Source organism: Adiantum capillus-veneris, chromosome 8, assembly GCF_014529385.1.
Source record: "Adiantum capillus-veneris isolate H3 chromosome 8, ASM1452938v2, whole genome shotgun sequence".
NCBI lineage: Eukaryota > Viridiplantae > Streptophyta > Polypodiopsida > Polypodiales > Pteridaceae > Adiantum > Adiantum capillus-veneris.
In genome coordinates, this window is record NC_140938.1 from 84,495,919 (window position 1) to 84,568,007 (window position 72,089).

Sequence of the window (72,089 nt, forward strand, 5' to 3'; positions counted from 1 at the left end):
GGGATCAAGGCTCTAAGTCTAAAATGGTATTTTTTAGGAGATTTATATCATGCATGGCATGTCTCTGGCATGTGAGTTAAACTCACCTCTGTCGAGTTTCAGCCAATCCAACCATAGTAGTGAGTGAAGAAAGTCTCAAGGAGCAGTAAGGCTAGAACAGAGCAAATGACAACATGAGGTCAAGGAGTCGCTCCATTTAAGTATCGCAAATGGATGTACTAGGGATCATGGTTTTGATTTCAAAACAAGGTCCTCCATGCACTAAGTTCTCTCCTCTTCTTGAGAATGTTTTTGACATTCTAGATGATGGTCGTGAAGGCGATACTCCACTCACAAATTATTAAGGGATGGGCTAGTCTACAAAACTATCATGCTCTCCTTTAGGGGTCAGGAAAGGCCTTACTGAAGAAATTTTCAAAGAAGAAAGGTAGTCCGTCTACACATGCACAAGAAGATTTAGAAATTTTCTCATGTAGGAAAACTGAGTCTTTTTCAGTGTTTTTCATACAATGCATAACATCATGAGCTTCGGGCCACCGGTCCCCTGTCCCCAATCGTACCTAGCTAGGTATGCAGTGCCTCCCTCACAGAAGCTCATGACATTGAGGTAAGTCACAATGTGGGAATTATTTAAGAACTATGGCAAGACACTAGAATCAGAGATTATGGTCAATGGCCTTTCCTAATAGGAGTTAGCTTTTCATTATGCTCAATTTTCTTAAGATGAGCTTTAAGGGCAAGGAAAGAAGTGCATGTACACTGACCTCACCATCATAGGAATGAATTCTATTCATCTAGTAAGCATTTTATGCAAGTGACAGGGTCGTGCATAAGTACAAGGCACAAGACCTAAAGGCATAATGTTTCCTTTAGTCAAATTATTGAGACGGTCACAAGCTTATAAGGGTAAAGATCATTCTCTTTAATGCCAGTTGCTCATCCTTGTCGGTCTGGGAAGTCAAGGGATTCGGTTTAGCCAAGGTGCGGAGCAAGAGCTCCATCTATAGGAGAAACCTTGGCATCTAAGGTTGACAGATTAAGTGACTTACAACTAAAAATGGAAAAAATTGACGGAACTCTAGCACATACTATGTGATATGCTTTGTGACTCATCACGGGTACCTATGGATGCCTACTTCTCACAGAAATCGGTCATGGTACAAGCCCATTTCCAACACATGCACAAGCCTCTTCCAAAAACGTGGATTCTCGATCACATATGTAGAAAGATTTCAAAATCTAGCCATTGAACAAATTTGAAGACAAGCTAACTAGACAATTCTAGGATATATATATATATATATATATTGTATGTTTTAATCTTGTTGTTTTTAGCGACTTAATGACTAACAAACCCATTACTCTCCCCCATATAGTACAGGTAGTAATTTTGTATAGACATGTTTGCAACTTTAGACTCAAAGGCGAATAAAGATGACTCCCCCACCCCCCCACTTCCCTCCCATTTTCACCCCCCTGCCATCATCTCAATAATGTTCAATACACTCCTCCCCTCTTCCAAGGGTTCCAAGCTGTTCGAATCAAAATGGAAAGCCTACAACATGTACAAGCCTCTTGTGCAATTGAGTTTGCTTCAAAGAGACACCGCTATGACTATATTTGGTGGCCACTTCTACACATCCCTAATCTCTCTCTCGAGCAAGATAAGATTGCTAGTAGCAAGATAGCAAAAAGGGATTATTGCAAAGGGGACCCCAACAGTACGTATGAAAAGTGCTGATGAAACTTCCTACTACACTCCACCACTCCTCTTCTCAAACATAAATCCTAGCTCTAGCTGTTTACACACAATTAAGCATCAAAAGGAGGGTCAATTTGGATAGAAAGTAATGAAACTTCAAATATAAGAATTATGCAGCCTAGCCACGTTGAACCCTAAAACCTCGGTGACAAAGATTTTATCCTTCACAAGCGGTGGGACTTGAAAGATTTTTGTAAGAAGAGCCCTAAGAGAATGTTATTAAACTCTTTTTTATATGTTTTCTGTGAATACTAAATTCTTAAAACCTTTGAAGGTCAGGATAAAATGTTCATTAGGCTTGAATAAGTTTCTGCTTGATGACCTTGGTTTCTATGACAAGTTCTGGAATTTGATTCAAGGGAAAATTTAATGAATGGAGAAATGCAACCTTTTTCAATGCAATTGATCTAAGAGATATTGTTTTTATAACTTTTTTGGGGGGCAAGAGATTCCTTGATATGCAATCAAGTACTCTAGCAACAAGTCTTGAACTAAAGACCGTGTGTGTGTGTGTGTGTGTGTGTGTGTGTGTGTGAGAGAGAGAGAGAGAGAGAGAGAGAGAGAGAACTTCAAGTAGGTAGCAGGATCATTGTGCAACAACATGTGAAAGCCTAGTGAACCAAAGGGAGAGCCAACATGCAGAGTCCTCATCCCCATCTGAAATGCAGCATTCAATCTTCCTCTTCACGACAGGCCCCAGCTTGGTAAATGAACTCTCTACTTCATTCCAAAATTGTCCAGAAATACCTTCTTGAAGCTGCTGTCTAACTAAAGCTTCACACGTCTCGACGCTCTCCACGACAACCGAGATGAGAGGTTGTTCAGGTGTCCCATTATTTACACTCGCATTAACCAGCTTAGTGGAATTTCCTCTGCTAATACCCTTCAAAGAACCAGTCAGATTGGCAGGCACTTGCTTGGAAGGAATGCTGCTCTCCATACTCTTCGAAGAAGAGACTTGACCCACGATTGCATTCTGGACAATCGGCCTTGAATTCCTCCTCCCAAGTCCTTTCCATGAAGCATCCTGTGTTGGGTTTGAATTCTGGAGGACTTGCTTTGTTGGACTGCCCCCAAAACTCCTAGCATTGGAGGGACCCTTTACAGAATCATCCTCCAATGAAAAGGTGGTTATCGACTCAGAATCGCTCCCCTGTTCGACCTCGTTTTGACTCTCCCTCTCTTCCATGATCTCCTCTATTTGACTTGCAATCTTCATCAAGGTCTTGTACATTGCAGTGTTCAAAATAGCGGTCGGATGAGCGGGTATTGCTGCCACTAAATGCAAAGAAGATGCTTTTCGCTGCATAATTCCTTTCCAATTCTCATCAGTTTCCACCATATCCAGACGTGTCATGAGGTTTGAGACAGACGAGTCCCATGTACACAATGCCTTAACCTCACTTTCATCTGCATTGAATGAATCTACTGGTGAACTCCCTAGCTCCCTGTCATGTAGCTCAGCTGTGAGATCTTGAAATTCCAAATACACTGGAGGGCAGTAATACAAAGGGGTCTGGTCGAAACACTTTATGTTGCACCTCATAAAGTCAAAAAATTGCTCTGATGATACGAAGTCCGGTGCCTTCTTGAACTCGACTTGAACCTGCTTGGTTGCATTCTCTATTATCTCACAAAAGATCTCTTCAAGCCCACGTGTCCGCTGTCGGATCCCCAGAATTTCCTGGAGAAGCTCCCTCTGGCGTTTCCTGCAGAAAGAACCAACAACAAAATATCTCAATAAGGTGGAATTTATAGGCATTTGATAAAATCGAATGTCATCAAATAATTAGGCAACCTAATACAATCTAAACTCGTGGCTGATGCAATAAAAAAATGATAATTGATTTCTGCCTTACAACGTCTCCTTGCCTGCTGAAGGAGCTTTTATAGAAACATTTCATGGCATACTTCCCAAGTGTGTGCAATGAAGAACATCATAAAATGCATTGATTTTGCAGCACTTCAAAAAATCCGTGAAAGGTTGCATTCACCTGTTTTTGTCTTCCGGTGCAGTAGCTGCTCCAAGAAGATGCAATCTTTGCAAAGGGCACGACAAACGTGGCGAAAAAACTAAATTCCATGAATCGATAAATGTCCCTGGAAATTCTGGACGAAACTCCACATAAAAGTCCTTGCTTTCACCAGGTACTAAAATTCCAGCTGCAGGAACTATGTAGAAATATGGGACCTCCACTGCATGATCAACTTCTGATAAAGAACTATACCCGTAAGAACATAAAATTGTTTCAAATATCTCTCGTCCAAATGTGAAAGCTACTGCGGTGAAAGTTCAACTCTTTTTAAAGCAAGACTATTCAAATACATGCACAAAGACATTCTGGCTCAGATGACTTGCAAAGAATAAACGCTGGTTCAACCTAGATTTCTCATCGGACTTACCATGCTGACCATTACAGAGGGAAAGTTGTGGTTGCCACCGCCATTCGAAGTGAAGACTGGTCGAGCCCGTATTGCGTAAGACAACAGATGAGCTAACATGGTCTCCTATGTCATGAGATGGTAAGAGGTTAACCAAACTTCAGTTAATAATTAAAAACCCTGACTGTTCATGACTGCCTCTCAAAAAGCTTTGGACCTGGGTTTCCATGCAAAAATAGCTCCATGGTATTCAACTCTGCTCTAGGCCCTGTTATTGGATGGTCCTGACCACAGTCTGAAGTTTTCAAGTCCTCAGCCTGAGACAGACAAGCAATAACATTTTATTTTTTAACTTGCAACACATGACTATACATATAACCATGCTCATTATATAGCAAGCAGTATATGGATTGTGCGATTCAGACGCAAAACACTCAAGATAATCCAGACATTAAAAAATCAAGGAACATTGTGGAGAAGGAAGACTCAAGAGACTTGACAGAGATCATTAAAAGGTCAGGAAAATGCGGGAAGGATGCACATACCGACAAAGAAGAGGTTGCAAATGATGATAATGCAGATGATAACAACGAAGAGAGGAGGAGAAGAGAAGCGGAAGCCAAAGGAAGCAGACTTCCAGCTTCTTGCTGGAAGTCTGAAGAAGACGTTGCAAATGATGATAATGCAGATGATAACAACGAAGAGAGGAGGAGAAGAGAAGCGGCAGCCAAAGGAAACAGGCTTCCAGTTTCTTGCTGACTGTGAGCTTCTAGAATGCTATGGTGAGTCGTTAGATAAAGACTGGCTCGTTGCTTAGTCTTGAAAGAAGCCAGTATGTATTCATTAAAAATTAGAAAATGGAGAAGTGGACCACTGGAAGGAGAGTTGCAGCTGGAGGACAAGGCCATGATGAATCTTGGACAGACCCTCAAAGTGGCTGGTTGATTGAAAGAAGCCAGTTTGCATTCTTTACGAATTGGAAAATGGAGGAGGAGAAACAGAAGCCCAGGAAGGAGTTCCAGCTCCTTCATGAATGTGAGGGAGACTGCTTAGAAAGAAGCCAGCATGCATTCATTACAAATTGGAATGGAACACACATTTTAACACCACTGAAACAATCGTAATTCTTACAATTGAAATGAAAAACTTATACATTTTATAAATGAAAAACTTGAGTTTTCCTCGGGTAGAGTAGTTTGCAAACTTTTTGCTTACATGGCCTGGTCCGCACTCCAAATCCTGTACGGCAGCTTTTTCTTCAAACAACGTTCCAGAATCCCACAATAGCCTTTTGCCTACTACCTGTGTCATCAATCTAATGAAAGTTCTCATTAAAGAGAACTTGTTAGACAATTGGCTTAACACCAAGAGAAGGTATGGTTTGACAGTTAAATTGCAAAACCAGGCTCATTTTCCCACCTCAAGCGCGGGAAAATCTGGTGTATATAGATTCACTTTAGCAAGCTTTTTTTCACACTTTTTTAAGAAACGTTTGTATGACATCCATGTACTCATTTGCTTTGTGTTTCCGGAATCTGGAGCATCTGCTAGAAGGTGGTGAAGGTTTTCTCTGTAGGGACACCCAACTTGCTCAATATCTTTCTGTGACCCCTCTTTAACATAACGGATTGGTGTGCAGTATAAATCTCCGATACGAGGCTCCACCGTCCAATGTTCACGAAGACTCATAGCCCACTGTTTCAGACAGCAGAAGACAAGATTGTTATGGATTGGTATCTCCATCTTGAATGTCCCTTTACAAAGATGCATGAAAAACAATCGGTCATCCATTGTGACCTGTCCTTAGCATTACAATATAATCAGGTAGCACAACGTTAGAAGACTACAATATAAAAATGAGGAGAGGTCTCTTCACTACATGATAAATAGGCAGACAGGTGAGAACTTACATTGACCTGCACAAGGTTAGAGAGAGAACTGAAATGGAATCAACTATTTATTTACATATACAGAAGGCCTTAAAGACCGATGAAACAAGAAAATCACATCATCATCAGTGATCCAAATGTCCAATACAAAAAGCAAGGTAACAAATGCTAAAAATGTAAAGGAGACTAAGGTAACAAATGCCATAAAGCTTCCCGCTTCTCAAAACTCGTCACCTGCGGCGTTCTCGATTTCTTTCTGCTTGTTTCTTATGAGGTTGTTCTTTCATTGCCTTGTTTGCTGCTTGTATGTATGTTTTTCTCTGTGTGGGTTTTTTTGTGTGTGTAATGCTTGCTATTGCATGGTAGATTGTTCAACTGTTTGGTGTCGTTTTGCATGACGTGTCATGATGTGGGTACGTGTATGTTGTGCCTGCGTGCTTGTTGTCTGTCTAATTTTCTGACTCTTCCCTTGTGTTTTGAGTTTCCGTGATTGATAGGTGTGCTGTGTCCTGCAAGGTGGAACATGTCACAACTGGGGATGTGGCATGTCTTGTACTGGACGTAAAGAGAGAGAGCACCAGCCAAGCCCAAACCCACCAAAAAATCCAACCGAAATGTGTGTCCAGGCATGCAGAAAAAGCAACGCAATTTGAGACAGAAACTGCAGGCTGCCGACGTGGCATTGTACGGACTCGGAGACATGGCAGAATTGGTCACTGTTGCTTTTTGGCTTAAGTATCAAAAGCCTTGCCTTTTTGGAGTGCCAAGGTCAACTTCTGTGCTTTTGAGCACTTGTAAAAGCCACATAGAAAATAGGAAGGACCTTGTTCCGATACCACGAAGAGGGAGGGAGCACAACCTTGCATGCCCTCTGACCTCAAATATTAGGCTAGAAAAAGCACACCAAAGCTCCACCCGACCAACTTTCTGTATAGGCTAAACGAACTCCCTATATATAGGACCCCTTTCCATGTGTGCATCTCCTAGAATAGTTGCAGCGCTTGCCCCCTGTTTCCATAAACGCTTAGCCATAGGAGCTATGTCCTGATAATGTCCTGATAGTTGCAGCGCTTGGCCCCCTGTTTCCATAAACGCTTATCCATAGGAGCTATGTCCTGATAATACACAAATATGGACATTGGATACACTGTGGATAGATTATCGCCTACCCAGTATGATTTCATTACCTCCCTCTCTCGTAGTGAAAGGAACGGGGTAGTGAGACAGGAACTCAGACAACAACACATAGAGAGGACCTGGGTGGCGTCAGCCCCGCGGTTTCCCATCAAGATGGCCTACTACTACAGATATCGGTTTCTTCTGCTCACGCTCAAAGTCACTTCTCAGCCCCTAGAGATTGAGGCAGGCAGGGTAGCTATTATTTCCATAGAGGCCAGTTGTGTGGAGAGGAGGTGGAGACAATGGGACACATGACTTCTCACCCAGAAGTGTGTCACAAACACGAGCACATAACAATATCAAATATACTTTGATAAATAAACTGTATCGCTTATATTGAAGCTACCTGAAATAGAGAAAAAGAGAGAGAACGAAGATTGACACAATATTGGGACTAGAAAATGGGCTGGTTCTGACGGCAAAACCCTATTCTTAGGAACCCTTGTTCCTTTCTCAAAAATCAGGTAAACCATGCCCATGATCATCCCTACAAGACAGTACATCCACATAGCATGCAATTCACAAAATCAGACACTTAGTTCACACCAACACTATGTTTCAATCATTCACTCTAGCCATCTCATTCCATCTAGAACTCTTGATGCACCTAGATTAGTGTGCATCCATCTCATCCTTTCAGAACTCTTGATGCACTCACAACAGTATCCAGTGACAATCGGTGACAAAGGAGTGGAGTGGTTCCCCTCTTGTGCAATCCGCACCACACCAAATTCAACGTGCTAATCCATCGGTAACTTTTGGCATACGCACTGCTAATAACCCAAAAGCTTCAAGGTACAACTCTCTCTAAAGAGAATTTGCGATGTTCTCTTCCTCCATCCACTCTGCATCGAGGGCCAAAAAGTACCCTTGACCAAATTATCCGATGGACCTAGCTTACCTTTCTGTGACCTATTGGTAGCCCTGTTGGTCTCCCCCGTCCTTGGCAGCTCAATCTGGCTCTTTGGAATTCTCTGATCTACTAGCTAATTCCCTTAATGTTCTTTTCTTGTGCCTGGGACCTATTGGTAGCTTTGCTAAATAATGTTTATCTTACTCATCAGGCATTTCACGATATAATTTCTAGAATTATTCCCCCCTTGTTTGCCCACATTCATCTTGATCTTGATGCTGCTTGGTTTCTCTTTGTTATGCGGGTGCAATGTTTTATTCACGATTATGGTAAACAGTACATGCATCGGACTAAGGGGACGTTAATGTTGCCAAATAAGTTTGTCAACGCATGCAAGTATTGGCTGACTAGCAGCCTTTGTCTGACTCTGAAATGTCACAATTGTGTGAAGCTCGTGTATGTATCCAACATAATGACTAGCGGAAACTTGATAAATGGTAGACATGTACTCGTCAGAGAGCTTTAATGGACAAAGGTTGTGCTTCAACACAATGTTTTAAGCGTCTGCATCACACAAGAGTTTCCCAGGACATTAAGCGTGTAATGCTTCCTTCAGGCGCTTGGACTTCATCCAAGTAGGAACTTGCTGATGCCATGGTCTCACATTATAGGCAGGTCCTCCCGAGCCCTCTATAGAAGTTTGTCAAGCACGACAATTGTTGCTCTCTCATGTACATCCAATTCTTCTTCACAGGTTCCACAATGCCTTGAGGAGCCATTCACTGATTCTGAATTGCATTGTGCGATGCTTGCATTGGGCCGTTGGAACTTGGCGATCCCCTGGCAGGGATGGATTTACTAGGGAATTCTTCATCTCCTATTGGGACGCTCTCAAAGAGCCTTTGCTTTTCATGTTGAATGCGGCATGGGAGAAACAAGATTTGCCAGTCTCTTGGAAAGAGGGTTTTCTTAGATTGTTGCCTAAGCAAGCACTTTGCGAGTGCGAGCGATTTTCTCATTGGCGGCCAATTACTTTGATGCCTATCTTTCACAAGATATTTTCTAAGTTGTTAGTGAACCGGATTAAAGATCGCCTTCTTACTGGACTTCATCAGGCTCTATATGGTTTCATTCCACGTCGCCAAATCACTAACAACCTTGCTAATGTTGTCACGAGGACGTGACGATTGCTAACTTGAGTTGTTGGTTTCTTTCCGATGATTTTTGTTTAATTTTTGGGACCCTCTTTTTGAAGTTGCAAATGGCCAGACATTGTATGGCCAGTGTGAAACGGCCGACGGCCGAGAGTTTCACCCGCAATCGGGAAGGGCAGGTCAACACGAGTTGGTCGGGGCAATTGGCACTCGAATCCGAGCAATAAAAGGGTGTCTAGGCTCAATTCAAAGTCATTAAGGCCCCTCGCTACACTTATAAGTCAGTGGGTACTAGGGAATAAACTCAAAAGAGGCAAACTGGACACTTGGCACTTGTAGAGCAACTTGCAGCAGCTGGAGGGGGCGCCCAAGAGAAAGAGAGGGCTGATTTTTGTACATACAGTGTGTGCTACAGTGTGTGTGAGTAGTGGGTGTAGGTGCTCACAACTTTAATGGAAAGCTTGCCTTCTCCCTTGCTCTATGTAGCGCAACGATTTGCTCTCGCGCATCTCTCTCTCCCCCTTTGCACATATGGTAATGCCCCTCTAGTTGGGCTTCTCAGATGACCATGTACAGTTTTGGGGGTTTTATGCGCGTTTGCCAAGGCAAGAGCCTTTTGTACAAGAACCGGATTAGCTAATTGCTAATCCCCTTCAGGTACGCACAGTTCCATCGCAAAGGAATGCAAAAACGAGGATTTTTCTCGCGTGAAAACTCGTCCGATTTGAAAGGGAACTGTCCCATTGCGTGCGGGAGCACCTGAGACACGCGTAGGCATGCTCGCTCCGCTCAAAATGGTCCAAAACAGAGAATTACAACCTGCTGTGTTTTTTGCAGGTTTAGGGTTTTGCACCTAAAATGCAGGGAATCGCCAGGGGAGCCTCGGAAAGGCCTTGGGATGCGTGTACAGGGCAGTAGGCACCTAACAGTGGAAAAACAGAAAATTACAGCATGTTGAAATTGACCTGCAGCTCACTGGAAAGCTTCCATACCGCAAGGGAAAGTGTCCTTGACATGTACTTTTGACCTACAGGGATATTTGCGCCGTTATGCTGGCGAAATTGGGTCAAAAACCTGTAATTACAGCCATGGACAGGTTTGGACAGCTTAGTGAGGGTTAGGTGCAAGCGTTCAAATTGTTTATTTGTCAGGGGTGCAGATTACTTAATGGAGAGAGACAGGTTTACATACACGAGATTATAGAGTAGAGAGAGAGAGAGAGAGAGTACACACGATATACGTGGTTCACCCAATGTGGGCTACGTCCACGGGAAAGCAGCCACTCAATGGCTTTAGTACTTCAAAACAAGAAGTAATTTACAAAGGGATTATACCCTTAATAGAGCTCCCGCTTTGCTTCACTCTCACCACCTCACACCCACCTTGTTGCATCAACTTCACACTGTGAAATGTGTGTAGAAATGGCCTTCTTTTATAGGCCAAAAGGGTTTGCCCTCTCTTATGAGAGGCAGCCATATGTAGCCGCCTTTGTGTGAATAAGTCCAAATCGGACCCTCCAATCCGCCCATGTGTGGCCGCCCTTGAGAAGACAAGTCTGCTTTTGAATTCGGCCACCGGCCACCGGCCATTGACTTCCAACCACCGGTCACCGGCCATTGACTACCGGCCACCGACCAACCGACGGTTGTTTTTCGACCACTTTTCGACCGCTGTCCGGCCATAATATTCCGACAAAAAGGAATATTCTGGCGAGGGAAAAAAAAGACTCCCTAAAGTTGCCCCTGATTTTTGGCCGTGAAAATTTTGGTTCCCAGCGAGTGATTTTCCTTCACGCACAATGGCTTCTCCTCATAATGGGGGCCTTACAAATGTGCGCTTTTACCACAGAAAATTACAAGGATAAATCAGGCTCCATACTTAACAAGGGGAGCCTCGGGAAAGCATTGGGTGCTTGTATAGGACAATTTTAGAGAGATTTCCCGCGAGGAATCTCGTCTAATGCAAGGGGCAAGTGACCTACAGGTGCGAGAGCTCGAGGGCTATCCACACAAGTGATCTGCACGCGGATCAAAGCGCAAAACAGAGAATTCAGTGAGCTACAATTTCTCGCCAGGTTTTGCAAAGTGCTCTAAAGTGCGTGGAAAGTCAATGTTTACTTGGGATTTTGTCCGTGGAGACTTCTACTGTGGTTATGTTGCCGAAATCAAGTTAGAGTAGAGGAATTTCAACCCAATAAAAGTGGGACAGCTTGTAGAAGTTTATAGGTTTTTCTCAAGTATAATAAGAATAAAGAAATACCAAAAGGGGCACCAGTCTTTGGGGCCTACAGGGTGTCGTTGTCTGCTTGGTAGCGCTCTAGCTGCCACGCCGTGGTTTGTCTTGAAGTGTTGAATTCCAGTCACAAGCTTATTCCTGAAGTTCCTTTGGGTTGTAAAGTCTGAAGTAAAGGTGAAAGCCAAAGTCTACCGCCCTACGGGCCGGTTTCAAATGTTTTGTTTGGCATGGAATATGCAAAATACACATAGTAGGGTATACTTGTTATGCAAGTTGATATTGAAAAGGCTTTTGACACTGTACAGTGGGCACTGGGACCACATTGCTGCTATGATGCGATGTCTTGGCTTCGGCCCTAAGTTAGCAAATATAGTTTATTTTTTATATGCTCGCAGCACGTCTTCTGGGATTCTTTAAGGTGAACTGCAGAACCTTGGCAAATATAGTTTATTTTTTATATGCTCGCAGTACTTCTTTCGGGATTCTTTAAGGTGAACTGCAGAACCTTGGCCTCTTGGTTGTTCAATTAGGCAAAGTTGCCCTCTTAGTGCATTGTTGTATGCTATTGCTACTCACCCTTTGTTGATGCATCTCAATCATTTGACTTCCATTGCTCGTCTTCATGGCTTGCAGTTACCCTTGGGTCAGAACTTCATTAGGCAGGCATATAGATGACTCTTTGTTTATGCCTCATAATCGCCATGCTGATGTCCAAGTGATTATGGACGCTTTGGAGTTGTATGGACTTACGGTTGGTCTTAGAGTCAATTTTCGCAAATCAAAGCTTCTGCTGCTCAATCCTTGTGATTGGCATAAACTGTTGTGGCAAAGAGAGATTGTTCCTCCGAATGTGATTGCCACGCATTTGGGCTATCCAATTGGATGAAATGTCACTCACATTCAAAAAGTGAATTGGGTTATGCGACGCTTGAATGTCGAATTGCATTACTAGAAATTATCCCACATGGCCTTTGCATGTTCGATTGCAAATCCTTCAAAGTGTCTTGATGGATTACGTTCAGTTCTATTTGCATTTGTTGCATTGGCCTCGTCATTGTCTCTATTTTGTCTCGTTTGTGGCAAGCCCATGCTCACAAAAAATGCCTGCATTTGGTGTTGATTAGAAAACTTAGCACTCCTTAGAGCTTTGGTGGCCTCAATATCTTGGACTTGCGCAGGCATGCTCTTGCTAAAAAGCCATGTTGTTGCCTACCCTAGTGCACCAGATTCAACCTTGGACTCTTATGCTTGCCTACTTATTTCAGCATGTTGTTACTTTATCCTTTGGTCATTGGAAATCTTCTCTTTGGGAGGTAGTGATTGGTAAGATGGAAGGGCGCATTCTTGGATATCCATTTACTTCCAGTTTGATTTCTGCTTGGAAAGATATTACAATGCATTTATCATGGCATGGTCGACAGCAGCGGGAAGAGAATTCGCTTCGTTTGGAGAGTCTTCATTGGAGTCAGGCATTCTCTCTTGCTTTGGTTGACCGTTCGCCTCTCAAGCATACTTTCTCTCTTGTTGTGGCCTTCGTGTAGTTGGTGATGCCGTTGATGCAGCGGGATACATTTTCCCTTGCTGCTCGCCGCTTTGGATTAGAAATGCATTACCGTCAGCTCTAGAGAGATCTTCAGCACATGCTGGCTGATTTTTTACCCATTCCGCCCTCGGCTGATGGTAGCCACGTCTGATTGGAATTTCCGGGACATGCCTTTTGAGGCCATTTCTACTTGTCAGGTTTATGCTCTTCTTTTACCGCAGCCTTGGCCTGCTGACCATTGTAATGCCTTATGGTCTATGCACAAGTCTGATACTTGGTCGAGGAAGACACTCTGCCATCTGGAAGAGCCACTTGCCTTTGAAGGAGCGGTTGTTTCTTTGGCGATGCTTGCTTGGAGTTCTCCCGGTGGCCATTTTTATTAGTGCGCGTCATATCCGCTCTTCTCGTTGTGTCCGTTGTTCGAATTCGGAAGAGATTGTTAGTCACCTGCTATGGGATTGCTGCATTACTAGAGTTCTTCTTCGTCGTATATCAGCTAGTATGCGGCTCTGTTTCCCTTCTATGGTTTTTCACAGGCGGTTCTAGGCTTTTGGCATTCTCCTACCTTCCTTGCAGCAATTTACGGTCTTCTTTATGTGGGTCAGATTTTGGGCATATAGGACCCTATGGTGCCAAAGTAATGGCTGCATGCTCCACCGCTCTGATACAGATCCTTTTCCGTTTTTCCCTTGGGCAATCTTTACATTTTGACATGGAAGTTGGGGATATCACCCTTGAGATACATCACCTTTCCTATGAATGCTTTTAGCCTCTTTCACAGCAGAACACTTCTGTGTTCTTTCTTTTGTATATGATCCTTTCCGTGGGTTTTGCGTGCGCTCATGCCTGTGTGCGAAGGATGGTTGGAGTGGGTAAATGAGTGAATGTGTGTGCGTGCGAGAGTGAAGTGTGTGAGTGTGTATGAGCGTGCGTGAAAGTGTGTGCACTGTGTGTGTGTGTGTGTGTGTGTGTGTGTGTGTGTGTGTGTGTGTGTGTGTGTGTGTGTGTGTGTGTGTGTGTTTGGGAATGGTATGGCCACCAACCTGCCACAAGCCCATATGGCTGCAATCAACTGCACTCACCTGATGCGCTGCGCCCACTTACAAGCAACACGTGCAAGACAACAGTCCTGTAAGAAATTGTGGCTCCACTGTGCAATAGAGACTGAAGCCCACGTGCAATCCACAAATGCACCAGTCGCCATGCAATTCTGCAGCAAGATGCGATTACAGGAATATGCCTTGGAGGGATGCTTTGTGTGCAAGGGAAGGACTGCCGTTGCGTGTGATGTGTATGGTGTCCAAACCTTACAACCAAGGTTTCCTGGCTCCTCTCCCCCTCCCCTCGTTGGTCTTGGTACTGTCTTGCTCATGCACGTTGTCTTTCTTCTGCCCACTCTCACAAGGTTCACATAATCACTGCTGATGAAAAATTGCAATCCAATCCTCATGCAACAGCAAAACGCAATCCACACAACCACAGAAAAAATAGATTATTAGTGAGTGCCATGACTAAAGTGTGGGACCAGCATACCAGTTGCTCTCCACTGTGACAATCTTCAATATTCCTAACACACTCTAAAAGCTCTGCATTTTCTACGCGTGTTCGATACAGATGACAATTTTCCATCAATAACTCCTGATCTGATTTGTTACATTGGCGCTTTACTTTCTCCTTTGACCCTGAATAATTTTGGTGTGCCTCCGCATAGTGGCTGTCGTATTCAGAAAGACATAAAACGTGTCTAGAATTTCATGTAATGTAAACAAAATATTTTGATGCTTTAGAATGCTTAGGTTGTGTGTATAGATCATAATTGCAAAAAAGTAGTGGCCAGCGTTTCAAACACCCAGCAAGCAATATTTTCAAAGGGGGAGAGATTTTTCAATGTGAGATATTTTGATCCTTCTTGTCAGGTCATATAATGCTCCATAGATGTATGCAACACTACAGTCCTAGGCCAAATCCTTACATAGAAGCGCTCGTTTGTGCTCCACGCTCTATCTAAACCAACCCCCACTCACCCAAGGAAGAAGGATGACCTTCAGGAGAGTGTGAGTGTCCCTAACCAGAACGCGAACTGAGGGAATGCCGACTGCCTTGGCAGCTACTGAGGCTGTCGTGCGAGGTGTCTCCAGGACAGTCCCAATCGCTGAGCCTATCCTGGACAAAAGTGGTAGGTACTCCCTCCGCAAACCAGGAAAGCAGACGGAGATGGGAATGTCTGCCTCCTCTACCAAAACATCTGAAGCAGGGTCAAAACCATGTCTCTACTGTCGAAAGTGGGCTCGAGCTGCTCAGATGGTCAGGGGGATCATGGCGATGACCTTGGACGCCATCTCGGAGGTCTCAAACTCGATCTGATAGTAGCCTCGTCCGAGGATCTGAATGTCCAAGATTTGCCCACCTCAACGAGAAGGCGGGCCTGGAGAAGGTCACGCAACTCTCCTCTGCTAGGTCTGGTGCCGAGAATCTTGCAGATGACAGAAGTCGCCTGCAAGCGCTCTACCTCTGCGGCTAGGCTCGCTTGCTCTATCGGTGAAAGAGCAAGTTGAATGGTGGGATCAACGGGGTCAGGCGAGGGGACTTCGGAGGAGTCCCTCTGTGACGGAGCTTGAGCCTCCATCTGTGTCTGCTGCTGTGAAGAAAAAGCGAAGAGTCGTTGACAAGAGGAGGCCGGGGATGCAAGGATGCAAGGCGTGGCAGGCGGGATTGGGATGCGGGGCTGGCAGGCTGAGGCAAATGGTGGGGAGGCAGGCAGGTAGGGCAGCGGCGAAGGGCGGGCGGGCAGCGGGCAGGGTGACGGGCGGGGTTGGGTAGCGGGGCAGCGGGCAAACAACGGGCGGGTTGGGTAGCGGGTGGGGCGGGGGGCGCGCTGGAGGACTGCACACAGCAGGTGCGGGTGGCAAGGCGTGGGACGGCAGGGGGAGGCAGCGATGGCGAGAGGGTGGGCGCGGTGCAGCAGCCGCAGCGAGCACTTCCTTCGTGCGAAATCAAGTTCCCGCTGCAATGAACATGTTGAGGTGTATAGTCCCCATTTCAAACAAATTTCAAGCAGGATCACCAAACAAGTTCTCAAACACATTTCAAACTTAAGAGCAATCTCGACATCAGTCGAGCTCGAAAAGCCGACTGACTTTCCATCCTGGAACCTGCACCAAAAATTAGGGTTAGGTTCCTTCCATGAGGTCGTAGCCAAGTACACTATGGTCCATCAGCTCTTGGACAAACAGTGTTTTCGTTGGCAGCAATGGTAGTCCCAAGATAGCAATCGCACTGGATCTCCAAGGTTATCTGCTTGTGAAGAGACATTTATTGAGAGATGTCGAGAAATTTCAAGTTATAATCTGCTAGGGTTCCATGGCAAGCACTTCAGGATACCCCACTCTGCCAGAAGTTGCACTCAGAAGGAAGATGTCAGAAACCATATAACTTAAGCAAAAATTTTCTTGAAAGCTTACCAAGTCCTTGGAAGTGTGCGGCTTGGTAGCTATAGACATCTGCATGGTACTGTCTCTGAGAAAAACAACAGCTCGAAACAAATCTTGGATCCTTCTCTTGCAAGTGATCTTAATGGCTTATGCCCTGTAAGACATGAGCGGTGAAGATGGGAGCGCGTCCGATGCACGATGAAGTAAGGGTGGGAGTGGCAAATAAGTCCGGGTTGGAGGGCGAAGATACCTCGAATAAAGTCTCTGGTTTGCTCTATCTGCTCTTTTGTAGACCGGTATGCTTTCAGAAAAGCACACGCCTGATGCTCTGATACCACTGTCACAAGACGGGCACCACGTGCCAATAGAAAAGAACAGACTGAACAAACTTTTAGCACTTCAATAACAACTGAACTGAGAGAGAGAGAGAGAGAGAGAGAGACGACACGCGACACGGAGCGGCGAAATTCCACCCCAGAGAGTATTGGCCCCAAACCTTGGCGCCCCTTTCGGTATTTCTTTATATTGCATCAACACAGTACAAGCCGGTACTCCAAACTCTGCACCTTCTCTAGGAAGCATGCCAGAGAATGAGCCCTAACCTCATATTTCAAGGCCCTATGCCCCAAAAGCAGTTTACAGTGAAAAGCCTTCAAACTCAAAAGCATCTGGTCCAAAAGCAAAGCCAAAAAGCTGCCAGCGTAAATCACGAAATCCATACAACTGCCATGTCATCAGCCAGCGCAAAACGCGGAAATCCGTACAACTTGCCACGTCATCATGCTAGCGCAATTTTCGAAAATCTGCCACGTCATCATTTTTTGTGTGTGTGCGGGTCCTGCTTTATTTTAATCCTTTATGTCACTTGGGGCCCCATCGGACGGGGTCCCCATAAGTTGGTAGGACTTCTTCTTCTGTTACTTGTTCTCTTAGGGTTTAGGCCCCTCGGCCGGCATCTGTAAGTCGGCTCCATTCTTTAGGGCTTTGACACGTCAGCAGTTTGTGATAGGCTCTCAAGGCAGTGAGGCATATCTATTAGCTCCCTCAAGCCTCAAGGGGCAAGGCAAGAGCCGATTGTTTCAACTTTCCTCAAGCCTTCAAGCCTTCTCCACCTCTTCATCAAGCCAAGGCACTCTCTCTCCCCCTCCCTTGGGCCTCAAGGCTTTAAGCCTCAAGCTTGAGGCTTGCCGCTCCACTTCTCTCTCAAGGCTCAAGCTCCACCTCTCCACATCTCTCCAGTCTTGAGTCATGATTCACTCATTCATCACCTCTCTCCCTCTCCCTTGGGCCTTAAGGCTTTAATCCTCAAGGCTCAAGCTTGAGGGTCAAGACTCCACCTCTCCCTCACTCTCCACCACTCTCTCTCTCTCTCTCTCTCTCTCTCTCTCTAGGGTCAAGACTCCACCTCTCCCTCACTCTCCACCGCTCCATCTCTCTCTCTCTCTCTCTCTCTCTCTCTCTCTCTCAAGATTCCTTCCTCTCTCGAGTCTCATCAATTATGGCGCAAGCTTCCGCATCAAGTGAACGTGACCCCTTGGGTGCCAAGAAGAAGAAGGACGAAGCATCATGGTGGGATGAAGTGCATTCCCAACTGTTGGGAAAGTCCGGTGGTGCACGTGCATGGAAGTGCAAACTATGCGGCTTCGAACGGCAATCCAGCACAACCAAAGTCCGCGCTCACCTCCTTAAGCTAGAGGATCAACAAGTAGCAATATGCAAGGCCGTCAACGAGCAATTGTTGAAGGTATTTGAAGCCAAGGATGCCGCCATCAAAGCCAACAAAGAAGAGAAAGAAGCGGCAAGGCCTAAGCGTCCCGCAATCGACCCCAACAATTTGGTTTTTCCCTCTTCTACACCTTCATCGGTTGGTGGTGATAGCAATGCGGCAATGACGGAGACGGTGCGACATCATTTCGATCAGCATTTTCAATGCCTAATACTACTCCGGTCTCCACTCCCAAATCTCACCAACGCACTCTACATACCACTTGGGATCCAAAAAGGAAGGAGGATGTGGATGCAAGTGTTGCCCCATTTTTCTATCATGATCAGATCCCCTTCATAAAGGCTCGATAAGACTTACTATCATTTTCATACAATCAATCGTCTCGATTCTCATTCTTATCTAAATAGTAAATACTAATACCTCTTGTGTGCAATGTCTAGGTTGAAGTACTTCAAGACCATGTGCACGAGGATTGGAAAGTATGGGCACGCTACGTGCCACCCTCTTCCGAGGCCCTCCGTACTACTCTACTCAATAGAGAGAAGGCCGTTGTGGAGATGGCAACCCTCAACATGAAGAAGCAATGGCCGAAGTATGGCATGACCCTCATTGCAGATGGATGGAGCGACACTAGGAGGAGGTCCATCCATGGCATTGTTGCCTATTCCAAAGGGGAGATGTATTTTTCCCACTCCCATGACGCCACGGAGACAAGAAAATCAGCAGATGTCCTTGCGGGTGAGTGGGCCTCCTCCGTAGAGACCATTGGGTCGGACCTTGTGATAGGTCTGGTCACCAATGGGGAGGCATCAAACAGGGCAGCCGGAGCTATTTTGGAAGGCGCTTATCCTCACATCACGGTGTCCTTTTGCATGGCACATTGCCTTAACAACCCCTTGAAGGATTTCGGCAAACTACCTTGGATAGAGCCTCTCATTGCATCCACGTCCAAGGTGGTTGCTTTCATCAACAACCACAACATACTTCGAGCCGAGTTCTTGAAGCGGTCGGGGGCAAAGTGCTTCTAAAGTATTGTGAGACCCGCTCCGCCTACAACTATCTAATGATGAGCCGCTTTGTAGAGTGTCAAAGTGCAGTGCGACAGCTCTTCATCAGTACAGAGTTTGTTGAGACTACCATGCACGTACAGCCACAGCGATCATTAGTATAGGGAAGGTGGAGAATCCTGAGTTCTGGGAGTCCCTAAAGAGTATTGACAAAATGGTGAAAACAGTGATCCACTTGCTTAGAGTGATGGTTGGTATGCAACCTTGCATTGGCAAGGTCTATGAAGCAATGGATCGCATGGTCGAGGCCCTTGAAGAGCATGAGAAGAACCCAGATAGGCTCGAAGAAAGCAAAGAGCTTTGCGGTGCAGGTGGAATGACTATAGTTCACCTCTTGATGGTGTAGCTTTTGTGTTGGAGCCAAAGTTCCAGGGTACAGAGCAGGAGCATAATTCGGAGGTGAACACACACTGGAACACAATCTTGAAGAAGCTTCACCTTGATCGTGACATGCAACACAAATAAAGGATCAGCTTGCATTTTACAGGGATATGCGAGGATCATTTGGGACAGCCAATGCCCAAATTGATCGCACCAAGATTTCCTCCGTCTTGTGGTGGCAAGAAAATGGTTCTGATGGTCCCGATCTTCAACGACTTGCCGTCCGCATTCTTAGCCAAGCGGTTAGCTCCTCTTGCTTGGAGTAATTGTGGAGTGTATATAGCCACATTGCATCTAGAAAGAGGAACCGACTTGGAGTGGAGAAAGCAAATGACCTTGTTTTTTTCAGTGCAAACTTAAGAATGCTTTGCAAGTCAGCATACAAAGTGACAGATCCCTTTCTACAGTGGGAGATGGAGGCAGAGGCAGAGGTGCTTGGAGAGGCAAGAGGATCTACGCATGAGGATAAGCCTATGCAAGAGGATTGGAATGATATTCATGACGTCCAGGACTCCACTATAGATTGGGAGGTGGGATGGTCTTCTGCCCCTACCCAAAGGTAAACATCAGGCATGAGTCATGACTCATTGCTCATTGGTTTTCGATATTTGTTTCCTTTGTAGCCGGCCCCCTTTTTGTTTTGCACTACCATATGAGTGATTGAGTCTTGACATGTCATCTATTGACTCTTACAATTGTTATTTAGCACTTGAAGCCTCTACATGTCTTTTTGTAGCGCCTTGGCTGGCCTTGTAAGCCATCTTTATAATGTATGATCTATCATCTTTTTGCTCCAAGCTTTAGTGTGGAGTCTGGACTCTATTCTTCAACTTTTGAGTTAATGTTCTTTCTGTGAAGAATCAAGATGCTTTTGTAAAGGATGATCCCAATTCATGTATTGTGTATTGCGCAATCGCGTGTAAGTCTTAAGACTTGAGAATCATGGCAGAGCATACCTAAATAGGATTCTACTTGGACTACTGGGTGTGTATGGCTCTCTACTAACATATAGGTTAAATCTAACCTATTTTAAGCATATTTTAAACTTACCGTTCCGGCCCCCGTTCTTGTTCCGCCTTTTTGTTTCTTTTTGTGGGGGAGGGGGAGGGGGGGCGTTCCGGAGGCCCCCGTTCCCGTTCCAGGTAACTCTGCGGTAGGCTTTGGCTTTCACCCGAAATTCTTTACTTTAGAGACACACACACAGACACAGCACTTTAAAAAGGTAACCTGCGACGGGAATTAACACTTAAGCACACACACGGCTCGGAAGCTAGAATGCTCCAAGCAGACGCCGACAACCTATAGGCCTCAAAATTGGCACCCCTTTCGGTATTTCTTTTATACTTAAGAGAGGGTAAATTACAAAGTAGAGTCCTCGGAATTCTTTACCTGTATCCAGCTAGATACCACCTATTTTGGCCAAATTTCGGTAGCATAACAGCCCCAAAACTTGCGCAAAACCTATTCCCCTGCTGGAACTCACTTCCATTGGCATAAACCCTCTGATTTCTGCCCAAAAACAGTAAATTCAGCTCACTGTATTTACTGGTTTTTTTCCCTGTTTTCAGCCCTAAGTTGTCCCCGAACTGTCCGCCATCAGTGGGGCACTGTTCCCAATGGTTCTAGCGTCAGTATGGCTGAAAAACAGTCAAAATACAATGCATAACCAGCGCTGAAATTGCACCTGTACGGTGAGGTTATCACCCTCACCTGTGCCTGCTTTTGGAGTAGCGGTTAGCTACTCCTGTTCTTGCTGAAGTTGGCTCTTGCCTCAGCACAAAAGCATGAAACCACACAGCTGTACATCAGTCAAATGAAGAGCCCTCTTGTGGGACATCACATAACTGCACGTAGGGGAGAGAGAGAGCAGTGTGTAGTGTGCAGGTCATCACTCCTTGCACCACACTGTACATAGAGTGGAAAGGAAGCACTCCATAGCTCTTAACCTGTGACAGTTTGTAAAATGAGGCCTCCCAACTACAAAAATCAGCACCCATTTCTCTGCAAGAGGGAAGTGCTCCATTTTGTGCCACTTGGCGTGATTACAAGCATTTTCCCGTTATCTCCCGAGTGGTTGCCCAGTTGACTTCGCGGAAAAGTTCTAAAACGTTCCGCTTGTCATTTCGAAGGTAATGACGCGAACACATTTTATGGCCCAAACTAGCAGTTCCCTAATTTTTAGGAGATGCTTCCGTTGAGCTCCTATCACAAACTAACGTGGCATAACCCTAACACACACACACACACTTAGGGGCAGCTCCCGAAAATTGCAGCCAAATGGTGACGTGGCAGGATCCGTACGGACAGCCGTCGTACTGCTGACATGGGAGCCCGTAAAAAGCAGCGCAATTTGCGGCAGCCTTGCACAGCTTTTGGGCATGCTTTTTGCTACGCAATTGGAGAGAGAGAGAGAGAGAGAGAGAGAGAGAGAGAGAGAGAGAGAGAGCTCTTTTGTTTGCTTTATTTTTCCTCTCAAGAGAAAGAGAAAGAGAGCTTGTGAGAGGCAGGAAGCTTTTGCTTTATTTTTACAAGGCTTTTGATTTCAGCTTTTGAAGCTTTTTGGGCTCTGCTTTTAGCATCCCTTGTAAACTCTTTAAATGAGTAGATTGGGCTCTCCCTTCTCAAAGCATCTGGACGCAGAGTTTGAGAGTGAGTCCCAGCTACACTCTTGTACTTTGAACACAAATTAATACCAAAAGAAATACCGAAAGGGGTGCTAGTCTTTGGGGCCAATATCTCTAGGCACGGAACTCCGCCCGGCCAGTGTCGAATCAATTGTGAACTGTGAACTGTTTTGAAGTGATTATTTGTGGTGTCGCGGTAGATTTTCGACTTGGAGTGTCCAAGTCTGTTACAATGGTATCAAAGCGCGGCCGATTTCTCTTCTACCAGGAAATCCGATCCTTTTTATGCGGCACCTATGGCTTCAGGCAAAGATCAGTCGACTTCCTCTGCATCCGGAGATGCGGGAAGAGATCACAACAAAGATCCACGCGAGTACGGCCCGCCTCGGCCTACTCAAGCGGAGCTTCAAGAGATGGAGTGTCGACAATTGATCAGCGATGCAACAAAGATGATGCTAAATTTTGCGACGGACCCGAAATTTGCAAAATTTATGGGCGAGACCTCCTTGGACGAGGTGTATGCACAGTGGCAGCAGACCACTGAACCACCCCCCAAACCAGTACTCAAGAAACCTCCTACCCCAAGGATGTTTACTGAGCAGGAATTAGAAGAGGTGGTTGATGCACGGATTTCTAAGCTTTTTGACGCGCAGAACAAAGCAAAAACACACGACAAAAAGCAGAAGAAAGAGACTGACTTCCCGGGTTATTTGGGTCGTCAGTCTACTTTTGCCTCGGCTAAAAAGCAGAAGAAGCATGTGCGGTTTGAAGGATTACCTAGTTCTTCATCTTCTTCTGAGAGTTCTTCTAGCTCTTCCGATTCGAGCGAAGAAGACAAAAAGAGAAGTAAAAAGCACAAGGGCAAGAAAAAGGCAAAGAAGTCTAAATCTCGCCCAGTTCTTCAGAGGACTCGTCTTCAGACAATTCTTCAGAGGACTCGTCTTCAGGCAGTTCTTCAGACGAATCGTCTTCAGACAGTTCGGGCTCCGACAACCGCAGATTCTATTCAAAGAAAAAAAAAAATTTACAAAGCCAACCAGTATGACTTTCTAGAAGATAAAAGCAAGAAAGTCAGAGAATTCAAAGAAGGTGGACAGTCTGTTAAATTTAACACTTTTTCTGGTTTCGAGATGCTTCGAAGGCTTTGGCCTTCATACAGCAGTTTGACATAGCCGTCTCTAGAGGACGTTACTCAGAGCACTCCAAGATTCGGAGGGCTACTTCCTATTTCAGAGGGAATGCTCAAACTTGGTGATCCACGCTTCTATTGAACAAGAAAGCGCCAGTTAAATGGTTGAAATCAAAAGGCTTTTTATTTCTTCTTGGCTGACTCTAGAGTACGAACGCGACATACAAACTGCTTGGAACCATCTTCGGATCACCAAGAAGGATACTTTGGACACTTATTGCGAGAGATTCTGGAGCTCTTTTCTACCCTCCTCTTCATTTAAGAAGATCTCGTTCAGAGAGCAGATTGAGCGGTTTACCTTGGGTCTTCCTACAGAGATCTGAGATCACTGCTTAGAACAAAAGTCAGATTCCATTCAAGAATTGATGAGTCATGCGAAACACGGTTTTGCCCTGCACTCTAGCAGTTTGACCTACCCCACAAATGAAATCATGACACAAATGAATGAACAGACTTCGAACAATGAAAGTAGAAAGAAGAAGAGTAACCCAGAAAAGAAAGAAAAGGATGCACGACCCAAGCTTACTCTTGCACAGAGAGCTCTTTACATCAAAGAGGGGAAGTGCTTCGAATGCAAAAAAACTGGGCATATCTCCGCGAAGTGCCCTAAAAAGGCACCGAAAGGACAGAACGATAAGGATGAACACAGGCCATAGAGTTCGAGAGCAACCGAGGACCGTGGAAGAAAAGGCAAGATGAAAACAGGACGGTTCCAGATTGCGTGGGTACTGATCCCAGCACGATGGACGAGAGTACAGAACTTTGCCGAGCTTGGGGCAAAGTAAAAGATCAAGAAGCCTTGATCTTCTTCGATGGAGGAGCCAAGGCCAACTTCATTTCACCGGAATTGGCGGCGCGGCTCGAGATCACGCCAGATCGGATGGGACCACTAGCAGAGGCAGTTCTAGCGGCACCCGGCAAGGACGTAGCCATTACACATGTCATTGGCAAACTTCGGTTGCATTGTCAGGGGTATTTGGGGCATAAGGACTTTTACATAATGCCTTTGGAAGGTTGTGATGTTCTCTTGGGAATTCCCTGGTACCACAAGAACAACGTCGTGGTCGACTATCGGGCGAGGAAAGCGACTTTGACCACAGAGAAGGGCAGAACCATTGTACTCGATGTAAAACTTAAGGACGAGTCTATCCCTATTGTATCGGCTTCGGCCATTTCTAGATTAATGAAATCCAGTCTATTTGTTTATTCGATCTTTTTGAAAGAGTTGAGTGATGAGAATAGGAGAAATATGTCTGAACTTGATAAAGAACGCCAAGATTTTCTCCACTCTCATGCCAATTGCTTCTCAGAGGGCCTGTCAGGCGAGTTACCACCCGCTCATCCTGAAAAACATACCATTGATCTGATACCTGGAAGCACACCACCGAATCGGCCACCTTACCGTGTGAGACGAGCCCAGAACGCTGAGATTATGAACCAAGTAGAAGACCTCTTGGAAAAGCGTCTTGTCCAGCCTAGTACTTCACCGTACTGCTCTCCAGTGTTGTTGGTTTTGAAGAAAAACGGATCTTGGAGAATGTACATCGATTATAGAGCTCTCAACAAAATCACCATCAAGAACAGATTTCCGATTCCTAGAATCGATGATATACTTGACCGACTTCAGGGATCCTCGTGCTTTAGCAGGATCGACTTGAAAAGTGGATATCATCAAATCCGAATCGCGACGGGAGACGTCTACAAGACAACCTTTTGGACGACTTTTGGGTTATTTGAGTTTTTGGTGATGCCTTTTGGCTTAACCAATGCTCCTGCGACATTTAACCAGATGATAGACAAGATTTTTAGAGAGTACAGACTATTCGTTGGCACTTTCTTTGACGACATCATTGTTTTCTCCAAGGATGAGGCAGAACATAGAGATCATCTACTTCAAGTCTTTCAGGCATTACGAGATCACAAGTTGGTGATTAATGAGAAGAAAAGTGAATTTTTCCTACCAGAGATACACTTTTTGGGACACATTGTCTCGGCAGCAGGAGTGCAGATGGATCCAGCCAAGATAGAGACTATCCGTGATTGGCCCGATTTGAAGAATGTCCATGAAGTTAGAAGCTTCTTGGGATTGTGTTCGTACTACAGGCGGTTCATTAGAAAGTTTGCAGAGGTTGCTTCCCCTTAAGGAGTCCCTTTCTCATGGGGATCCACAGAGGTGACTGCCTTTCAGACTTTGAAAGAGAATTTGACTATGGGACCAGTTTTGACTTTGCCGGACTTGCAGAAGTCATTTGAAGTATAATGTGATGCTTGTGGTCGTAGTCTAGGTGCGGTCTTAATGCAAGAAGGCCATGTCATTGCTTACGAGAGCTGATTGTTCTCAAGGTCGGAATTGACAGCATAGATTTATGAGAAAGAGCTTTTGGCGGTTATCCATGCTCTTACTCAGTGGCGGCATTACCTACTCGGAGCGGATTTTACTGTCTTTACAGACCATCAGAGTTTACGCTACTTCTTGTCATAGAAGCAGCTATCGGAAAAGCAGATGCGGTGGGAGAACATCTTGTCACAATTTCACTTCCAGATTGTCCATGTTCAGGGACAGAAGAATTTGGTGGCGGATGCTTTGTCTCGGAAGCCGTTGGTTCTGGCTATTTCCGTGATACATCATAGGAGCTTCGAGGATATGGTCGATCAGTATGCCACAGATACAGATTTTGCAGATATCTTTACACGAATACGGGATGGGGAGATAGTAGCGGGATATTCCATTCGGGATGGCTACTTGATGAGGAAAACCATGTTGTGCGTTACACAGCCATTGAGGGAAAAGGTTATAATCGAATGTCATTGTCCACCTTTTACGGGTCATCGCGGCATTGCTACCACCTTGAAAGGGGTAGAGAAATACTTCTTTTGGCCGACACTCAAGAAGGATGTGGACGAGTTTGTGCGCAGCTGCTTGGTATGCCACAAGGTCAAGTTTGACAGGCATAAAGCACATGGATTGTTACAACCTTTGCCCATACCCACCCTCCCATGGGAAAGTATTGCAATGGATTTTATTTTTGATCTCCCGATAACACAGAGTGGTCACGATGGTATCTGGACTGTTATTGACAGATTTAGCAAGCAGGCTCATTTATTCCAGTGAAGAAAACAGTCAAGCCGGATCACTTAGCGAGACTGTTTGTGGCCCAGATTTTCAGATTACATGGCATGCCCGAGACCATTGTCTCCAACAGGGACCCCAGATTTACAAGTTTGTTTTGGAAGGCAATTTGGGAGAACATTGGCACACGATTGTAGTTCTCGTCATCTTTCCACCCGCAGATTGACGGGCAATCTGAGATTGTCAATTCAGTGGTTCTAGATTTATTGAAGTCTTACATCTCAGATCAGAAGACTCAATGGGAAAAGTATTTATCTTTCGTGGAATTTGCCTACAATAACACGATACACTCTTCGACGAGGAAGGCACCATTTGAGATTATTGAAGGTGCTACGAAGGTTTCACCCTTCCTAAGCACGAAAGATAAGATTTTTGAAGCCGATGAGTACACGCGCGACTCGGACACAGCTTTTGCCAAGGTCCGCGAGGCTTTGCAGAAATCTCAAGAAAGACAGAAAAAGGAAGCAGATCGCCATCATCGGGATCTAAAAATGAAGAAGAACGATTGGGTTCTCTTACGATTTCAAAAGGCGCGCTTGAGAAAGAAAAAGGGAAAGGGGAGACATTTTCCAAAGCTTAGTATGCGATACTACGGACCTTTCTAGATCTCCGAAAAGATAAATGATGTCTCCTTCCGACTGAAGCTACCCGAAACATGGAGGATTCACAATGCTTTTCATGTGAGTCTCCTGCGGCCTTTTAGAGGCGATGTGCTCGAAGATGGGGAGCCTGATGAGCAACCCGAAGTGGAAGAATACGAGGAGATCCTTGTGCCTGAACAGATTTTGGCACATAAGGACAGAAAGATTAAGGGTAAAGTAATAAGGCGGTTTTTGGTTAAATTCAAGAACTATCCTGCATTGGATGCGAAGTGGATGGAGGAGGAGGACCTAGCAGATACTCCTCAGATTGTGAAACTTTACCTTGAAGCTTTTGGTTTAGCATAGTCTATTCCAACTGGAACCCCGAATTCAGCTTGGCCGGAAATCTGGTGCAGTGGGTATGCACAAGAGGGGAGTTACTCTGCTCCTTTGTCAACAGATGCCACGAAATTTTGATACTAGAGTCACTGATGTCTCCATGAGCTTCAGGAATACTGAGAGCTGACAGTATTCTATTGTAATGACTTTATGAAATGGAATTCCCGAATATGAAACTGATTTGTTCTTGACTTGTTTTTAAGTGCAAGAACTGATAGACGAAATGACTGCAGCATTTTGGTCTGAATGATCTCGATAGACATGGTTGCAATAGGGATTAGTCAATCGGGCATCTATGAGGTCCTGAATGGATCTATATGTGATTGCTAATTGCATTGCCGATTAGTATCAGAGCATCTGGACGCAGAGTCTGAGATTGAGTCCCAGCTACACTCTTGTACTTTGAACACAGATTAGTACAAAAAGAAATACCGAAAGGGGGGCCAGTCTTTCGGGCCAATATCTGTAGGCACGGAACTCCGCCGGGCCAGTGTTGAATCAATTGTGAACTGTGGACTGTTTTGAAGTGATTATTTGTGGTGTCGCGGTAGATTCTCAACTTGGTGTCCAAGTCTGTTACAGCTCCCGTTGGTCTTCTGACCATCTATCCCCATTGGGACCGCATCCAAAAATGCAATGTGGCCCAACTGTCGGGTATTTTCCTTTGGTGATCCCACCTTGACTTTGTGCCTTTATTGAGTTCACTTCCTAGTATCCACCAACTTGCCAAGTGCGACGGGGGGACCTACATGATCTTGACTGAGCCTAGACACCCTCTTACTATACGAATTCCAGTGCCGACCAACTTTCCGTGTGCGGATGAAACTATCGTTCACATTGGCCATACAATGTCCGACCATTTGCAACTTCAAAAAGGGGTCTCAAAAATAAAACAAAAATCATTGGAAAGAAACCAACAACTAAGGTTAGCAGTTGCCACGTCCTCGTAACATAGTTAACAGTTGCCACGTCCTCGTGACAGCTAGTCACCATTGAGAGGCATCATGTCACAACGTGATGATGTGGCATGACCCAGGACATTAAAGTAAAAGGTTTTCACCTTATAAGTTGTTCCAATGGACATTGGCCGAGGCGAGGCCTGGGGACATATAGCAAATAAAAATAGAGCACTGCCCAGCTGTACGGACACCCAAAATCACGTTGACTGTTGACGTGGCACACGTACAGAACCTCCGCGTTTTACGTTGACTTACTGACGTGGCAATGCATACGGATTTCCGCAATTACCGCTGGCTGTTTTTTGCTGGCAGATTTGAGAGAAGATGCTTTTGGGAGCCATTGCTTTTAAGTTTAATGCTTTTGGGGCTCTGCTTTTAGCAGCCCTTGTAAAACCTTTATAAGTGACCCAAGGGGCTCACTCTACAGAGCATCTGGACGCAGAGTCTGAGAGCAAGCACCTCGGGCTATTGTACTTTGCTCAAAGATTAATATAAAAGAAATACCGAAAGGGGCGCCAATCTTTGGGGCCAGTACCTCTTGGCACAAAACTACGCCGGGCCGTGTTGACTCTCTTTTGATTTGTGAAGCGTTTTCAAGTGAATCTCTGATGAGTCGTGGTAGAATCTTGACTTAGGGTGTCGAAGTCTCTTAAAATGGTATCAGAGCACAGCCGATTTCTCTTCTACCGAGAAGTACAATCCCTTTCCTCGCAACACTTATGGATTCCAAAAAGTATCATTCGACCTCTTCTGCAACCGCTGAGGCGGGAGAATACAACGCAAAAGATTTAAACGACTTAACAGAAGATGAGTACAAGTTACCTCTACCTACAAACTATGAACTTTTAAAGATGCAACGTCGCCAACAGGTTGAGGAGTGCACAAAGCAAATGCTTCAATTTGCTAAGATCCCCAAATTTTTGTCTAAGCAATCCATGGCTGAAGTGCATACTCAGTGGCAGAAAACCATCGAACCACCAATTAAACCAGCAATCAAGAGACCACCTTCTCCGAGGATGTTTACAGAACAAGAACTTCAAGAGGTGGTTCAGACCCACATCAATCAGCTTTTGGACACAAAGAATCAATCGAAAAAGCAATTGAAGAAGCGCAAGAAGGTGACTAACTACCCTGGTTACTTGGGCTGTCAATCTTCTTTTGCATCTGCAAGAAAGCAGAAGAAGCGTGTGTGTTTTGAAGGACTACCCAATTCTTCTTCTTCCTCTTCTTTTGACAGTTCTTCTAGCTCTTCTGACTCGAGCGAGGAAGACAGAAAGGGAAAAAAGCGAAGCAAAAGCAAAGCTTTGGAAAGAGCAAGAAAAAGACAAAGAAACTCAGATTCCGACCAATATCTGATAGCTCTGGAGGAGTCATCCTCTGACAATTTGGACTCCGATGACCACATGTTTTATGCGAAGAAGAAGCACTTCTACAGAGCCAACCAATACGACTTCCTCAAAGACAAGAGCAAGAAGACCAAGGAATTTAAAGAAGGTGGACAATCGATAAAATTTGAATCCTTTTTTGAATTCCAAGATGCTCCGAGGGCTTTGGCCTTCATCCAGCAGTTTGACATAGCCTTCTCTAGAGGGCATCACTCAGAGCACTCCAAGATCAAGAGAGCTGCATCTTTTCAAAAAGGAAAATGCTCGAGCATGGTGGTCCACTCTTCTTCTGAAGAAAGAAGCTTTTAGTCAAGTGGTTGAAATTCAAACGGCTCTTTATTTCTTCTTGGATAACCCGGGAGTACGAACGGGATGTACGACTGGAACCATCTTCGGATGACCAAGGGAGATTATTTGGACGCATATTGGGAGAGGTTTTGGGACTCTTTTCTACCAACCTCTTCATTTCAGAAGGTCACCTTTAAGGAACAGATTGAGCGGTTTTGTTGCGGACTCCTTACAAAGATCCAAAATTACTACCTTGAACAAAAGTCTGATTCTATTCAAGAATTAATGGGTCATGCGAAACGGGGTTTCTCGATACATTCAGAAAATTTGACTTACCCCACTGATGAAATCTTGACTCAAAGGACCATACAGACCTCCAACAATGAAAGTAAAAAGAAAAAGAGTTCCCAAGAAAAGAAGGATACACGACCACGACTGACTCTTCGACAAAGGGCTAACTTTCTCAAAGAGGGGAAGTGTTTTGGTTGTGGGGAACAAAGGCACATCTCCGCAAAGTGCCCCAAAAAGGCACAGCAAGGACGGGCCAGCGAGTTCTAGAGCAACAGAGGAACGTGGCAGAAAAGGCAAGATGAAAGTTGGACTGGTACCGGATTGCATGGGAACTGCCCCAAGCCAGATAGACGAAAGTACAGAACTTTGCCGAGCTTGGGGCAAAGTGAAAGATCAAGAAGCCCTTATCTTTTTCAATGGAGGAGCCAAGGCCAACTTCATTTCACCTGAATTGGTGGCGTGGCTCGAAATTACGCCCGACAGGATTGGGCCACCAAAAAAGGCAGTTCTAGAGGCGCCCGGACGGGATGTAGCCAATACGCCTATCATTGGCAAACTTTGTTTGCATTGTCAGGGGTATTTAGGGCATGAGGACTTTTATATCATGCCTTTGGAAGGGTGTGACGTCCTCCTAGGAGTCCCTTGGTACCATAAGAACAATGCCGTGGTCGACTATCGAGCCAAGAAAGCGACTTTGACAAATGAAAAGGGCAAAAAAATTGTACTAGATGTAAAATTGAAAGGCAAGTCCATGCCTATTGTATCGGCTTCAACCATTTCCAAATTAATGAAATCCAGTCTTTTTGTTTACTCAATCTATTTGAAAGAGTTGAATGATGAACACAAAACAAACATGTCTGAACTTGACAAAGAACGCCAAGATTTTCTCCACACATTCTGATTGTTTCTCTGAAGGCCTGCCAGGCGAGTTACCCCCATCTTATCCTGACTCCTGAGGATCATACTATTGATCTGATTCCTGGAAGCACACCACCGAACCAGCCACCTTACCGTGTTAGCCTAGCCCAGAATGAAGAGATCATGAACCAAGTGAAAGACCTTCTTGAAAAGGGTCTGATCCAGCCAAGTACTTCACCCTACTGCTCTCCGTTTCTGTTGGTATTAAAGAAAGATTGATCTTGGAGAATGTGCATTGATTAATCATTATAGAGCTCTCAATAAAATCACGATCAAGAACAGATTTCCGATTCCAAGGATCAATGATATTCTTGACCGACTTCAGGAATCCTCTTGTTTCAACAAGATTGAATTGAAAAGCGGATATCATCAAATCAGAATCGCTTCGGGAGATGTCTACAAGCCAGCCTTTCAGACAAGCTTTGGTTTATATGAATTTTTGGTGATGCCTTTGGACTTACCAATGCTCCGGTGACTTTCAACCAAATGATGGATAGGATTTTTCAAGAGCATCGATCTTTTGTCGGCACTTTCTTTGATGATAAGGATGAAGCAGAACATCGACACCATCTGCTACAGGTCTTTCAGGCATTCCGTGTTCACAGATTAGTTATCAAAGCCAAAAAGAGTGAATTTTTCTTGCCGGAAATACATTTTCGAGGACACATTGTCTTAGCAACAGGAGTACAGATGGACCCGGCAAAGATTGAGACTATCCGTGATTGGCCAGACTTGAAGAATGTTCATGAAGTTAGATGCTTCTTGGGCTTGTGTACTTACTGCCGGCGGTTCATTCAGAAGTTTGCAGATTTGCACATATTGACTCAGAAAGGTGTCTCTTTCTCGTGGGGACCGACAAAGGTGACTACCTTTCAGACACTTATAGAAAACTAACTACTAGACCAGTGTTGGCTTTGCCAAACTAAAGTCATTCGAAGTATATTGTGATGCTTGTGGTCGTAGTCTAGGAGCGGTCTTAATGCAAGAAGGCCATGTGATTGCCTATGAAAGCCGATTGTTTTCAAGGCCAGAATTTACAGCACAGATTTATGAGAAAGAGCTACTGGCAGTGATCCATGCTCTTACTCAGTGGCGACATTACCTACTCGGAGCCGATTTCACGGTCTTTACTAATCATTAGAGTTTACGCTACTTCTTGTCACAGAAGCAACTTTCAGAAAAGCAGATGCGGTGGGCTAACATCTTGTCACAGTTTCACTTCCAAATTGTCCATGTGCACGGACAAAAAAACTTGGTGGCAGATGCATTGTCTCAGAAGCCCTTAGTCTTGGCTATTTTCGCGATACATAATAGAAGCTTCGAGGGTATGGTTGATCAGTACGCCACTGATCCGAATTTATCCAATATATTCACTCAAATACAGAATGGGGAGGTAGTAGCGGGATATTCCATACGGGATGGCTACTTGATGAAGAAAACGATGTTGTGTGTCACACAGCCGTTGAGGGAAAAGGTTTCGATTGAGTGCCATTGTCCACCTTTTACGGGTCACCGCGGCATCAACACCACCTTAAAAGGTGTATAGCGTTATTTCTTTTGATCGAGACTCAAGAAGGATGTGACGACTTTGTTCGCAGTTGTTTAGTATGCCAGAAGGTCAAGTTTGGCAAGCATAAGGCACAGGGATTACTACAGCCTTTACCAATTCCCACTCGCCCCTGGGAAAGTAATGCAATGGATTTCATTTTTGATATCCCGAAGACAGAGTGGGCACGATGGCATTTGGGCTATCATCGACAGATTTAACAAGCAAGCTCACTTCATTCCAGTGAAGAAAACAATAAAGCCGGATCATTTAGCGAGATTGTTCATTGCACAGATTTTTCGATTGCATGGCATGCCTGAGACAATAGTCTCCGACAGAGATCCCCGATTCACGAGTTTGTTTTGGTGGGTTATTTGGGAGAACATTGACACACGGTTGCGGTTCTCGTCATCATTCCACCCACAGACAGATGGGCAATCTCAGATGACTCAATGGGGAAAAAAATTGCCTTTGGTGAAATTTGCCTACAACAACACGGTTCACTCTTCGACAGGGAAGGCGCCATTTGAGATAATTGAAGGTGCTCCGAAGGTTCCATCCTTCCTTAGCACTAAAGATGAGATTTTTGAAGCCGACCAGTACACGAGGAACTTGGACACTGCTTTTGCCAAGCTCCGGGAGGCTTTAGTAAAATCTCAAGAACGACATAAGAAGGCAGCAGATCAACATCGACGAGATTTGAAATTAAAGGAAGACGATGGGGTGCTCTTACGTTTTGACAAGGCACGCCTAGGAAAACGAAAGGGAAAGGAGCGGCTTTTTTCAAAGCTTAGCATGAGGTATTATGGCTCTTTCCACATAAAGAAAAGATAAATGATGTCTCCTTTCGACTCAAGTTGCCCGATACTTGGAAGATTCACAATGCATTCCATGTGAGTCTATTGAAGCCTTTTAAAGGTGACCTACCAATTTTGATGGGGAGCCTGATGAGGTACCCGAAATGGAGGAAAGGGAGGAGATACTCGTTTCAGAACAGATTTTGGCACACAAGGAAAGAAAGCCGAAAGGTAAAGTGATTCGGCGGTTCTTGGTTAAATTCAAGAACTATCCTGAATTGGATGCGAAGTGGATGGAGGAGGAGGACCTAGCAGATACTCCTCAGATTTTGGAACTTTACCTTGAAATTCAGCTTAGCAGTCTACTCCGATAGAACCCCAAATTCAGCAAGGGTGAATATAGTGCAACGGGTTTGCACAAGAGGGGAGTTACTCCGCTCCTTTGTCAAAACATTACCCCGATTTTTTAATAAGGTCACTGATGTCTCCTTTGGGTTTCAAGGATACTAATGGGCTGAGCAGTATTCTGTTGTACGACTTTATGACACGGAATAATATGATTGATTTGTACTCTCACTTGATTTGTTTGAGTGCAGGAACTGAAAGACGAAATGACTGTAGCATTTCGGTCTAATAAATCTCTATAGACATGATCGCAATAAGGATTAGTTAATCGGGCATCAGTGAGGTCCGGACTAGATCTAGATGCAATTCTAAATACGTTGCTGGCAGTCATGGTCTGAGATTTGAAATGAATTTTTTTTCTGATTTGTCATGTGATGTCCTGTGATGTCGAGTGATGTCCTGTGATGTCCTACGATGTGACTATCGTTTTTGTAGAAGTACTAGATGTGTCGCGTCTAGTACGTCGGTACTAACAGTCAGTGTCTAGTAAGACAGTTTATGGCCTCTGTCTGTTTTGCAGGCGTAATCGAGGGCGATTACAATTCTTTCAAGAGGGAGGTATGTCACAACTTGATGACGTGGCATGACCCATGACAATAAAGTAAAAGGTTTTCACCTTATAAGTTGGACTTACTCCAACTTATGGACATTTACCAAGGTGGGGCCTGGAGACATATAGCAAATAAAAACAGAGCACTGCCCAGCTGTACGGACGTCGAAAATCACGCTGGCTGCTAACGTGGCAGACGTACGAAACCTCCACGTTTTACGCTGACTTGTTGACGTTGCGTACAGATTTCAGTAATTACCGCTGGCTGTTTTTGCTGGCAGATTTGAGAGTAGATGCTTTTGGGAGCCATTGCTTTTAAGTTTAATGCTTTTGGGGCTCTGCTTTTTAGCAACCCTTGTAAAACCTTTATAAGTGATCCAAGGGGCTCACTCTGCAGAGCATCTAGACGCAGAGTCTGAGAGCGAGCACCCGCGAGCTATTGTACTTTGCTCATAGATTAATATAAAAGAAATACCGAAAGGGGCGCCAGTCTTTGGGGCCAGTACCTCTTGGCACGGAACTACGTCGGGCCGTGTCGACTCTCTTTTAATTTGCGAAGTGTTTTGAAATGAATCTCTGCTATGTCGTGGTAGAATCTTGACTTGGGGTGTCCAAGTTTGTTACACATCAAACAGGGCAGCTGGAGCTATTCTAGAAGGTATTTATCCTCACATCACAGAGTCCATTTGCATGGCACATTGCCTTAACAATCTCTTGAAGGATTTCAGCAAACTACCTTGGATAGAGCCTCTTATTGCATCTACATCCAAAGTGCTTACTTTTATCAACAACCACACCGTGCTTCGAACTGAGTTTTTGAAGTGGTCGGGCGGCAAAGTGCTTCTAAAATATTGTGAGACCCGCTTTGCCTACAACAATCTAATGGTAAGCCGCTTTGTAGAGTGTCATAGTGCAGCTCTTCATGAGTACAAAGTTTGTTGAGACTTCCCATGCAACTACAACCACAAAAATCATTTGGGAGTCTCTCAAGACTCTTGACAGAATGGTGAAACCAGTGATCCATTTGCTTAGAGTGATAGATGGTATGCAACCTTGCATTGGCAAGGTCTATGAAGCAATGGATCGCATGGTGGAGGCACTTGAAGATCTTGAGAAGGACCCAGATAGGCTCAAAGAAATCAAAGAACTTTGCAACAGCAGGTGGAACAAATTTACACTAAATAGACCAAAGAGCACGAGTCATATAGGCGCAAATGTGCTAATAAAACATTGATGGATACAAAATGAAAAGTGAAAGCCACAAGGGCTCAAAAAGGACTTAGGACAAGCCTCAAGGATAACAAAAAGTACAAAGGGCTAGGTAGTAGGTAGACTCTAGAGGAGTAGACTCTAGACTCGAGAGTGATCAATGATCATCAAACTCAAGAAGTGCTCGCCTGCTGAATTTCCATATCGTCGTCGTAGTCGAGGTCGTCAGCGACATATGAGGCCTCGCGAGGCTCGCATTGAGGCTCGAAGTCCTCCTCTAGCTCCTCCAAAAGTGTCTCGGCCATAGATGGATTCTCTTGTGCCATCTCCCACTCAGTGAAAGGATCTGCCTTGTGTGTGACGCTCTTGGCAAGCATGCGCAAGTTAGCGCTCACAAACACCAAATAATTGGCCCTCTGGACCCCAAGGCGATTCCTCTTCTTAGAGGCAATGTGGCTGTACACACTCCATAGTTGCTCCAAGCAACTAGTGGTACATGCTTGGCTAAGGACACGAACAGCCAAGCGCTACAAATGTGGGCCATCTCCTCCATAGTCCTCCCACCACAAAACCGAGCCAATCTTGTTGCGATCAACCTGTGCATCTACACATCCATAGGAGCCCTTCTTTTGCCTGTAGTTGAGTAGCTCGTCTCTAATCTTGCGCCTAGTGTCACTGCTAGGCTCAAGGCGCTCCAATGCAAGCCGCCATCCTTTGCTCACCTCCTTGTCGGTCTCTTGACGCCTTCCCTGAAACTTAGGGTCAAGCACATAAGGTGCCGCATGAAGTGGAGAGTAGTATCCATTCCAGCTCGACTCACACAAGCCATGAATCTCCGCATACTGATCAAGGTCAAGCACAAGCTTCTCAAGTATCTCTATCATCCGATCCATGGCTTTGTAGACTTTGCCGATGCATGGCTGCAAGCCATCCACAACTCGAAGTAGGCGTAGAATAGGCTTGACCATGACGTCAAGAGTCTTCACCTCCTCCCACCAAGTGGCGTCGTCGGCCCATTCTCGCATTTCAATCCTCTTGCTGATGTAGACTCCGGCATGGCCTGGAACTCATCACTGAGAAAGAGGCCCCTTAAGGCTCTACCACATGTAGACAAGTGGCCTAGCATAAGCCAATTGAATGCAATCTTATCTCTGAATATTTGAGCAAGGAAAAGTGGCTCCTCTTTAACAACTCATGGCGCACTTTTTGATGGTTGAGCACAGAGGAGACAATTTGAGAGGCGTCACCAATGGTGGGTGAAATCCATGACAAGCTCCCTATGTCCTTGAGGAGGTTATTGAGGCAATGCGCCATGCAAAATGTGACATGGATACTGGAATACATGCCCTCAATGATAGCCACGGCTGCCCTATTTGACGCCTCTCCATTTGCAACCATACAAAGGACATTCTCATACAAAGGACATTCTCCGGGCCGGTGATCTCTATGGTGCTTGTCCACTCCGCAGCAAGCATCTCCGTGGCCTTGCCACTGTCAGATGCATCATGTGACTCCACAAAGTACATCTCCCCTCGAGAGTAGGCCGCCACTCCATGGATGGACCGCTTGCGGATGTTGCTCCATCCATCTACAAGGAGAGAGACGCCATTGGTCTCCCACAAATCCTTTGTTGCTTGGGCCGCTTGCTCCACGGTAAGCTTCTCTTTGTCAAGGAGGGTGGTGCGAAGCCTCTCCGATGAAGGTGGCACATAAGAGGAGCCATATTCCTCTATTTTCGTAAAGTATGGAGACCTATCCACACAAAATAGAGCATGTTGTGTTAGTATGGAGAGTCGAGAGTCGAGACCCCATAATGAATACAAAATGGGAGATTGCAATGTGCATATGCCAAGGGAAACTCACCGCGAACTTCGAAGCATAGAAGGCAATGTGGTTGTGGAAGAAGAATCGGGCAACCGATCTATCCACCTCTTCCTTCAATTTAGGATTCCAATTTTCGTTGAGGGTGCTTTGGCGATGCGCAAAGGAAGAGGACGGTGTAGATGCATTTGTCTTGAATGCTTGAGAGGTGGAGTCAAGGTTGGCTTCCCTTTGCTCTCGCGGTGTCGCCGTGGCTGAGGGATCAACGGTAACAAAACGGCTCCTCTTGGCCGCTTCCGCAACCTCATACACCGTGAGCTTCTCAACAAGCTCCAACCTCTTCTCCGAAGATACTCGAGGGCAAAACTTCACCTCGTGACCGGGTTCATGAAGAAGATGGGCTCGCAATTTGTTTGCACCACCCATTCTCCTGTACGGGCATAGCTTGCACGTCCATGGTTTTGCACCGCCACCTTTACCACGCATGGTAGAGTCGACTTCATCCCACCACGACCGTGTTTGCACGCCGGGCCTCCTTCGAGAAGAGCCGGCTTGAGAAGTGGAGTTAGCTTGAGATGACATGATGGTGGAGAGAGAGTAGAGCTAAGAGCTTAGAGGAGAGCTTGTGTGGAGAGAGTAGAGAGCTTCAAAGTTGAGAGGGTAGAAGAGGGAGAGAGTGGGTAGAGACTCGAGAGTTGAGAGACTCAAGGGTAGGGCTTGAGCGCTTGTAAGTTGTAGGTAGACCGTACAGCGTAGACCAGTGTTGCCAAGAAACGCGTTTCTTCAGTCATAAAACCTACGAAACGTTTCAGAAACGTTTCTGTATGAGTTTGGACGTTTCAAAGGTAAAGTCAAGGCTCGTAAGTTTTCGCACGTCAGGCTGTAGCGTTGATTTTTTTATGTCATGAAATCCTCAATGTCATGAATGTAGCTTTTTTCTTGCTTCTAATGATGAAAGTTAGTCCTATTCTCCCTCTTTTTTATGTCTAAGATCTCATCTTATACCTCTTAAACTTACGTACAGTTCTTTAGTTTGCATGAAACTTCTGTTTTGGCGTTTCTTTCTCGAACGAAACCGTTTCGAAACTTCTGAAACTCGTTTCAAACGAAACGTTTCGAAACTCCGTGGCAACTATGGCGTAGACGGAGTAGAGTGTAGAGACTAGAGAGTAGAGTCTAGACGGTAGACCGTACGGCGTAGAGAGGAGAGGCTTGAGAGAAGATGAGGCCCAAGGGTGCTTTCATAGCCTCCCAAGGGCCAAAGCCCTCCCAAAAAACTCAACGTTGGCTGCAAGCAACCGTTAAAAACTGAACGTTGGCTGCAAGCAACCGTTAAAAACGGTCCTTTTTTTCGACTTTGAATTTTCTGCCCGTTCTCGACCGCCGTCCCCGATACGGCAGCTTGCGACCCCGCCAGTGGTCGGATGAATTTCCGATCGTTCCCCTCCGTCCCCGTCCGTCCCCAGCCCGGTTTAAGCCGTTAGGCGGCCCTAGGCCCCGTCCCCTCTATCCCTTGTAACTATGTGGTGGAGTGTGTATAGCTACATTGCATCTAGAAAGAGGAACAAACTTGGAGTGGAGAAGGCAAATGACCTTGTTTTGCTCTTCTACCCCTACCCAGGGATGAACATCAGGCATGAGTCATGACTCATTCACTCATTGGTTTTTTGACATTTGTTTCCTTTGCGGCCGCCGGGTTTGCCCCCTTTTTTATTGCACCACCACATGAGTGATTGAGTCTTGACATGTCGCCTAGTGACTCTTACAGTTGTTATTTTGCACTCTAGCCTCTACATATCTTTTTGTAGCTCCTTGTAACCCCTTGGTTGGCCTTGTAAGCCATCTTTCTAATCTATCATCTTTTTGCTCCAAGCTTTTGTGTGAAGTTTGGACTCTATTCAACTTTAAGTTGATGTTTTTTCTATGAAGAATTAAGATGCTTTTGTGAAGGATGATCCCAGGGGCCAATTCATGTGTTGTGTGGTGGCTACAAATTGATGAAAGGAAAGATAGAGTTTGCTACAGAAGCAACTCCAACTAATATTCAAAATTCCCAACAATTACGAACAAATTCTCAAGATAAGTCAACCGCGAAGGCCTCGTTTGACACCTCAACAACGAGATACCTTATTACAAGAAGGCCGATGCTTTGGATGCTTTCAAACAGGGCATAACTATTTTGGTTGTCCCCATCGCACTTACAGAGCAGCGGAGCCGACGCCCGCACCGACAATCGACAGAACCCCAGGACCATCTCCAACCAAACGAGCGAAATCGGCCATTGGACTTGTACCTGACATCTATAGTGTATGCCTTGAAAGTACAAATGAATTGTGTTGAGCATATGGCAAAGTCAACAGCTTCAAATCCCTAATTTCCTTTGACAGGAGCTACCAAAAACTTCATCCATCCAGAATTCCTGAAGCAGATGGACTTTGATTATGATCCATAGGGTGGCGAAATTGAAGCCAAGTTAGCCACCGGTCGGACCTAGAAGGTGGTACCTCTCATTGATGCTCTTCCAGGATATCACTAAAGTTGGGCAATTGTGATGTTCTCTTGGGCATGCCTTGGCATGACAAGAATGACGCGACACTCCAAATCCGGAACCGTACAATTACCTTGATGCAAAAGAGAAAGCGAGTCGTCCTCAAAGTTCAGCTGTTCGAACAAAATCCTGAATGAATTGCTTGAATGAATTGTCTGAATGAATTCCTGAATTGTCTAGCCCAATGGTGTATCGCTCGCACTTGTCCTTCAAGGGAATAAACTTAAAGAAGGACACCGGAAGATAGACGTCGAGAAACCTTTGGTTATAGTCGTCCATGGTCTCTGTGGCAAGCACTGGGGCTTTCTGTGACTAGTCATTTGAAGCAATTGAGGCGTGTACTTATCATGTTATATCCATCATTGCGCCATTTCAGCTTGATAATTTCTTACCTACTAGGTGTAATTTTGATCTCACTGCATTGCTCTCTACGTGGCATGGGCACAGTTCAAAGGTGTTTCTTCTTTGCCCTCTTTTGAAACATCCCCATTTCCTACATTTACCGTCCCCCGTCCTGACCCATTTTCACTTCCAATGCAGGATACTGTATAAATTTCTGGATTTTTGCAAAAGGTTCATCCCAACTATGAGAGCACCATTGACAATTGCAAGAGAACATCAGGTGCATGCCTGTTGTTCTTGAGACATTTTGGTTTAGATGACTTCGCATTGAAGACCATCTACTCATGTACTTTACATTGTCAACATACTATGGTACAAAAATGTGTGTGCTCTATATATATGTGTGTGTGTGTGTGTGTGTGTGTGTGTGTGTGTGTGTGTGTGTGTGTGTGTGTGTGTGTGTGTGTGTGTGTGTGTGTGTGTGTGTGTGTGTGTATATATATATAGCATAGAAAGATCATTATCACCAGAACCTGGACGTGCGTACAGGAAACAAGGAAAGATGTAGAGAGCCACAGGCACTTACCGGAGAGCGTGCTCTTCCTTGCTGTCCTCCAGGCGCTGAAAGATGAGAGGCGGACATCTTCTGGGTGGAGAAGTCGCAGGAGGAGGATGAGGGGGAGGATAGAGGCCCGGGCTGAAAGACATGGTAGCAGGATTGCACATGACCCCCGCCCTGAAGGACCACGCGTTCTTTTTCCACGGTTTCGTCGCCATACCCAGCACCCAGTGAGACGTTCAAACTTCAAATCGTAAATTCAGAAATTGAAACGGAATAGTTGCCAGCAACATCTATCATCATGATCTATGTTACAAAATGGTGACACTTTTCCATACTCTTAGTTTTAAACACACACACACACACATTGGAAGATTTAGAGTTGATGGGTTGCACGCACATCTCTCTCATTTTCTCATTGAGGGTATCCAGTATACTAAGGCTAGACTTCTTTGATCGATAGACTTCTATATATTGAGGCTAGACTTCTATGTACGATAGTTGTGTCATGTCGCAATCACCCAAGCACCTCTAGCAAGTACTATGCAACATCTAGAAGAAAGGAGAATATTGTAGGATATAAAGATTTAGAGTTGTTGAATTGACATGAGACACTGCATAAAAGTAGGGAGTACACAATAGGTTGCAAAGAACAAATGATGAGATGGAGTTCAAATGTCTCGAAAAGGGCATGCTTGGGAAGGGAGAAATTGGAATAATGAAACGATAGAGGCTTAGAGGTGCTCAAAGACACACACACACACACACACATTGTGGAGTCGGTCTAGATTGCTCTCAATAAAGTTTCTAGAGCGGTTGCAACAAAAAAATGGGCTAAGGAGGTGATTCAAGATGTGATTACACAATTAGATTACTTTGAGCAAGTTTTCTTTTTCCGCCACCATAGGTGGCACCATCGTGTAGTCTCGCTCATAAACCATGAAAAACACGGCATTAAATCGAAAGATTTCACACAAAAGTTTTTTAGAATGCATACTAGAATATGGATTATGAGGCTATTGATTAGTATAATGCATCTAAAGCATCATGAGCGATTCTAAGGTACTCATCTTCTCTCTCTCTCTCTCTCTCTCTCTCTCTCTCTCTCTCTCTCTCTCTCTCTCTCTCTCTCTCTCTCAGCCTCTCAGCCTCTCAGCCATGAGTCATATGTTAATTTTGGTAGCAACCAGTTCAGTATTTGAATCAAAATTATGGGTCCATAGGAAAAAAATCCCTATGGAAACATATTTGCAATGGGTGATCTTGTTTGAAAGTTATGATTTTTTTAAAGGTTGGTGCAGCAACACAAGACAACTAGTTATGCTTGGTGTAGATGGTGAGAATAGTCTCTTATGGAGGGAAGACGTGACAACAGCTCTATATTGTACGGTGGCGGAACAACACTTAGTCGAAACCCTGGTGGCAACACCTATAAATAAGACCCGCTAATCTCATTTTGGGACCCTTATCCCTTGTGACCCTTACCTTACAACTCTTACACTTTATGACTCGGGAGAGCCTGAGAGAGCTTACAAGCAGTCACTATTGATATTTGTATCATTTGTACTTTTCAAACCACCCGATTTTAGACTATCAACCAATCACTCCTAGAGTCTTGTACCATTGAATCCCTAAATATGAATGTGAATCTGCACTACATTCTCAGTTGCCTCTTATTCAATGTCTCATAATATGAACTTGTTTATTATTTTCAGTCTAGTCATTTGTCTGATGTCTGGTAGCAAGTTCATCTAAATATGTATGTCGAGTAATCTGGTTTTATGCTTTGTCTGATTCCATGCCATCTGAAGTCTGAATACTTAACCAGACTTGCTACTCAAACTTCTTGTTCAATCGATTTGAGTCTTAACTCTAAAATAGCTGTCAAGATCTAGCTCATTCCATTTTGGCAATCACAGTGGTGAGCAAAAGCTCTGGACATAACCAGTCTCCCAAGTTGTTACCATATACATGTGGTAGTGATGTGTGTGAACACACTAGGACCGCCAGGGCATTTTTTCCCTCTTGAGGACGTTTTTTCCCCCGTGCATTCTATATACGCCCATCACTCTAGGGCTATCTATCTTTCCATTGCACACTAAGTAACACACTCTCTATTGTGTGCCTTGAGCTTCCTTCGTCTTCTCCAAGCTGTGTGTGTTTCTGTGCAACCCTAATTCCAACAATTGGTATCAGAGCAGGTCACGTCCTCCCGAGCTTAGTCACCAGCTCCAGCACACGCCTGCTCACTTTCTCCAATTTCAGTGAGCTTTGGCAAGCGTTCGCAGGTCGACAAATATTTTGGGTCGAGCTCAAAGAGCTCGGTCTGCTCAGAATTTTGATTTTGGCTCATTTCGGCCTCCGTTTCCACTACAGGAAGTACTACACAGGCTATTTCATCATTTTGTGCAGAATTTTTTTCAGTGTCGTTTTCGGTATAACATGTACCTTATAGTCTTCTACGGTTTGTGCTATATAGCATAGGTTATTCCCGCTCCGTTTCTCCTATTTTCGGGTAGTTTTCACATTAGGTGCAACATTTACCATGGCTGACAACAACAACACAGATGCGTTCAAGATGTTTGCTGCTGAGGACAGGTTGGATGGGGACAACTACCCTATGTGGGCTTATATGATGCAACATGTTCTTGTGTCAAAGGGTGTCTAGAACATTGTGCAGGGCATTGATGTACGTCCTGGTTCTGAGGATGTAGGCGATGTTGAGGATGTTGCAGGTCTTGTTGCAAGGATTTCAGTTGTTAGAGTTGTTTTGCCTACGGTAGAACAAGCTCGTTGGGATATTAAGGATGCGCAGGCTCATGCATTGATTGCGTTCTTTGTGAAGCGCACCATTGTTCCTCACATCCGTTCAGCAAAATCTACAAAACAAGCTTGGGATTTTCTAGCAGGTCTTTATGCAAGCCGCAATGAGGCTAAAATTGCTTTGTATTAGAAGCTGGACACACCCCACAGCATCTAACTATTCGGAGGATTATTATTTTTGTAATTATTCATTCATTGAGGAAAACCTGATTTTTCACCTTGTAATTATTGGGACTTACAAAAGTTTCCAGATTGTATCCCAGTTTTGATAGTTAGATTGAGTAGATGGTTGAATTTGGAACTTTAGGGTTTGAGAAATTGTAAGGTATATATACCACTTTTTGACCTCAATGAAAAAACCTCTTGTCATTTTAACAAAACAAGTTTTGAAGTCTGTGAGTGAGCGTACTGTGTACAAGAGAGAGAGTGTGAGCTTCATCTTAACGCTACGTATGCTCCGGTGGTCGGAATCGAGTGCGGAGAAGTGCAGTGTATTGCCCCCGACGAGAGCTACGCGTCGATACCTACATTGCGCGCGTACGGCCGGTTTTGCGAGCTCCTTCTACGAGCTTCATCGGGTGTTTAGGTGAGCATACGTTGTCCGATTTTGCATTGCAACATATCCACGCATTCACATTGAGTAGAACTACACACTAGGCACTTTAGATTTTGGAAATGAAGACCTGCAGATTTCGGCCAGACATCCTACGTGTTTCTGCACCAGGTGTTTTAGGTTGGGATTTTGGTTCTTAGACCTTGGGGAGAGCGACCTATTGGTATTAGTAGGATCTCCTTCAAGTTCTATGGTGTTTCAAGATTGTTTGATGGGTGTTCGACTCTAGAAAGCGTTATAGAAAGTTTCCTCTTATGCACTCTTGAAGGCTGTGACTTAGACAATTGGTAGAGACCTCTGTAGGAATTAGTTAGGAGTCGGTCGAGTGTAGGTTGACACCTTATGCTTGCTTCCACGCACCTGCGGGTCGAGCTTCGTCCTTAGCTGACATTACATGTTAGGTGAGTTCTCGCTGTTCTAACGTCTGTCGCGTCGTATCCGTCCAACATTGGCGCCCCTGCCGGGGATGAAAACCTTAGGTAGGTGACTGAGACTAATCCTTGAGGATTGGGATTTTTGGCTTGCCAAGAGTCTTGTTTTACATTTAGATAGGATCAAAGGGTGGAGGACTCTCTAGGTCTTAGAGGGAGTTTAGGAAGTGTGTGCCTGGCCTAGATCCTTCGACTTAAGTAGATTAAGCAGACCAAGGTAGTTTTAGGTAGTAGTCGAGTTCTAGAGGAGGAGTTGGAGTGGTAGAAGCGGTGAGAGGAGAGATTGAGAGTCTGGAGAGGCCAAAAAGCAACCAAAAACACCATTAACACCATTTCACATGATAAGTAGGAGTAGAGTAAGTAGGACATCATGATTCAGGATCTAGAGCATTTCATGCATGTACACTTGCTTGGTAAAGTCATCACAAGTTTGTAAAAGACACAAAAAGACGCAAAAGTGTGTTTGAAAGCCTAATTGAAGTCCAAAAGTTACTGTGAGTGTTTCTGATAGATCTACAGAGCATCATAAGCATTTCTGTCAGAAAAAAAATTAATTTCAAGCCAGGAGACATCTTACGCGTAGGATGTTTACAGGCTAATATGGGAGGAATTTTGGGATTTTGAGTTGACTTGTGTGTTCACAAGGTAGGGTTTACCCCAATTTCAACTGGAAAGTGGAAATTTGACCATATCTTGACAAGATAAGGCCAGATAGACTGAAATTGCCAGACATCCTATCCAAATAGTGCCAAAACATTATTTTGGTCTCATAAGATGGCTGCATGAGCATGTCTTGCATGATATATTGAGTGACTGAAAGGGGTTTCACCTCATTTGGGTGAGAAAATTGGGTTCAAAGCGGACTTTAGCACTTGTGACTGAAAAAGACAAGAACAGCTGAAATTTGGGACTTTTGAAATCCAAACCAAAATCTAAGCATACCACTGGGTTACTAACATCAAGGGGAAGCTGTGGGACAAGTCTGGGGTCAAACAGGCCAAAAAGACATCCTACGCGTAGGATGTCTTCTGAGTGATTTTGGACTCCGAACCCAATTTTGAGAATGCCAAAGTGATCAGCAACTCAAAGGGAGCCTGGGCTTTGAGTTTGAAGCCATTCTGATGAAAAAGACATCCTACGCATAGGATGTCTAAAGCAAGAAATTGAAGCCAGACTTTGACAGTGAGCATAGCCAGGTGTTGTATAGCCTAAGGCAAGCCTCCTAGTCAATTTTGGTCCAAATTGGAGTTGATTAGACTGATGAATATCAGCAACAGACTGTCGGAACAGATTTCTGACTCATTGACCAGCTAATAGGTGTCCAAACCAAAAAGTAAAAGCAACTGTAAGCTCAGCACAACAAAGGGATACCACAATACAAAAGTCCAGGCAAAACACAGCCGGAGACATCCTACGCGTAGGATGTCTATTGAGGCATACTACAAAGAAAACTTGACCTGGCATAGACAGTGAGATTCTATTTGGCTTAAGGGTTCCAGAACTTCTTTCAGAAGTGAATTTGGACCTTGTTAGCCCATTTGACGAAGCAAATACTGAATTCAGACTTTTTCGCGTAAAATTGACCAACATCTAAGGATAGTACATTTTCACATTAGCAGACCTAATCCAGAACATCAGCAGTGTATAAAATACAGTAGTGGTTGAGATTAACTCTCCAGTTATACCAATCATTACTAAGATAACCTCTAGCAGATAAATGCTTTGACTCGATAGCCGAAATTAAAACGCTTGTGTATAGGTATATTCAGCAACAAAGCAAGAAGTTGTGCAAAAACTGACACTTAGCCAGGTGAGTGGTTGGATTTGTGATAAATTGCATTGATAAGTTTGATGAATTTAAGATCAGGAAGATAAATTGTTAGAGACCAGAAGGTGGCACGTGACCAAGGTAGCTTAGTGTCCACCGAACATAGTGTAACTCAGGCAAGGCTAGATTCGCTAGCACCGATTATTGAGGAAGGTAGTGATACTGGCACTTCGTTAGACAAATCTTTCTTCATGATGGGTAGTCAACAGCCAGGAGGTTTCACCTATGATGGACCTATACGAGGAGGAAGCACCTCCCAAAATCCTTTGAATGATTCCAAGCTCATTGTGATCTTCTTAGAGGGAACAAACTCGAGGGGAGCCCTAGTCTATTCTGACTATCGAGGACGCAAGTGCATTTGTATCGAAGAGAGACCAGCTCAGAGATTGGAGATAATCCGAGTATATGATGGTAGAGATAGATTCCGAGACGAAAAGGGGAACCACTATCTAATAGTTAGTAACCCTGAAGATTACAACAGATATGGAGATAACGTGGCGAAAGGGAAAATGGTTTCAGAAACTCAAGAACCGCCACCAAACATTGATCGGCCCGGAGCTATTTTTATGTATGATAAGAAAACAACCAGGGTTCCAACTTATAACGAGAACGTGGGAATCTACAAACATGAGAGTGAGGGTATAGTCTCTTACTTTCACAGCAAAGAACCATACATAAACGAATTAAGCAAAGACAAGGTTCTTTACTTATTCTCTTATGAAACTGCTACGGGGAAGGGTATAGTTTTTGTTGATAGATACGGGCGAGAATACCAACGTATTCTTCCAGAGGAGGTAGAAAGGGCAACAGGTCCAGGAGCATCAACATATGCCCGTGAGGAAGTGATAAGAGCCACCTACACCCCAAGGAAGTCAACGGATCCTTTTTCAAATGAGTATGACGCTACCTCACATTCCACCGGACCGCAAGCATTCAACAACCAAGACCAACCAGCAAACCAGCCATCAGTGCAGGCATGGCTTCAACAGAGTGCAACATTGGAACAAGACCGAAACCAAGATGGTTATCAAGCCACACGAGGGCTAAGGGATTTGCAAGAACCACCACTCTATTCAAGGTATCAAGGAGAGAGTAAGCCAAAGACTCAAGGGTCAATAGAACCTGAAGGACCACCCATAGAACGAGTTTGAAGAGAAGAACCACCTCCAGCGAGAACCGTTAGAAATTATGGCTTAGGAGCACCACTGGGAGAGGAACCAGCCTATTACAGAAGGCCTGAGGAGGTATATCGATTAGGACGGGGAGATCCAATGATGAGGTTTGTAGACCATCGAAGAATTAGACCTTCTCAAGTGCAAAAATGGGTAAACAAGAAATACACAAGAAGCAGAGACCCAAGAGATCATGTAGCAGCCTTTGTGCATGTAATTAGAGCTGAAGAGGTGTTAGACTTTCCTACCCGATTTGCAGGGTTTGGTCTAACCCTAGAGGATGATGCTGCCACTTGGTTTGACTCTGTAGAGCGTAGAGACTTTGAGTCTATGGAGGAAGTGTTTGACAAGTTTATCGAGGAATTCTCACAAAGGGGAATAGCTCATAATACCGTCTCACAGATCCATAAATTCAAACAGAAAGATGGAGAATCTGTACGAAAGGCAGCCCTAAGACTAAAAAGATATGTTAAGTTCTGTCCTGTTGAAGAACTGCCAACTCAGTCCAGACTTATGCTGATATTCATCCAAGGACTAAGGAATGCAGTGTTGGGGTATAGGCGCCTGTGCCTTGCCCGGCCGCCCAGAGTCTGGGCGCCCACTGACTTGTATACCTTATACATAGCATAAGTGTATAGGGGGCTGCTCACTCTTTTGAGTCTCCCCACCCACATCGTGTCTGTCTCCTTCTCTCTCTCTCTCACTCTCCGTCTGTGGTGCTCCCCGATCCCCTTCAATTGGTATCAGAGCTATGGTGACCGCGGAGAGCACGACGGCTTTGAGAGCTTCAAGGCGATAGCTCGCTCGCTCTCGACGGTAGAGAGATTAAGAAAGCTTGGAAGCTTTGTGAGAATGCAATGGGAGATTGTGAGCTCATTTGAGAGTGATGTATGCTCTTGTGGAAGCTCAGAAAGGAGTGTGGAAGATTGTGTGTAAGTGAAGGTGCTGCCCTAAAACTGTGTGCGCAGTAGCACAGTTTTCAGATTCGTTTTTCTCCTTGTAGAATGCAGATCTGAGAATTCTATCTTGCCAGCCCATCCGTTTCGACGTTTCGACGTGGTCTACAACTTTGCAGAAGAAACTTTTTGAAAATTCCTCACCGTTTTGCTGATATTCAGTTCAGACTGACTGTATACAGAAATTCCAGATTTTCTGTTGTCGCATTGTGTGCAAGTTTGATGCACTTTTGGAAGCACGGGAAATGCTTGAAGTTGAGTGCATAAATTCTGAGCTGAAGATGCAAATGCAGCTTGTGTTAAGCTTGTGGTTTGAGGGTTTTTTGGTAGACTTGGGCAACGAAGTACGGAGGCGTTTACACACCACCGAAGCGGTCTCTTGAGAGATGCAGGTTTTTTGGAGCACACAGGTGGAGCTTCTTTCACTGGTTTTCACAGGATATTTTGGCAGTGATTTTGTGCTTGGATTCATGGTCTTTGCGGATGGTTTGCATATGGTTATGGCACATGGTTGATGCCCATTATACATGCATTTTGACGATCACTTTCAAGTGCCGGTGAGCTCTCTTGAGAGCATTGTTTTCGCATTGAATAAGTTTCCGGATTGCAAATCTTTTGGTGCTTGCTTATGCGCGGTCACTCCGTTGATGTACGTTGAGTGCGGATTGCCATTGTATGTGAAAATGTGGAGCCATTTTGGCATTTCTACTCATTGGCATTGAGTAGTGTTATGGTTTATGGTAGAGATTGTACTTGAGTTTTTTGCTCAGTTTTCAGGGAAAATTCTGTCGGATTTTTCCCAAATTCTCGCCATAGTTTGTGATCGAGTGTTTACTCTCACTTTGACAGGTTTTGTCAGTTTGTACACAGTTTTGTGTTTTTGTATCCACTCTCGCAAGAGTAAGGAGTTGTGTATCTTTCTTTGCTTGAGACAGTGGTTTGCTCTCAGGTGGGAGAGTCTTGTGATCTCGAGCATTGTTTGCCATAGTTTTGCAGAGCTTATGCATGTATATTGAGTGTAGTTTGATGCGCATTGATTGCTCATTGTATTGAGCTTGCAAGACAATGGTTATTTTGTGTTGATAGCGATTGTGCGTCGAAACTTTGGTGAAATTTTCCCAGGAGTTTTATGCGTATCATTTATGCGATCTAGGTAGAGATTGCAGGTTGCACTCAGCATTTGCGTGCGGTGTTCTCTGCAGGTGGGAGATTTGTGTGTGTGTATGCATCGATACCGCACAGTGTGGGCTTGGTGATTAGCTCACAGATTGCAATGTGATACTAGAGCAGGTGAGGCTTGTATTGACATTGCGGGAGCTCTATTTTGGAGTGTGTCTCATAGGTTTTACATTGTGTTTCTGGCCATATTTGTAGACAGTTTCCAGGTGTTGTTGGTGAGGTGGTTTTGCTTTCTAGTTTGCTACATTGTGCTCATGGCAGAGACAGGTGATCGATCAGATTGTGACCTCTCACAGATGCGCGTGTTTGATGGGTCAGACTTTGCGGCATGGAGAGAGTGTATGCTTGATGCATTGACACAGCGAGGGTTGCATCGACCATTGAGTGGTGATGCAGGTAGACCTTCAAACATGTCTGACGATCAGTGGCAAGAGCTAGAGGAGATGGCACTATCTACGCTCTCTTTGCACCTTGCGGAATTTGTATATGCTCTTGTTATGTATGAGACTACTTCGAGAGCACTTTGGCACAGATTACATGATATGTATGATAGATCTGAGTCATCAAGGACTCGTGTGAGACATGTACATTCACGAGTACGTCGACAGGTGATATGTTGGTATTGTGGTCATTCTAGACACGTTAGACGGCGCTGTTTTCGTCGTATGCGACATCGTAGGAGACATGGAAGTCTCAAAGATGTATGTAGTGATGCCATGGACTCAGTTGCTTTGACAGTTGAGGCAGATGTAGTGTCGGAGTATACTAGTGACGGGGATGTCACTTTTACCTCGAGTTATGCAGGAGATGCTATACATGTGGATAGTGCACTCCCTTCGCAGTGGTTGCTAGACGCAGATGCTATGTTTCAGGTCACGTCGCATCGTGAATGGTTTTGTAGCTATTCTAGCGGGATGCTTGGTAGTGTACGTTTGACCGATGGATCGGTGCATGCGATAGCAGGTGCAGGAGATGTGAGACTGTCATTACCGAGTGGTGCATCTTACTTGTTACGACATGTGCACTATGTACCAGATTTGACAGTGAGTTTGATCTCAATTGGTCAGCTTAGAGATTGTGGATGTCAGATTTCGCTACAAGAGCGAGATTTTGTGATGCATTTGGGTTCGCTAGTGATTGCGAGAGGTGCCAGGAGTGGTACAGGTTACCCATTGCATGTGGATCACGTGAGAGACGGTGTTGTCTCTGTGATCACGCAGCCAGGTAGAGAGCGAGAGAGCAGGCGAGTCTCTTTTGCTTGTGGGTTGCAGAATGCTTTGCATGGAGTGCAGAGTAGTGAGCTCGTTGTGCACACAGTTGGGGCACGACTTGAGCAGTCACACAGAGAGGTGACACAATCAGACATGCATGCTTTGCTAGTGACTGAGCAAATCAGAGAGTTAGTTGTGCGAGATACTTCTATGCAGGATAGACAGGTAGAGCGGTCTTGCTCTAGTGAGTCACGACATGAGGACGTTGTGCAAGAGTCTATGCATATGGAGTTAGAGCATGAGAGCTCTAGTGAGTCACAGCAGATTGAGTGGTCATGTTTGCAGTGGATGATTGCAGAGGAGACTGAGATGTCAGGTATTATGCAGTCATTCCTTTCTATGCTAGACAGTGAGCATGGGGATATAGTTGTGCAGGATATGTCTTTCAGCAGACACCTAGAGCAGTTGGTTTGCTCTGAGGTTGCACGACAGGTTGATGCGTCTTTTGTGGACAGTTAGGAGATGCATGTGGCTGACACGCCTTGTCAGTCAGAGATGCCTATTGCTAGGGATATATATGTTGATGCATGCTCCGTAGAGCTAGCAGGGCCTGCTAGCATTGCATCGGCATTCGGTGGTCTCATGTATGAGATGCTGATCTTGAGACCGGATATCGCAGCTGTAGTGGGAGCATTTGCAGTTGGGGTTGTCAGTCGTTTGTTGACTGATGATGGCATAGTGCACGAGGGAGATATGCAGGTATTGCATACATACTTGCAGTACGTGTGCGGTACCTCTGGTGGTGTATGGACTTACACGGGAGCAGGACAGCCGGATGCACACGATCACAGCCAGCCATAGGGCATCGGTTGAGAGCGGTTTTCTCTCACCTTTTGTAGTCTTTAGACTAGGTTCCCTTGCTTAAAGGCACAGTAGCCTTTAAGTGGGAGGTTGTTGGGGTATAGGCGCCCGTGCCTTGCCCGGCCGCCCAGGGTCTGGGCGCCCACTGACTTGTATACCTTATACATAGCATAAGTGTATAGGGGGCTGCTCACTCTTTTGAGTCTCCCCACCCACATCGTGTCTGTCTCCTTCTCTCTCTCTCTCACTCTCCGTCTGTGGTGCTCCCCGATCCCCTTCATGCAGATCTCTAGAAAGACTTACATATGAAGAGGAGCACTACGTTGAATGAGTTGACCAAGGAAACTTTACCTGGTGGACAATTGTGCGGTCTACAAAGAGGGGGAGTTCAAGGGCCTTGATGACGATTCGTCTTCACAACAAAGTGGAAGCAAGTCTTCTAAGACAGCACCGAAAGGAGAAGTAGCTGTAAACCAGGAGCAGCTTGTAGATGAAGTGCTAAAAAAGATCAACTTGTACGTCAAACCCCAGGCTAAATAACCCAAATGGTGTGCTATTGAACAAAAATGGACAAACCATGGGACCGAGGAATGTTATTATAACAAGGGATATGTGAGAGAGAGACCTTACGCTCCCCAAACTCCGGTAGCTTCCCCTCAAGTTCCACCGATGCCTAGATATCAAGCAGGCAACCTACCAGGACCTGTAGGTGTAGAAAGAACACAACCGGTGTTGGGGCAACAACCACCCCTACCAGGATTACGACCAGTTGGTATAAGATACACACCAACAGTAACTGAATCAGAGGATAAGGCTTTGGTGCCTATGCATGCATATTATGAAGATCCCAATGGATATATGGCAAACCCTGTCTATTATCCACCGGAAGAACCCTCAACACCAGAACCATGGAGTATGATAGGAAATACAGGACCACCAACTGCTGCACAGGCAGCAGGAGAAGGAAGATATAGCTTAGATGAATGAACACTGATGTTCATAGCCAATGGAGGCATGGGCGGACAGAGACATGCTTACCAACAAAGAGGAGCTCAAGGAGCACCTCAACAACCCAAGGGACCCTGCTACAAGTGTGGTGGAGACCATTGGCTGAGAGACTGTCCTCATGATGAAATCATTAGAGTCAATGCGTATTGCCCAGAATGTGGAATTACTCATTTGATTCCCGATTGCCCTAAAAACCCGAGCAAAGGAGCAAAAACCACCTTCAACTTGCTAGAAACAATACCTTCCAGTGGAGGATCGGAAAATGAAACAATCATACCCATCCAGGCAGTCACACGAGCCCAAGCTCAAAGAAGGACGAACGAACCCATAGTTGAAGAACCAAAAACCGACGCCCAAAGTTCAAAAACGAGAAATCAGAGAAGCACTTGGAAAGCTAGAAAGGCGCGTAGGAAAGCCAGGAATGAACGAGAGCAAACAGCTCTATTCGAGGAGTTGAAATATACAAAGGATAGATTGGAGCGGTTAGAGGATCTAGCTAGCTTAAGCTCACACACCACAACAACCATAGCACCCAAGGAAATAGCAGAGCCCAAAAGTGCAGGATCAGGAGGATCTATACTGGTGGCTGACAAGGTAAATGAGCAGTTGGATACACTTCTAAAAGCTTATGAAGCTAGACTTAAAAAAAACCAAACCCAGGAGCAAAGGTGGATGACTTATCCATATGCAAAAATAGAAAAACAGAGGTTGGATATGTGTAAAAAGATGATCGAAACAACTCAATCATTGATGGAAGACCCGCTGGCTAAACCTGCAAATTGGCATGAGGCACTGGCTCCAACCCCTATCCAACCAACTTTAGAGAAGCTGGTAGAAACGAAGGAAAGACTCACTAATGCCTATGAGTCCAGAGGAGAGCCTATCATAGTGCCAAATACCACAGATGGGACAAGTGACGGGTTCCAGCCTAAAATATTGGCAGAAATGGGTAAGGACTGTAACGGTTTAGACGATCTGTGGAAGCAAATCCGTGAGGCCAACGAGGCTAATAGGATGAATAACCACATGAATAGCACGAGAAAAGAAAAGAATGTGATCTTACCTCCTATTGAAGAATTTGAGGCAAGGTCGCGAATGAACTTTGAGATACATTCACAAGGGGGAGACCAAGGATCAATTAGTTCGGGGCACAGCTAACCAGACTCGCTGAGAACTTTACCCTCTTACCTAGGAGAGTACGAAGCCAAATCGGAAGTGAGAGCAATCCCATCTCAAAGACTTTCTTCTAACAAGGTGATGGATTCGCAAGGATTGATTGAGTTGTTGTCCACTCCGGTGGCATGCACAATCACATTAGCAGAACTCCTAAGGTTAAGGCCAAACATGTGGACCGCAATAGGTAAATGCCTAGAAAAATTTGGAGTAAAAGACCCCACCTTGAAGCTACAGGAAGGGATCAGAGAGTTGGACAGGCCTCAACTAAACACTAGGCTAGTACCATTGAACAAGGTTGGAGAATATTGTGAGGGAGAAGATAGAAACACCACGCTACCAGTAGAATTCCAAGGAGTAGTTTCCAAAGCTATTCTTGACAGTGGAGCGGGAGTTGCTATCGCCACCAAGGAAATCTGGAAAAAATGGGGAAAACCAGCTTTGTGGGCTACTAGAATGAAACTGAAATTGGCAGATGGGTTCATGGAGAAGCCTCTAGGACTCTTAGAAAAAGTGATTGTCACTTCGTACGGAATCGAGTATGAGCATACATTTGCAATAGTCGATTTCAACAAAAAGAACAATTATGAGATCATCTTGGGACGACCATTCATGTGACAATTGAAGATGGTCCAAGATTGGGGTTATGACCACATATACCTCAGACATGGCGAGACAACAACTAAAATACACCTGAAAGACCATAGTTACAAAGATGTGAACCAAACACCCGTGGAAGAGTTTGATTCAGCTCCAGTAGCAGGATCAGAACTTCCAGCATGGTTAGGGCAACCAAAAGAGCTATGGATGTGCGGAGCTTCACATTGTGGAAGCTTAAGAAGGGAGGAATGCATCTTAGAAAGAGCAATTGAGGACAAAGAGTATATTTCGGAACCTTTCCCTAAAGATGCCTCTCGAATGGGAACACATACTAGCAACATTGGATGTCTGTACCATTACCGACAGTCCAACAACAAAATTTTGCAATAAGGATGGCTATGATGTGTTACCCTATTACATGGTTAGCGTTATACCAGGAGAAAAAGAGACGGTAGAACCACCAGAACAAGAAGAGTTTTACAACTCCTCTGAACATTTGGAAGTAAATGATGAAGCAGATAATGAGTGTTCAGACACCTCAAGCGAGCGTGGAAATGAAACCGAGAATATCAAGTTTTATGATTTTGCTAATCAACACCATAAACGCAAGGGACGCTATAGGAGGAAACGAGCAGGAAACAAAGCGAGAGAGAACCTGATGCCCAAGATAAAAGGTAAAACTCACTATTTGATGCTTGTAAAAGCAGAAGATTATGTTAAAAATCAAATATCAGGAGGATTCTCAAAAGATTGAAAAGAAAGAACGCGAGAGAAAATAAAACAGGCACGAAAAGCTAACACCAAAACAAAATCACAAAAATCTCAAAAATAAAAAAAAGAAACAACAAAAGCGTAAACAGAAATACCAAGAACTGAAACGGTCTTTGAGAGAGATATGGACTACTGAAGAAGATAGTGATGGTAAAGGAGAGTCAGAAAAGGGGAACATGAATGTACCATCACACTATCGGAAATTTACTATCCAAGACAGAAAAATCATCATGACACCACCAGTCAGGGAAAGAACCAACCAAGAATCTTACGATGGGCCTGAAAATGCAAAAAAGATAGACCTCGCAGAACCAGGTAAAAAGCCTCAGCCAGTCTATATAGCTAACGATTTAGAGCCTGAAGAGGAAGAACAGCTAGCACAACTTCTCAAGAAGTATAAAGATGTATTTGCTTGGTCCTATAAAGACCTCAAAGGAGTTGATCCATCGATATGCCAACATACAATTCCTTTGAAATCGGATGCAAAACCTAGCAAACAACGTCCTTATACATATAATGACACATTTGCTAAACGAATCAAAGAAGAGATTGATAAACTGATGGAAGCTGAATTCATCTATGAGATTGAACATACAGATTGGGTGTCACCCATTGTGGTAGTTCCCAAAAAGAATGGAAAATTGCGAGTGTGTGTAAACCTCAAAAAGGTAAATGCAGCCACCATAAGGGATAATTATCCCTTACCAATCACAGAACATGTACTTGAGCGGGTGGCCTTTCTGGATGGGTTTTCAGGATACAACCAACTGGCAATAGCAAGGGAGGATCAACACAAAACCGCGTTTGCCACAGAATGGGGGATTTATGCGTATCGAGTTATGCCATTTGGCTTAACTAATGCACCAGCCACTTTCCAAAGGTTAATGACGCACGCATTCAAAGAATACATAAGAATATTCTTAGAAATTTACATGGATGATCTTTGTGTACACTCTCTCCTACGAGAGAAGCATATCGACCATTTGCAAAAGGTCTTTGAAAAATGCAAGACGTATCGAATCTGTTTTAACCCGGAAAAGTGTGTATTCATGGTTAAACAAGGCCGCATCTTAAGACACATTGTCTCAAGAAATGGCATAACCACAGACATAGACAAAGTCAAAGTCATTGTAGACCTACCCAGGCCTACTAATGCGAAACAAGTGCAATCCTTCATGGGACACTGCGGATATCATCGAAGATTCATATACATGTATGCGGTTATCGCACAACCTCTGTATCGTTTGCTAGTCAATTTCGAGTGGACCGAGGAGTGTGAAACTTCATTCCAAAAGCTGAAGGAAAACCTTATATCAGCACCTGTACTAAAAGCACCAGATTGGGAAAAGATATTCCATGTGCACATTGATGCTTCAGCATATGCCATTGGAAGTATTCTGGCTCAACCTGGAGACGGAACAATGGATTTTCCGGTTTGCTATGCGAGCCGACAGTTAAACAGTGCAGAAAAGAACTACACAACCACCGAGCGGGAAGGGTTAGGAATGATTTATGCTGTAAAGAAATTTTGGCATTATTTGCTCGCAAATAAATTTGTGTTCTTCACAGATCATCAAGCTCTTTTGTATCTGGTAAATAAACCTTGCAACATAGGTAGAATCGTACGTTGGTTTATTATATTGCTAGAATTTGACTTCACAGTGGTGGTCAAAAAGGGTAAAACCCATCTACGAGCGGATCATCTTTTAAGGATACACAACGGGGAAGCTCCTGAAGGAGTAGATGATGACATACCAGATGCGTATCTTTTCAATATTGAAATGGTACCATTACCCAAATGGTCTCAGGAAATTGTTAGCATTCTTTCCTTTGGAAGTAGGTTTGATAATACGGAATGCAGATCCAAACAGCAAACAATTCGACAAAAAAAAAACTTCCAGTTGATAGCAGGATGGCTGTATCATCTTGGATCGGACCTAATCCTACGATTATGTATAAATCTGGAAGAATTCGAGTGCTACCTTAAAGAGGCACATATCCAGTGTTGTGCATTTCATTGTTCAATAGGGAAAACACACCAGAGACTGAAACAATTAGGGGTTTATTGGCCAACTATGTATGCGGACACACATTCTTATGTTACCAATTGTAATATATGTAGTGCTAAAAGACCAGTGGATCATGCAACTTTGTTTCAGATAAACATAGCACCTGCATGGAGTCAATATATCATTGACTTCTTAAACACCAGGACGTTCCCTGAGAACATCACAAGAGCATGGAAAAAAGCTATAGAGCTGGAAGCTCGTGACTTTCAGTTAATTGGGAACCAACTCTATAAGCGGGGAAAGGACAATCAACTTAGAATCTGTGCAAATGAAAGCGAATACCTGCTGATTCTAGAACATGCACATAGTGGAATAAGTGGAGGCCATTTTTTGGGCGATAAGACGGCAAATATTGTCTTAACTGTAGGAATTTGGTGGCCTACATTGCACATGGATGCTGAAGAGTTTGTAAAGCGTTGTGACGCATGTCAACGCACCAAGGTGCCAATAAAAAAAGATGAGATGCCATTACGGCCAATGATGGGAGCAAGAGCATTTGCAAAATGGGGCATTGATTTTGTGGGCCCTATATCACCCCCTGCATATCGCACCCATACCCAATATATCATTGTGGCTACGGACTATCTCACAAAATGGGTCGAAGCCAAGGCAACACAAAAAGCTGATGCACGCACCACTGCACAATTTTTGTATGAGAATGTTTTTGTACGTTACGGGTTACCAATAGAAATTGTCAGTGATTGTGGGACACATTTTCTTAATGAAGTGATTGAATACCTGCTAGAGGAATTCATGGTCATACATAGGAAATCTGCACCATACCATCCACAGGACAATGGACAAGCTGAGGCCACAAATAAAACACTATGCACGGTTCTCACTAAAATAGTGTCAGAATTAAGAACGGATTGGGATCAACAGCTACACTCAACACTATGGGCATACAGAGTGGCTTACAAAACATCAATTGGAACATCACCATACAACATGGTGTTTGGCCTAAATGCTATACTACCCATAGAGTTTTTAATTCCAACTCTACGAGTAGCAAAAAGCTTAGAATGGACAAGGCATGAGCTCTCTTCAAGAATTAATGATTTTGAAAAGCTAGATGAACTCCGCTTACGAGCTGTCGCTTCAATCTATGCTAAAAAGAGAAGACAAAAAGAATTTTTTGACATACATGTGTGCACTAAAGAGTTCAAAACAGGTGATTACGTACTTATTTATACCTTGAAGCAACATGCCAAGAAACTTAAAAAGCGAGGGATGGGATCATTTGTGATTAGTGATCTATCACAAAGTGGAGTTGTCAAGCTTGCTACACTAGCAGGTGAAGAAATGCCAAACTGGATTAGTGGATGTAGACTGAAGAGATATCATCTACCACTCACACAAGAGATGCTCCAACAAATTCATCAAGGAAAACAAAGAATGAAGGAAAAACAGAGAGTACGAGAGGAAGCTCAAGCAGAAGCACAACAACACATTGCAAAAGGAAGACTTCTGCCGACAACAACAACAAAATGGACCACCATTGCGAATCAATGCCATTCGACTGACGAAGTTGGATGAAGAAACGGTGGAGCCAATAATTGCGATCAAAGTGGGCAGCAATCAAGTTGAATCAACAGCCTTGCTTGATTCTAGGGCTCAAGCAAATTTGATCTCTTACGGATTATACCAACAGCTCAAAGTCACAGGTCAACTTCATCCTACTCCTCAAGTGCTGGAAAGTAGCACATCACACACATTGAAAACATTGGGATGGACTATATTGCATGTACAGATACGTCAATATATTTACCCACACAAATTCTATGTGGTGGTAGATGAAAGCACACAACACCCAATGATGTTGGGGCAACCTTGGCAAAAATAGTACAATGTGCAGATAGATTGGAAAGCAAAGGCAGGCAAAATTCAGCATGAACATGAACAACAAGTGATAGCCTTTGCTTAGCAATACCAGAATGATCAGCTGCAAGCCATGCAATCATTGGAACAGAAGCCAAAAGCAAAAATGCCATCAAAGAACGACCTGATAACCGAGACCAACAATCAGGTAAAAGCCAACCATGCTAATTACAGACATATGCAGTCACCGGCCGCAATGCAAAGATCTAGGTTAGCAAAACAAAAAAAACAAGTATGGATGCGGAAGGATAGAAATGCCATGGCTGACAAACAACAATGCACCAACAAAATTCCAACAAAGCAGATGGTTCAACCACAACCCAAGGGCATAAAACAGGTATGGATCCCGAAGAAAATGCTTAGCCATAACCCAAATGTCACTAGCATTTGGATACCAAAGCAAAAGCAAAATGAACTCCCTTCAGTACAAGCACCAACGGAAGGCAGACAGCTGCATTTCAAAAAGGAAAACCGCCTTATGTGGATGCCAATCAACAACAAACCAATGGCAAACAAGAAAGTGCTAAAACATCGACAAAAACCGGCAACAACAAAATACCAATGGAAATCAAAGGCAATACGGCCCATAACCATTACGGCCCAGCCAATTCTCTCCTTAGTCACAGCTACGGCTCTATGAACAGTGTCGGCAAAGCAAAGTGCCTTTTGCAAAAAAGACAATTAAACAGAGAGCAGTAGAGTTACAGATGTTGTTACTTGCAAAGAAAACAGGAAACCTCGACGGCGAATGCCAATAAACATCTTGCTTATTCCCTTCTCTTGCACAACATTACTTTTTCCATGCATTGACCGAGTATGTATAAAGTAGGGCCACATTACTCGGCCAGGCATTAGCACAACTTTTTCACCCTATGCACGGCGCATACTCCGAGGCGATACCTTGTCGTCCGGGAGGACTCCGACTAGGAGGGGGGGAGGCATTCTCAAATGCGGAACCAATAACAGAAACAACAAAAAAGGGCATGATTTTCGACGATTTTAAGGGTTGTTGTTTGATTGCGAAATTTTCTGGAGTAACCCAAGTATAGATGCCCTTATACAGCATGTATCCACAGGTATATGGGGCCAAACGCCAAATCAAGTCCCTAGGTGTGTGTATATAAGTAGAAATAACCATTTTTCGGGCAAAATATTGGTAAAACGAAGAAATCCGGCCATAAAAATTGCATGTGAGTGTATATAATGTTTTGCGGTGATGTTTGTGATTTATTATGATTTTTGGGGATTTTTTGGGTTTGATTTGCTATTTTCCTTTTAATTTTGCTAATTTTTGGCAGAAAAACTTCAAAAATACAAAAAGCAGGTGAAAAACAGTCGTAATGAAAAACAAAAAAATATGGAGATGATCAGTGACTATAGGACAACCTATGGTACAGTGGGGGTGCAATTATGAGACTGGAGCGGAAACCGTGTTTTGGCCAGGTTTTGACCGAAATGCCAAATTTCTGGTAAACAGAGCAAATGGAGTCCAAATCAAGAAATTTTTGAGCCTAAACCGCATCTCGCAAGAAGATAGGAGCACATGTCAAATTTCATGAAAAGTGGTTCGGGGACCTCCATTATAAGAAAATTTCACCCCATTTTTAGCTCATTCTCACTATTGACTTTGTGCAGAGAGCTTCTGCCACCTAGAGCGGACCGACCTTCTAGCAGCTTCTACGACGTGCACGACTACTCGACGAGCTCCAAACATGAGAGGTAGGCTTACCACCTTGAGCTTTTTGCGCATGTTTGTCATTATGTCGCGAAAAGCAGCGTAGGGGTCACACACAAAGCGGGCGGTAGAGACGGCGGCCTAACGGCTAACCCGAAAGCAACAAGACTTCATCGACAGCTTACCCTAGTCTAGGAGACCAGTCCTGGATGTCCAAAGGCAGGAGGAAACCATCGGGAAAAACCCTAATTCCCAGAAACCCGCAAGAGGCCACCAAATGGGAAATTGGCGAAACGGCGACCAAATGCTACCAAAATTCATGGGTAGGAGCATCTCGACATACTCAACAAGTGTATATGACCCGCATAACCAAAAAGTGACCCGAAGCGGCACTAAACTTCAGAAACGACATCAGACACACAAAGCGTCAAATTGCACTTGCGGCCAAACCGCAAGTCCGTTTGCCACCAAACTTCACGAGCAGCCTTCCTAGACCATCAACAACCAAGTTCTATGGTGGTGGACCACCACAAATCATCAAAGGTATGTAAACGCAACCATGGGTGCTTCTAGAGCGACAAATTGCCAAATGGAGCTCCGGTGAAGCCAAAGTCGACAAAAACCATACGGCAAGGATCCCCAAGGGATCGAGAAGCTATGGAGACCAACATCAAGAAACTTCATCACCAAAAAGCACTCCAAAAGTCAGAAAACAGCTCGAAGGCTCTGAAGTCCACACAGGGAGTTATTCTCTATCCATTTGACTTTTTTGTTAAAATTAGGCTCAAAAGGGACTTAGGGGGGCCAAGGGCAAGCACTGGGAGCACCAGCAATGAAAAAATCACCAGGAGACATCCTACGCGTAGGATGTCTCAAAGGCACTTTTGGGCACAAACTCCAACATTTTTCATCATGCACATTTTCTGAATGACATTTACAAGCTATCCACCAAGTCTCATCACATTTGGACCAAAATTGACCTCATATGCATGAAAAAACGCAAAGTTAGGGCATAGAGGCAATAATGGGCCATAGACTACCAAATCTTGTCCAAATCCAATGAAACTTGCACAACACATTCACCAACACATCAACAACCAATCTGTGTGGTCAAAAGGAAAAAATGATGAAATAGACATCCTACGCGTAGGATGTCTATTTGAATTTTTTGACATGCAGGGGATGTTTCATCATTCCAGATCCAATCACCTCATCATCAGGAGCCCATATATCAAGTTTGAGGCCATTCTAATCATTTTTGACCCCCAACACCTTCAAGATACACTTTTTGAGCCCAAAAACACCACACAGGCCCTTACAAGCATCAAATCTTGTCCAAATTCAAATCCAAGCATATAGCCATGTTCCATAGGCCAAGGACAACCCACAGAACAAGTTTCATGTCATTTTGATGAAAAAGACATCCTACGTGTAGGATGTCTCCAGCATAAATTTAGCCTTCTGTGCAAAGAGTGACATCATGGGAGCTAATACCATAGTGCAATAGGCCCATATACCAATTTTCAACCCATTTGGACATCAATTGCTACCTATGATGGACATTCTACCCAAATTGTGACCTAAAGCCTGAATCAGCCCAAAAATCCACTTTTTGATATCCAAATTCAAATCCAAGCATATAGCCATGTTCCATGAGCCATACACTACCAGCATGTCAAATATGAACCAATTTTGATGAAAAAGACATCCTACGCGTAGGATGTCTAGATGAAAATTTTTGGCCAGATTTGCACTGTGAGCACATGCACAGCTTCACAAGTTCCTTTTAAGCTTTATTTTCAATTTTCAAGTCATTTGGATAAGTAAAACTCAGTTTCGTAGCTAATACGGAAAAAAAGCTAACTTTGGGCTACTGAGTGCAACAGGATCTATGGCAGCCTCGAAGTCACCGGCAAAGAAGAAGAGAATGACCATCAAGGATTACCTGGAAGAAGTGGAACCCTTCGTCATTCCAGAAGGAACACTAAAGCCCACCAGCACATGGATACAAGAAGATTTGTTAGAGTCCAACGACCTAAAGATCTACCAAGGAGTGTTCAAAGACACTGAAGGCAATGTTATTGAGCTACCAATGCTGCCGAGAGAACTTAATGAGTTCGTACGAAGCAAGATGGCCGGATACTTGGAGAAGATTGATCTCCACAACTACTTTGAAGCAATACCGGTAGGAGTGGACATCAAGAGAGTCTGGGAGTTTGTGACAAGCATCAAGGAGGATGGAATGGCCAAAGTAACAAATTTACAAGGCAGACCAGAAACAGAGATAATAATCACTGAGCGGGTTGTAGCAGATGCACTAGACCTCTCCAACGAGGGGGATAGTGTAACAAAAAGAAGGGATGAGGTCAAGGTGTACAAAGAGAAGAAGGGGAATTACACCTTTGAAGATATTGCCAACCCAAGAGTGGCAATCATGAGCCAGTTATACAACCAGTACTTCCACATGTGCACGAAGAGGCCACAGAAGTACAGGATGCCGCCAGGTGCAATTGCCACGACATTCACGTGGGCAATGACGAAAGGCACCCCAAAGATAATCAACTATGCGGCATATATACATGACAACCTAGTAAGATGGGCAACAAGAAGCCTGTTAAGTATGGAGCCTGATTTACCCTTGTAATTTTCTGTGGTAAAAGCGCACATTTGTAAGGCCCTCATTATGAGGAGAAGCCATCGTGCGTGAAGGAATCAAGGGCAACTTAAGAATATTCCTTTTCGCCGGAATATTATGGCCGGACGACGGCCGGAAAGTGGTCGGAAAACAACCGGTCGGTTGGCCGGTGGCCGGTGGTCGGAAGTCAATGGCCGGTGGCCGGAAGTCAATGGTCGGTGGCCGAATTCAATGGCTGGTGGCCGAATTCAAAAGCGGACTTGTCCTCTCAAGGGCGGCCACACATGGGCGGATTGGAGGGTCCGATTTGGACTTATTCGCACAAGGGCGGCTACACATGGCTATCTCTCATAAGAGAGGGCAGCCCTTTTGGCCTATAAAAGGAGGCCATTTCTACACACATTTCATAGTGTGAAGTTGATGCAACAAGGTGAGTGTGAGGTGGTGAGAGTGAAGCAAGGCGGGAGCTCTATCAAGGGTTTAATCCCTTTGTAAACTACTTCTTCTTTTGAAGTGCTAAAGCCATTGAGTGGCTACTTTCCCGTGGACGTAGCCCACATTGGGTGAACCACGTATATCGTATGTATTCTCTCTCTTTCTCTCTACTCTATAATCTCTTGTGTGTGAAATCTATCTCTCTCCATTAAGTAATCTACTCAAAAATCTATTTAGCTACGTCTTATTTTCTAACAACTGGTATCAGAGCAAGGTTTGCTCGTAGCTAAATTATCGCAAGGAAAGGATTCCTTGAATTGAGTGGGAGTTATGGCGGAGGAAGGGAAGCTCAAGATTGAGAAGTTCAATGGCAAAAACTACCAACATTGGAAGATGCAGATTGAAGACTATCTCTACCAGAAGGACCTCTATTTGCCACTAGGCGCGGTCTTGCGAAGAAGCCCGCAACAATGGCAGATGAAGCATGGATTGTCCTTGATCGAAAGGCACTGGGAACAATCCGGTTAAGCTTGGTGTCAACGGTGGCCTTCAATGTTTCGGAGATGAAGACCACGGAGGACTTGATGAAGTCACTTGACGACTTCTACGAGAAACCATCGGCATCCAATAAGGTATTTCTTATGAAGCGCTTGTTCAATCTAAAGATGGCAGAGAATGGTTCAGTTGCAGAACATCTAAATGACTTTAACACAAACATAAGTCAACTTCGATCAGTGAAAATCAATTTCGATGACGAAGTGCGAGCTCTCCTTATACTATCATCTCTACCGGATAGTTGGGACAGCCTTGTGATGGCTGTAAGTAATTCTATCTCTGGCACAAATACTCTTAAGTTTGATGATGTTTTGGGTGTTCTCCTAAGCGAGAAAATGCGAAGGAGAAGCACAGGAGAATCATCAAGTGCTGCACTATCAGTGGAAACAAGAGGAAGGCCTAAAGAGAGGTTCAAAAACCAAAAGGGTCGTGATCGCTCAAGGCAGAGCAAGTCACGCACAAAGTCAGTTCTTGAATGTTGGAACTGCAGCAAGAAGGGCTACGTCAAGAAGGATTGTTGGTCCAAGAAGAAGAAGGAGACAGAGTCTCAAGACAACAAGCCAACATCAGAGGCCAATGTGGCAGGTAAAGTAGAGCAAGATGCTCTAATTCTCTCATTAGACAATGTGTCTAATTCCTGGATAGTAGATTTCGGGGCTTCATTCCATGCGACACCACACAAGCAACATTTCCAAGACTACACCAAAGGTAATTTTGGGTATGTATACTTGGGAGATGATGAAGCTTGTGAGATTGTCGGCAAAGGTACAGTTTCTGTCAAAACTGCTAACGGAAATGAATGGAAGCTTAAAGATGTTAAGCATGTTCCTTCTCTTCGCAAAAATTTGATCTCTACAGGACAATTGGACGATGAAGGTCACAACATTGCATTCGAAAACAAACGGTGAAAGATCTCAAAGGGATCTTTGGTGGTTGCCAAGGGAGAAAAGGTCGGTACACTTTACTTGTGTACTATTAGCACGCAACCTTCAACTTGTGCATCAACTACAGAAGTTAACAATGTGGTGTGGCACTACCGACTTGGGCATATGAGTGCCAAAGGAATGCAAATCCTTCAAACAAAGAAGCTTCTACTAGGTTTGAAAGAAGTGGACTTAGAGTTCTGTGAAGATTGTGTTTATGGTAAACAAAAGAGGGTAAAATTTCAAAAATCAGGAAATGAAAGAAAAAATTAAAAAGTTGAGTTGGTTCATTCTGATGTTTGGGGTCCTGCAAGTACACCATCACTTGCTGGCTCATTGTACTATGTAACATTCATAGACGATGCGACTAGAAAAACATGGGTTTATGTCATGAAGAATAAATCCGATGTATTTTCCATATTTCAAAGGTGGAAAGCCTTTGTGGAGAATGAAACAGGTACCAAGGTTAAATGCCTCAGATCCAACAATGGAGGCGAATATTGCAGCCAAGCTTTTGAAAGCTTTTGTGCTAGCAATGGCATTCGGAGGCAAAGGACAACCCCAAGGACACCTCAACAAAATGGGATTTTGGAAAGGATGAACAGGACAATCATGGAACGAGCACGAAGCATGCGGCTACATGCAGGCCTACCGCTTGAGCTTTGGGTGGAAGCTGTAAGTACGTCTGTGTACTTAATCAATCGGTCACCCTCAACGGCATTGGATGGGGGAGTTCCACAAGAGGCATGGACACGTAAACCGGTGAATTATGCATTTCTCAAAGTGTTTGGGTGTGAAGCTTTCATGCACATAGATAGAAGCCTAAGATCAAAGCTAGATGCAAAGTCCAAAAAGTGTTTCTTCATTGGCTATGGAGAAGGAGACTTTGGGTATCGCCTATGGAATCCGGAAGATGGTAAAATCTTAAGGAGTAGGGATGTAATTTTTAACGAACAAAATATGTACAAAGATTACTTGGAAAGAAAACAAACAAAAGAAACAGGTGATGAGTACATGGAGCTTGAGGAAGGTGAAGACTCAAGGACTGCAAACGGTGACAATGTGCAACAATGTCAACCAAATGAGGAGCCTCAACCTATTCCCCGAAGATCTACAAGAGCAAGTAGACCTCCAGAAAGGTTTGTTCCTTCCTTCAACCATCTCTTGATCTCAGATTCTGGAGAGCCGGAATCATACGAAGAAGCTATGCAACATGAATCCAAAGAAGAATGGACGAAGAGAATGCAAGTGGAGATGGACTCACTACATCGCAACCAAACATGGGAGTTGGTTGAATTGCCTAAAGAAAAGCGGGCACTTCAAAACAAATGGGTGTACAAGCTGAAGGAAGAAGAAGGTGGGAAGAAAAGGTACAAGTCTAGGTTTGTGGTAAAAGGTTTTTCTCAAAAGAAAGGTATTGACTTCAATGAAATATTTTCTTCTGTTGTAAAAATGAACTCAATTAGTCTTGTCTTAAGCTTTGTGGCTGCTCATGATCTAAATCTCGAGCAAATGGATGTAAATACGGCATTCCCTCACGGTGACTTAGAGGAGGAAATCTACATGCTTCAACCAAAGGGGTATGAAGTAAAAGGTAAGGAGAAAATGGTTTGCAGATTAAAGAAGAGCTTGTATGGTTTAAAGCAAGCATCAAGACAATGGTACTTGAAGTTTGATCGATGGATGTTGGATCATGGATTCACAAGATGCAACTCGGATCACTGCATCTACACGAAGAATTTGGGAGATGGGAAATTCATCATCCTAATGTTGTATGTTGATGACATGTTGATTGCAAGTGCTAACATGCAGGACATCAAAGACCTAAAAGAGGAGCTGTCCAAATATTTTTCAATGAAAGATTTAGGTGCTGCAAAGAGGATACTTGGTATGAAAATATCAAGGGACAGGACGAAGAAGACAATAAAGCTATCTCAAGAAAATTACATCAAGAAGGTACTAGAAAGGTTTGCAATGCAAAATGCAAAACCAGTTTCTACACCTTTGGCTGGTCATTTTAAACTAACGAAGGATATGTGTCCAAAGACACAAGAGGAGATAGCCTATATGTCTAAAGTTCCATATGCTGCAGCGGTAGGTTCTCTAATGTATGCTATGGTCTGGACAAGGCCAGACATTGCACATGCAGTAGGAGTTGTGAGTAGGTTCATGGACAACCTAGGTAAAGAGCATTGGCAAGCTGTGAAGTGGATACTTAGGTATCTAAAAGGGAAAACAACAAATGCTTTGTATTTTGGAGGAACTGATATTTTTCTAGAAGGGTATGCTGATGCAGATATGGCAGGTGACAAAGATACTCGAAGGAGCACTACTGGCTATGTGTTCACGGTTGGAGGCACAGCAGTAAGCTGGGCTTCAAAGCTGCAGAAAGTGGTTTCACTTTCTACCACGGAAGCAGAGTATGTAGCAATGACGGAGGCAAGCAAAGAAATTCTGTGGCTTCACAGATTCTTAGAAGAGCTTGGATTTAAACAAGACAATTGTGTCTTGTACAGTGATAGCCAAAGCGCTATCCATCTTGCAAAGAACTCAGCCTTTCATTCAAGGACAAAGCACATTGAGGTGAGATATCACTTCATACGCACTCTTTTGGAAGTGGGACAGCTAAAGCTAGGAAAGGTGCATACAAGTGAAAATCCTGCAGACATGTTTACAAATGTGGTCAACAAGGAGAAGTTGAGCTTTTGCTCATCTTCAATCGCCATTCAAGGATAAGAAGCCATAATGGAAAGCAGTCACAGGTTTGGTTTGGAGATCAGTCTCCAAGTGGGAGATTGTTAAGTATGGAGCCTGATTTACCCTTGTAATTTTCTGTGGTAAAAGCGCACATTTGTAAGGCCCCCATTATGAGGAGAAGCCATCGTGAGTAAAGGAAAATCACTCACCAGAAACCAAAATTTTCACGGACAAGAATCAAGGGCAACTTTTTTTTTTTGGTCGGAATATTCCTTTTCGCCGGAATATTATGACAGGACGGCGGCCGGAAAGTGGTCGGAAAACAACCGATCGGTTGGCTGGTGGCCGGTAGTCAATGGCCGATGGCCGGTGGTTGGAAGTCAATGACCGGTGGCTGGTGGTCGGAAGTCAATGGTCGGTGGCCGAATTCAAAAGCGGACTTGTCTTCTCAAGGGCGGCCACACATGGGCGGATTGGAGGGTCCGATTTGGACTTATTCGCACAAGGGCGGCTACACATGGCTATCTCTCATAAGAGAGGGCAACCCTTTTGGCCTATAAAAGGAGGCCATTTCTACACACATTTCATAGTGTTAAGTTGATGCAACAAGGTGAGTGTGAGGTGGTGAGAGTGAAGCAAGGCGGGAGCTCTATCAAGGGTTTAATCCCTTTGTAAACTACTTCTTCTTTTGAAGTGCTAAAGCCATTGAGTGGCTACTTTCCCGTGGACGTAGCCCACATTGGGTGAACCACGTATATCGTGTGTACTCTCTCTCTCTCTCTACTCTATAATCTCTTGTGTGTGAAATCTATCTCTCTCCATTAAGTAATCTACTCAAAAATCTATTTAGGTACGTCTTATTTTCTAACAAATCCAACCTATATAGTGCCAGGAGAACTGATCACCAAGGTGATTTATGGAGCACTACACGCAAAAGGAAGGTGGCCTGACCTCCCGTCTCAGAATGATTGACTGAGGTTAAAAGAAGACAAGGAAGACGAGCCGCAAAGAGCACCAAAGGTGGCAACAAGATTGAAAAGATGGCTAGAGTTAGTTCAAGAGGAGCAGCCCGAGCAGAAGAAAGGGAAGAAGGAGTTTGCTCAAGTGCCGGCCAAAGAAACAAGGTCATAGAAAGCGGCAAGACTAGAGAGGCTGATGGAGAGCTTTGGAGCAGAGAGAGACCTCAAAAGCGATTTAAGTGAACTCTGGAAGAAGGAAGTCTATGTCAGGATCGTCCAGAAGAGTGCAAAGGGACCGATTTGAAGACTATATCAATAATTTTGAGATTCTTGATGCTGCATCAGAGAACATTCCACATGTCCCTTTCACAGAGGAAGAAGTACAACAAATACGACAGAAACTGCTGGATGAGCAAGAGAGCCAGGAAAGAGAAAGAAAAACAAAAGCAGATAGGGACTTAAAGGGGAAACCTGCATCTCTACCAGCCAGCCCTAAACCCAGCCCACAGCCATCACAACCGCCCTCACCACCTCCTAGCAGCCCCCCACCAGAAGATAAGGAGGCTGAAGACAAAGCAGAGGAACGGCAAGGAGAAGAGCAAGAGCAGAGACGAGAGCCAGAGCCAAAAGAAGAGGCTAAGCATCAAAGTGAGCAAAAAGAATTAGATGATTCTTACTATGCATTTTTGGACCTGCTACCTGCAGGATATACGAAGGAAGAAGCGGCCACAGTCATATTCGACTTGGCGAGGACAAGGCCTAAAGCACAGATGCAAGGCATTAGGCTAGTAGAACTGAAGGAAATTGCTACAGATACAGTGGACCTGCACCCGCCCTCCAATGACTGGGACGTGGTGATGACAAAGCTAACAGGATTGAGAGCGCAATCCATGGCTTCAGAGAAAAAGATGAAGCAACAGATCAAGGCCATGTCGGGGATGACATGAGCAAGGAGGGGGGGAGTGTTAGAAGCTGGACACACCCCACGGCATCTAACTATTCGGAGGATTATTATTTTTGTAATTATTCATTCATTGAGGAAAACCCGATTCTTCACCTTGTAATTATTGGGACTTACAGAAGTTTCCAGATTGTATCCCAGTTTTGATAGTTAGATTGAGTAGATGGTTGATTTTGGAACTTTAGGGTTTGAGAAATTGTAAGATATATATACCACTTTTTGACCTTAATGAAAAAACCTCCTGTCATTTTAACAAAACAAGTTTTGAAGTCTGTGAGTGAGCGTACTGTGTACGAGAGAGAGTGTGTGAGCTTCATCTTGACGCTACGTGTGCTCCGGTGGTCGGAATCGGGTGCGAAGAAGTGCACGTGTTGCCCCCGACGAGAGCTACGTGCCGATACCTACATTGCGCGCGTACGGTCCGGTTTTGCGAGCTCCTTCTACGAGCTTCATCGGGTGTTTGGGTGAGCATACGTTGTCCGATTTTGCATTGCAGCATATCCACGCGTTCACATTGAGTAGAACTACACACTAGGCACTTTAGATTTTGGAAACGAAGACCTGTAGATTTCGGCCAGACATCCTACGTGTTTTTGCACTAGGTGTTTTAGGTTGGGATTTTGGTTCTTAGACCTTAGGGAGAGCGACCTATTGGTATTAGTAGGATCTCCTTCAAGTTCTATGGTGTTTCGAGATTGTTTGATGGGTGTTTGACTCTAGAAAGCGTTGTAGGAAGTTTCCTCTTATGCACTCTTGAAGGCTGTGACTTAGACAATTGGTAGAGACCTCTGTAGGAATTAGTTTGGAGTCGGTCGAGTGTAGGTTGACACCTTATGCTTGCTTCCACGTGCCTGTGGGTCGAGCTTCGTCCTTAGCTGACATTACATGTTAGGTGAGTTCTCGCTGTGCTGACGTCTGTCGCGGCGTATCCGTCCAACACTTTGTTGCGTAAAGAGCTGGAGTCGAAGATTATGCATGAGGAAGATGATATGGACACTCTCCTTGCTAGTGTCAAGGATATCAATGAGCAACTTATTTCTACAGGTGAAGTTATTTCAGACAGTTCCCTTGTGCAGACTATTCTTGATGCCTTACCAGATTCTTACCAGACTTTTGCTAGTACTTGGAGACTTATGACCCAAGGAAATCTAGAAGTTGTCAAGTTTGATGCATTATGCACATTGTTGTTGCAAGAGTCCCTTTCCAGAAAAAACAGGACTAGACAGCGTGCAGTTGAACAGGCTTTTATTGCTTCTCAAAGAAAGGGTGGTAACAGCAATGCAGTCACTTCTTATGGTTCTGCTACGAGTGGCAAAATTTTGTTCCTAATGCTTCTACTGGCAGCAATTTGTCTGGAAATTCTGGTGATAAGGGAAAAAAGAAGATGTGTTGCCATTATTGTAAAGCCAATGATCACTTGATCAAGTCGTTTCCTAAGTTGTAGGCCAAAGAGGCTAAGAAGAAAGAGGGTGGTTCCACTGCAAATGCTGGTTCCACTACAAATGCAGCCATTGTTGAGTCTTCTGTGAAAGG

The 72,089-nt window shown here is 44.4% G+C and overlaps 1 protein-coding gene and 1 long non-coding RNA gene across 3 annotated transcripts; one reads left to right on the top strand and one right to left on the bottom strand.

Annotated features, from left to right (window-relative positions):
• Positions 1–2,233: 2,233 nt before the first annotated feature.
• LOC147452475 (uncharacterized) lies at positions 2,234–41,499 on the bottom strand. 2 transcript variants are annotated; one of them, XM_086518155.1, is made up of 7 exons: positions 41,171–41,499; positions 5,564–5,839; positions 5,360–5,446; positions 4,362–4,461; positions 4,166–4,270; positions 3,757–3,973; positions 2,234–3,471 (listed from the first exon to the last, which is right to left on the bottom strand). In XM_086518155.1, exons 1-7 carry the CDS (start codon positions 41,225–41,227, stop codon positions 2,349–2,351), a joined length of 1,965 nt encoding a protein of 654 aa, XP_086374281.1. In that variant the 5' UTR covers positions 41,228–41,499; the 3' UTR covers positions 2,234–2,348. The 2 variants fall into 2 exon arrangements, with proteins under 2 accessions (XP_086374281.1, XP_086374282.1); XM_086518156.1 differs by lacking the exon at positions 41,171–41,499 and having other exon boundaries at positions 5,360–5,459; positions 5,564–5,669.
• LOC147452476 (uncharacterized) lies at positions 3,371–20,391 on the top strand. Its single transcript, XR_015188899.1, has 4 exons — positions 3,371–3,507; positions 3,779–3,910; positions 4,183–4,285; positions 18,595–20,391. It is a non-coding gene; the product is annotated as an uncharacterized LOC147452476 (long non-coding RNA).
• Positions 41,500–72,089: the final 30,590 nt, after the last annotated feature.

Excerpts from the sequence above, each read along its gene's own strand:
- LOC147452475 (XM_086518155.1), bottom strand. The coding sequence starts at position 41,227 with ATGTCCGCCTCTCATCTTTCAGCGCCTGGAGGACAGCAAGGAAGAGCA. Across the intron at positions 5,447-5,563 it reads CAGATTTTCCCGCGCTTGAG|GTAGTAGGCAAAAGGCTATT; the intron begins GTGGGAAAATGA and ends TTGATGACACAG. Across the intron at positions 4,462-5,359 it reads TGGAGTGCGGACCAGGCCAT|GCTGAGGACTTGAAAACTTC; the intron begins GTAAGCAAAAAG and ends TGTCTGTCTCAG.